The 72089-nt window shown below is 40.8% G+C and overlaps 4 protein-coding genes across 7 annotated transcripts; 1 reads left to right on the forward strand and 3 right to left on the reverse strand.

Moving 5' to 3' along the window:
• Window positions 1–4621: 4621 nt before the first annotated feature.
• Window positions 4622–14050, reverse strand: prrt2 (proline-rich transmembrane protein 2). Its single transcript, XM_020046703.2, has 5 exons — window positions 13338–14050; window positions 12940–13152; window positions 11930–12234; window positions 11496–11625; window positions 4622–7559 (listed from the first exon to the last, which is right to left on the reverse strand). The coding sequence occupies exons 1-5, from the start codon at window positions 13390–13392 to the stop codon at window positions 7543–7545; spliced, it is 720 nt and encodes a 239-aa protein (XP_019902262.2). The 5' UTR covers window positions 13393–14050; the 3' UTR covers window positions 4622–7542.
• Window positions 14051–14684: 634 nt separating this feature from the next.
• Window positions 14685–30698, reverse strand: kif22 (kinesin family member 22). Of its 2 annotated transcripts, none has more exons than XM_010894290.3 (13): window positions 30503–30698; window positions 30065–30266; window positions 29596–29723; window positions 26998–27152; window positions 26688–26897; window positions 24919–25321; window positions 23176–23293; window positions 22238–22337; window positions 21076–21277; window positions 19530–19603; window positions 18487–18687; window positions 18210–18269; window positions 14685–14934 (listed from the first exon to the last, which is right to left on the reverse strand). In XM_010894290.3, the coding sequence occupies exons 2-13, from the start codon at window positions 30253–30255 to the stop codon at window positions 14905–14907; spliced, it is 1872 nt and encodes a 623-aa protein (XP_010892592.2). In that variant the 5' UTR covers window positions 30256–30266; window positions 30503–30698; the 3' UTR covers window positions 14685–14904. The 2 variants fall into 2 exon arrangements, with proteins under 2 accessions (XP_010892592.2, XP_010892591.2); XM_010894289.3 differs by having other exon boundaries at window positions 23176–23299.
• A 197-nt stretch (window positions 30699–30895) lies between these two features.
• On the forward strand, window positions 30896–35070 carry pagr1 (PAXIP1 associated glutamate-rich protein 1). Its single transcript, NM_001303915.1, is given in 5 exon segments — window positions 30896–31003; window positions 31305–31484; window positions 31709–32033; window positions 32386–32474; window positions 34682–35070. Coding segments are annotated over 4 exon segments (819 nt in total). The 5' UTR covers window positions 30896–31003; window positions 31305–31327; the 3' UTR covers window positions 34930–35070.
• A 46-nt stretch (window positions 35071–35116) lies between these two features.
• On the reverse strand, window positions 35117–53650 carry tlcd3bb (TLC domain containing 3Bb). Of its 3 annotated transcripts, none has more exons than XM_010894287.4 (7): window positions 53288–53650; window positions 50079–50260; window positions 49861–49944; window positions 48756–48978; window positions 43925–44020; window positions 42873–42982; window positions 35117–37132 (listed from the first exon to the last, which is right to left on the reverse strand). In XM_010894287.4, the coding sequence occupies exons 2-7, from the start codon at window positions 50201–50203 to the stop codon at window positions 36877–36879; spliced, it is 894 nt and encodes a 297-aa protein (XP_010892589.1). In that variant the 5' UTR covers window positions 50204–50260; window positions 53288–53650; the 3' UTR covers window positions 35117–36876. The 3 variants fall into 3 exon arrangements, with proteins under 3 accessions (XP_010892589.1, XP_010892588.1, XP_010892587.1); XM_010894286.4 differs by having other exon boundaries at window positions 53003–53650; XM_010894285.4 differs by having other exon boundaries at window positions 53042–53649.
• Between the last annotated feature and the right edge of the window lie 18439 nt (window positions 53651–72089).

Here is a 72089-nt window from a genome sequence, read left to right on the forward strand (position 1 = left end):
TAAAAATCTCTCTGAATAATGCTGCCAGCTAAATTAATAAAATGTAAAATTTTAAGACCAGCCTTTCTCCTGCTAAGGGCATCGATACAAAATAATGTAGAGACTAAGGCACCAGCCTGTAAATAATTATCAGAAACAAAGATGTTTTCATTATTCTTAGTAACAATTTATGAATCCATGGAGCTAGTAGATACTTCATTTAAAAAAGCAAATCAACTATACTATAAGCCCAGTTACCCCAAAGTAAAACATAAGATATAGCTAATCTTGAACATACTGCATCCAAACATAACCAAAAAACAATGTTTATAGCCTCATCCTGCATTCACTGATTGGAGTCAATAAGGACAAAAAAAGAGCATTGCAAAGAAAATGCATTCAAAACTTTGACCCATGAGTAATCATAGCATTTTCAAGGTTAGCAATACTTTGAGGTGCCTAGATTCAACCCTGTAGTTAATTTTCCAATGTGTTGTCTTTTTTCATAGCATGCAGGTGAATCTGGTGAGATAACACACATAATTAGAAAAAAGTGGATTATGGAAGTTTCCGTATGTTAGATATATATAATTTTTTTTTACATACTTAACCAATAAAAGACACTGCAGCCTATCACTGTTGAGGAGTGATATTTATTCATGGTCTTAGAGCAGCCTACAGACACAACCTGTTCTGTTCTCAATGTTAACTTACTCACTCAGAACTCTCAACAGAAATGCAGATACATTTTATTTTCACAGAGACATAATATTGTCTGTTAAGATCATGGACAGTCATTCACCTAGAGTGAAATACATCTTCCTATCACTCCACATTTTATCATGCCCTGTCCATACCATATATCTTAATTTCCCTTTAAGAGTTTAAAAGGCATAGGTTAAGTGGAGACCATATGTATCTCATCAGGATTGATTTAAATTTAGTCTGGAATCCAACAATCTTAATTGGGGAATTTAGCCAACTCCTGTAGTATTATGTGCTCTTCAATTTGCATAATGACATTTTCTTTTTTGCTCAATACTTAGTTTGCTTTTAAAATGAACAATTACTATGTTAAACTATCAATTACTAGTTGATACAGTGACCAGCCATAACATTATGACCACCTGCATAATAGTAGGTCCCCCTTTTGCAGCCGAAACAGCCCTGATCTGTTGAGGGGTCCACTCCTCTGAAGCTGTGCTGTGGTATCTGGCACCAAGTCAGCACCTTGAACTTGTTGTATTCCTCAAACCATTCCTGAACCCTTTTTGCTTTGTGGTAGGGTGCATTATCCTGCTGATAGAGGCCAATGCCATCAGGGAATACTCTTGACATGAAAGGGTCTGCAACAATGCTCAGGTAGGTGGTATGTGTCAAAGTGACATCCACAGGAATGGCAGGACCCAAGGTTCCCCAGCAGAACATTGCCCAAAGCATCACAGTGCCTCTGCCGGCTTGCCTTCTTCCCATAGTGCATCCTGGTGCCAGCTGGAACCTGGGCCTTAGTCAGGGTGGAGGGAATTATGAACAGTTCCAAATACCAGGCAATTTTCGCACAAAACCTTCAGGTGTCCGTTAGAAAACACGACAACGACCCAAAGCACACATACAAATCCACAAAAGCATGGCTTCACCAGAAGAAGATTAATGTTTTGGAATGGCCCAGCCAGAGCCCAGACCTGAATTCAACTGAACTACTGTGGGGTGATATGAAGAGGGCTGTGCACAGGAGATGTCCTCGCAATCTGACAGACTTGGAGCACTTTTGCAAAGAAGAGTGGGCAAATGCTAATTTGCACGTCAAGATGTGCCAAATTAATATACTCCTACCCAAAAAGACTGAGCGCTGTAATAAAATCAAAAGGTTCTTCAACAAAGTATTAGTTCAAGGGTGTGCACACTAATGCAACCAGGCTATTGTGAGTTTTTATTTTTCCCCCTCAAAGATTTCTGTCAATTGAATTGTTCACGTTATCGGTCACATTAAAGGTGGAAAAAGTTCTGACATGATTTATCTTTGTCTCATTCTTTTACATCACAAGAACCTGGCATTTGAACAGGGGTGTATAGATTTTTATATCCACTGTAAATCAATGATATGTTGGAAGATTACAAACTGAGCAGGGCTCTTAGATCCATGAACTCAGGGCAGCTTGTAGAGCCCAGAGTCCAAACTTAACATGGCAAAACTACGTTTAGCAGCTATGCTGCTCCAAACTGGAATAAACTACCAGAAGATCTTAGACGTGCTCCAAACATATTCATTTTTAAATCCTGGTTCAAAACACTTCTCTTTTCACGCACCTATGACTGAGCGCTTTAACTTAACAACACTTTAAGCTTACAGATTTTTATAGCTTCCTCATAGAAAATTTCTGTTTTCTTATTCAATTAATTAATTTAATTTCTTCTATGTATGAATTGTGCTATGTAAATAAACTTGCTTGCTGGCATTAAAAAGAAAGTATGCACTGCTGAGCTCAGCTTCATGACTTGGAAGTACACTAAAAGACCCTGCAGAGTTCTGGAAAAGGTATTGTTGAAAGTAGTCACAAAGATATATATATATACAGTGGAGAGAACAAGTATTTGATATGCTGCCGATTTTGCAGGTTTTCCCACTTACAAAGCATGTAGAAGTCTTTCATTTTTATCATAGGTACTCTTCAACTGTGAGACGGAATCTAAAACAAAAATCCAGAAAATAACATTGTATGATTTTTAAATAATTAATTAGCATTTTATTGCATGACATACGTATTTGATCACCTACCATCCATTACGAATTCCAGCTCTCACAGACCTGTTAGTTTTTCTTTAAGAAGCCCTCCAGTTCTCCACTCATTACCTGTATTAACTGCACCTGTTTGAACTTGTTACCTGTATAAAAGACACCTGTCCACACACTCAATCAAACAGACTCCAACCTCTCCACAATGGCCAAGACCAGAGAGCTGTGTAAGGACATCAGGGATAAAATTGTAGACCTGCACAAGGCTGGGATGGGCTACAGGACAATAGGCAAGCAGCTTGGTGAGAAGGCAACAACTGTTGCTGCAATTATTAGAAAATGGAAGAGGTTCAAGATGACGGTCAATCTCCCTCGGTCTGGGGCTCCATGCAAGATCTCACCTCGTGGGGCATCAATGATCATGAGGTAGGTGAGGTATCAGCCCAGAACTACACGGCAGGACCTGGTCAATGACCTGAAGAGAGCTGGGACCATAGTCCCAAAGAAAACCATTAGTAACACACTACGCCATCATGGATTAAAATCCTGCACACGCAAGGTCCCACTGCTCAAGCCAGCGAATGTCCAGACCCGTCTGAAGTTTGCCAATGACCATCTGGATGATACAGAGGAGGAATGGGAGAAGGTCATGTGGTCTGATGAGACAAAAATAGAGCTTTTTGGTCTAACCTCCACTCGCTGTGTTTGGAGGAAGAAGGATGAGTACAACCCCAAGAACACCATCCCAACCATGAAGCATGGAGGTAGAAACATCATTCTTTGGGGATACTTTTCTGCAAAGGGGACAGGACGACTGCACCGTATTGAGGGGAGGATGGATGGAGCCATGTATCGTGAGATCTTGGCCAACAACCTCCTTCCCTCAGTAAGAGCATTGAAGATGGGTCGTGGCTGGGTCTTCCAGCATGACAACGACCCGAAACACACAGCCAGGGCAACTAAGGAGTGGCTCTGTAAGAAGCATCTCAAGGTCCTGGAGTGGTCTAGCCAGTCTCCAGACCTGAACCCAATAGAAAACCTTTGGAGGGAGCTGAAAGTCCGTATTGCCCAGCGACAGCCCCGGAACCTGAGGGATCTGGAGAAGGTCTGTATGGAGGAGTGGGCCAAAATCCCTGCTGCAGTGTGTGCAAACCTGGTCAAGGACTACAGGAAATGTATGATCTCTGTAATTGCAAACAAAAGTTTCTGTACCAAATATTAAATTCTGCTTTTCTGATGTTTTAAATACTTATGTCATGCAATAAAATTCTAATTAATTACTTAAAAATCATACGTGATTTTCAGGATTCTTGTTTTAGATTCCGTCACTCACAGTTGAAGAGTACCTATGATAAAAATTAGACTTCTATATGCTTTATAAGTGGGAAAACCTGCAAAATCGGCAGTGTATCAAATACTTGTTCTCCCCACTGTATATTGGTGCTAATCATCAAGGGGATTCTACTTGCTCATTAGACTGATCTTCTCTGGGTGCTTTTCATTAAGCAAATTAATATATACACCAAATTGATGTATTCAGATGTTCCTTAAGGCCCATATTGGTGCTAATCATCAAAGGGATTCTACCTGCTTATTAGAACCAGGAGTGCTTCTTGACTGTAAGCCCCTCTTTCTACCCCACAAGAGTTAGCTCCTCCATAGCCTTTGGTCTCCTCTCCACAGCCTCAACAGTAGGCACTTGTAATCTTTAAAGCTGACAAACTTAGTGTATGACATGAACACTGACTCACACTCCCAGGCTCTCCTCTTAAAATGCAAGCCTCCCCAAGCCTTAAGCTCTCTCTATCGCACACAAACATGACTTTCCCCTTTAATATATACTGCTGTTTTTGTCCTCCAGTTTCCCTTCTTCATAACGTCATGCTAAGACAGACCAACAGACAGGAGTTCATGCAATGTGTCTTTATTAAGAATGCGCCTTGAAAGCATACAAGTATATAATATGTATGGTGCCTGGTTTAACAACATGCCAATATCCACAGAGAGTATAGTAGCCAATTGGTAATACAAATACTGGAAAAGGCTAATAAACACAGAATAGCAGTTCCTCTCTTGTCCACATTAAAGAGCTATGATGCTAACTCATATCAACCATAAATAATCCACAATATATAAGTTGCCTATAGAATAATATCAACTCTCGATTACAATTAAATGTGACATCTATTAAATACTATCAGAGAGGGGAAAAAAGCCTAATATATTTATCAAATATTAACTGAAAAACATACAGAACATTTGCCATAGGGTAAACATTTCTGTAACTTAATGGGCTTGGAGATTTTGGCATTTTATTTAAATAACTTTAAAGATACCACAGGAATGAAAGGTATATACTAATCAGAAATTAGGTTTGAGATAAAAAGTTGTTACATTTTTTAAATGATGAATGTATTCACTCATTGTGCTGTTTTTGAAGGAATGAAAATTTATAAACAACATTAATCTATTTAAATCTAAATTTTATAGCCACATGGGGGATGTGGTTTTGTGGAATTAACCTTTGACAATGGATAAGTTCCCAGACAAGCATAAAGGCCATTTCATACCATGGCTATTACTTATCATTTGACCTTGAAATTTATTCATTTTCCAGTATGAACCAGAAGTTCACAAGATGGCTACAGTATTTCAGTTTTGTACCTAAACTGCCTTGCTAGCTAAACTTATCTGCAAATCAAATTCAACAATGCCATTAATGTTTTCAATTAGGTTTTTCCTTTTAAAAATCTGTTATATGGAAATAATACACACAACAGAATGCCCTTGAAGACAATAAGAAAATATTCAACAATACCTTTGCCTATTTAAGCAATAAGGCACTCAGGGGTTTGTGGTATATGGCATTACATTTTACTGTATGCAACTTTTTACAGCACATGGTGAATATACCACGTCTGTCTAAATGGTTCTTAATGACATATTAGTTTGTGTCGGGACAGTGCTAAGCCATGGTATATTGACAATATTCCACAAACCCCAGAGAGGCCTTATTGCAATTATAAACTCATTACCAATGCAATTACAGCAGTAAAATGTGATGTTATACCCAGGGTATAGTCTGATATAACACAGCTTTCAGCCAATCAACACTTAGTGTTCAAACCATCCGACTTATGATTCAATTTATGCAACGATAATCAAAAGGGTGCATCATTCACGTTTCAAATGTATAGCCAAATGCTTCAAGCACCAGTAAAACAGATAATTGCACTGATTTATCCACATCATTTTGTACATCAACATGCCCCTTTCGCACACATAATTTTAAGGTTTGGCAAATGGTTTAGAATCAACAACAGCCCAGTTACGCGCATAAATCAATGTTACGGTCATGTGTATTGAACCTTCCATTTAATGTTGACCACTAGATGTCTAGGAAGGGTATCGCATGTCCAAATGATTCAATCCCAAAGATAAATTATATTTGCCATGTCCCCAGACACTAGATTCCCAAGGATCTAACATTGTTGCCAGTATCAGTAAATTGAATATTATAAATGAATTTGAGCGTGACCAGCCACAGCACTGCAGCATGTTATTTGGTAACCCAATACTTATGGATTGACACACACCACCACCATCTGCCATCCATTTATCCGTACATCAAAAGCCTAATCTGCATCACATTATGAAACTAGTGGTTTAAAATCCAAATTTGAAAACGATCCTCTTTTACAAACATTATTATCAAAAAAGGTACAAGAAATAGCATTTCACTGATTCACAAGGACACAACTTTATTAACAAGTTATTCAATGTTGTATAACCTGTAGTCTTTAGGTGCTTACCAGCTTTCCAGTCTACAAAGCTCTCATTCAGAAACAGTTTAAAGGGCCATCCTCAGGGTGTGAAACTGGATAGAAAGTCACTGAATTTTCATCCTGACATTTCCAAGTCACTTTTTTCCAGGTTTCAAGTAAACACACAGAGTTATAAACCTTCTGTAACCAGAAGGTTTTAAGCATAATGACACAGCTTTCCATTTTTGGTGCTAATGGTTTTTTTTTAGATGTTATTTTTTTTTTTTTTTACTTTGCTTCATTACCAATACATTTTCGAAACCTTCTCATTACTCATGGCTTGCTGTTGGTGAATGTCAGTCTCTCATCCCCTAGCTAAAATAAAAAAATACTAACAGTAGCCTGAAAGATAGGAGGAATTTACACTAACTGAAAACAGAATATACAGTATGCCTATTCAAAAAAGAAGTGGAGATTCTTCCCTCAGTTTCCAATGAAAGGCCAACCCCCAAGCCTGTATATGTACCAATGGGATTTTCTGCAAAATTAAATTTCTGATGCGTCCAGTCATCAGGGCAATGAAGGATAGATTTTGGCAGACTTTATGGACTCTAGTGTACTAGGTAGTCAAGCCGTTGAAGCAAATCTCCCATTTCTTTCACAGTGATCAAAACAATCTCTTCTTTTGCTGCTGTTGTCATAATTCTCAGACCACAATGGTTTTGGTGTCTTGCTCTGAAAACGGCCAGCGGTTGAGGAAATGGCGCATTGTCAAGGACAGTGTTCAGTGGCGGGTAGAATACAAAGTAAGGAATTAGTCTGATCGTCTGGTTTCCCCACTGCACAATCCATCATTAGAGAAGCCCAGGCCAGTTTGGGAACAGCAGGGTCTTGCATATTGGGTTCCCATTAACAAAGCATTATGTTATATTGATTATAGAGTGGTATCGAACATCAGGTGTGTAATATTTGTGGCACGTCCAAGTAATGACTACACGGTTAGAAAGACTGAAAATGAACAGTCAGCCAGATAGATCCTTTTTCCAGACCACAGCAACACGATACTCAGGACTTCACATTTACTAAAAAAAAAAAAGGAGCACATCAGTTAGTCATGCAATTTAACAGTTTTACAAGCTCAATACGACATAACAGCATACACAGGGCTAGAGAGAAAATGTACATAATGCATAAAAAAGTAGCACTGCAACCACGGGACTTTATCTCCAGTTGTTCATGTTGCGGTTCTCTGTGAGTTTATTAGGACATCTCTTTGGCCTAATAATAGCCGATCACATTTTACTTCACATTTCAAAAACCGCCTAAGTACATGTTGTTAAAGGGATAGTTCATCCAAAATTCAATTTTTTCCTCAAAGTTCACTTACCAAGATATTCCAGAAGGCACAGAGTCATTTTTTCAAACAATCCATTATTAATCTCTGTCCCAGTCTTTAGTTAGCATTATTAGCATTGTCCACATTTGTGAATGGAAACGGTTCGTACCGCTATCGTAAAGGTGCATAGCAAGCGGAAAACTACTTTGAAACACTTGAAACTACATTCAGTAATCTGTCGCGGTAACATTGATATTTTTAAACTGTACACTGATGAAAAAGCTGGCGGAATTGGCTGAATTCAAACTGGCACTGGCAAACTTTCCTATAGCCACCATAAACAGCTTCTGTTCTTCGGCAGTGATGTAATCGAAGTGTGAACTTTAACCTCAACAAGCTATGTGAAGATAGGTTGCTTCACCTAGCTGGCCCATTTTCATTGGTGGACATCAGAATAATTTGTAATTGTGGAAAATGCCATGGCCATAAGAAAGGTACAAGGGATGTGGGAGAGGAGACAAGGTTTCACTTGTTGCCATATCTGTAAAGTCTGTTCATAGTTCCATCTCTCAACCACATCACCAGTGTGACATATAGCCTCCAGATGCCAAGATCTTCCAGATCCCAATCACAACGAACGCAGCACTCCTCCCAGCTCCCAATCACCAAAATACTAAGCCCGTTCAAGAGTTGGACAGCTTTATAACGTTCTTTGATCCTAGCATGCCTTCCGTCTTTACGATTTAGCTTATCATAGTCTGTATCTTCGCCTGATCCTTTTTGTCATACACACTTGTATTCTGTCTACTAGTTTACATAGTTATGCATATTATTGCTATACTTGTTATATCTACAATATTCAATACTTCTACCCATATTGTTCATATTCCCCATCCTACTCTTTAAAATTGCCGCTAGTTTACACTTGTATATTATTGCTATATTTTTGCTTTATACATTTCTTAATTCTTACCCACGTAGATGTTGTGTGCCATGTCACAAGAATTTCCTTGTGCAAGATGACGCTGTGTTATTCGGTGCATTTGATAAATAAACTTTGAACTTTTGGATTTCCCTTGTTTGTATCGATGTTGACTTCTGCTGGCTTGTAGGTCTTATATTGAAATTAATTTCTACCTGCTCTTCAATTGGGACAATACCTCTGCCTTGTCGTATTTTGGGAAAATCAATTGAGCAACTTCAATGAGACACATGATTTTTGTGAGAAACATTTTAATATAGAGGATCATGACCCACGTTTGCTTAGAAGAGGACTAAACGCAAATGCAATTCCATCAAGTTACCCAGTTCAACCAGTGGAGACAAGAGATTGTAAGTAATTCTTCCGATTGCTATGAAATAATACACAAGGTACACATTGCCTCTGGATATTCTAGGAAAGGGTTGGGGATTAATGTGTTCAGCATCACCCCCCTTTAGCTCCTGTCCAAGCTTCTATTTGGTCAATTCATCACGTGTATTATGGTTAGAAGTTTTATGGCTCTATCTCCCGAAAAAATGTCTTCCTTCTTTTATTCTGAGTCAGACATAATATATATGAGTTTTCCTTTCTCAAGCAAATAAAGCTTTACCGTCCAAGGTGAATATCAAAGACGAAATAGGTTAGTTGCTTTCTAGCTAGTGAATACTAACTTTCGTTTACTGTGACGTATACACTTATTCCTCCCGAAGAAACGCGTGGATTGATACAATTGTGAACAAAACTGACCAGTAAACACAGGAAATACCAGTTTATTTGAAATTAGAATTATATTGCGAAAATTTAAAACTATTGAGGAATACAACATCATATTATTTGAAGTAAACAAAGAACATGAGGTCTTCGTTTGGAGTGTTTTAGAGTAGTTTTCCGCTTTCACAGCAGCTTTGTGATAGCGGTACATACAGTTTCCATTAATGAATTTGTACAATGCTAATAATTACTGACAGAGAGCTGATTAAGGGATTGTTTCCCAATGTGCCTGAAGGACCTATGCGGGGTAAGGGGATGTGATTTTTGGTTGAACTATCCCTTTAAGCATTAGATGGAAATTGAGTGAACTAATCAATAATATGTGGGGAACAATTTTGAGACTAAGGAAGTGTATAGACAGGCGGCCTAATTCACAGCTTTTTTGAACAAATTGGTATTTTGACCAATCGCATTGAATGTTTTCACATTAGGTCTTTTCAGGCATGATTTAGTAGGTCAAAATATAAATGTTCTCTGTTTAATTTGTCTCCAAAGAAGACCTTACAGAGTGAAGGGGAAGTCTTAAATAATTAATGAGGAAAGAGTACAAATCTGCCGACTCGTGGCCTTTCATAGAATGACTGTCACTGGTGCTGTATGGGATCAATGATCTTTAAGTGGGTTTTTTTCTCGTGACAGGCATCAAACACTCATGAGTCCCACAGGACCCTGTGCTTAAAGAGATACTCAAAAGCTCTTTTAGAATTGTATTCATTAGTGTACTAACAATACAACTCCAAAAAAATACATGTCAGCAACCATCATGGGGGATTTTGCTCTGCGCTGAAAATTCTTGACAGCTAATAATATTTTGATATTGTATTATCAGTTGACTACAGAACAAAATAATAATTAAAAAAAATTGTGGAAACTATGCATTAAAGCCCAGACATTAGCTCAATCAGCTCAAGACATATCTCAGGCATGGAAGTCTCTAAAACATTGCTCTAATGCCTCCTCTGGAGGACTGAGAAATGCACATTTTGCTGAAACTGCTTCAAGCAGCTACATTTTAATTAGATGTTCCATTTCAAATCCCTCCCCACCACACATGCCAGTTTAGAGAGTGCTACGTGTTTTACCTAAACAAGGCATTTGACAAATTAGACATGCTGATTAGTGATACGTATTAATCTCTATGCAAGCAAGGTATTTGATGGGTTTGACATCAAAGATTTAAACCCCAGCCTTTTAGCCAACTCCAGCCAAAGACTTAAGCCATGCTTCCCTAACTCTGCTTCTTGATGAGGTTACAAACATGGTTGCTCAACAAACAAGCATAGGTCACGGAAACCTTTCGGCTACAATATCACAAGCACTAATTAGTGGTCATGGAGGGAGGGTTTCATTTAAAAAAGATTATATTTAGTGATGGCGAAACAAGGCTTCATTAGTGTTATTTTAGCAGCAGGATATTATGCTGGCAGCACTCAGATTTTCTTTATCACAATAAAAGCAATAAGGCAATATAGTCCGTGAAAAAGAACAGACAAACAAAATCGGAACAGATATTAAACATAAAATGTACAGACTAGATTGGTAACTATATTTAAATGATGGCTTTTATTTTGAAAAAGATAATCTGAGTTAGCGCTGCTAGCATAATATCCTGCTTCTAAAAAAATGGTCATGAATCCTTGTATTGCCATAACTAATTCTAATAGGGCTAGCAAAGGTGTCGGTTGATAAGGATTTGAGACTAAGATCATAAAGACTAAAATAGGTGCACTCAGGTCACATCATCATCTTAAGTGTCTTTCCTAGTGAAAAGCTCCACCGTGCAAAAAAATCATTAGATTAGAAAAGAAAATACAGTGACAACCAATTCTAGCCCACTACACGTGACCAGAGATCAGCTTTATGGAACCACAGTAACTTAGATCAGCACATGAACAGAAGGCTGGAGGATTGGCCAGCTGTGATACTCACTCGCCAGGTTTACGATGCAGGCGATGATGATGACGGTCCCTCCTATCAGTGACACAGTGGAGAGCATCCTAGCCACACGACCCAACCGGCGGGCTCCATCCAGGTTACCCTGTTCAAGGCTGTTCTTGGACTAGGAGAGGAGTGACTGGTTAGTATAATAAGCAGAAATAGTATTTGGAAATCAGAGACAAAGCTATGCACTCTTGCCAACTCCTATGGTCTTGAACTAGAATGATAAGAGCTATATTGTTTGGTATGCAGCACAAACTGAGCATCACTGTGATATAAGAATAGTTAAGTTAAGCCCAGAATCCTCCTTCCTACTGTTCTCCATTCTAAAAAAAACTGAAAATACCCCAGAAAAACAGTGTGGTATCCCTTTCAGCAATATCCAAAACAAAATAACTGCCCTGTCAAAACAAAGTCAGCCTTACCATGACAGAATAGACAAACCCCACAATGTTAATGGGCCAGACGGGGCAGAAGCAAGCCAGTACTGCCAGCATAAGGTAGTCTTTGGGCTTGGTTCTGTCGATGGGCGGGTTGGTGGCGATGCTCGAGTGGCGTGAGATGGAGGGTCGTGGGGAGAAGGCGGTGTAACCGATCGAGCCAGCGCGACTCCCCTTCCGGGTCTTGCCAGAGTGGGGGTGGTGGGAGTAGGAGATGGACTGCTGCCTTCTGGGAGGTGAGGAGATGACTGGGGAGGTGTTGTCAACTGGGGCCGGGTGGATACCGTTACCTAGGGAGATGGAGTCGGGGATTAAAAGCCTCAGTGAATTATTGTACATGAGTCTGTCCTCTGAGCTCTTGGCTGTCACGGCCCTTTGGGGCAGTTCCTGATGCAAGCAGTCAAAACTCTTCTCTGCCCGGGCACCACAATGGTGGAAATCCCCTGGAGACTAAGATAGCAGTCTCTAGCAAAGTCTAGCAAAAATCTTCAAAAAATCTCTGAGAAGTCACCTATTCATAGAGTACTTAAAATAGTTCAACATCCACCACCAATGTCTGTGGTCTGACCTTGGCCGATAACTAAATCATAGATTAGAATGCTCTTACTAAACTGGGCAGTTGTTTCACCTAGCTCTCTTCAAATGGAGACACTTACTGTAAGTCGCCCTGGATAAGCGTCTGCAAATGTAAATGTCCTGAGCATGCATGGACACTAGCAGGCCTGATTATACAAGCCAAATGATTGATATGCCACAAACTAACCAAGAACTGTTGTGGATTCTGAGTCCACGCCCTCAACGTAAATGAGTCCAAGCTTGAAACATGTGGTCTAGCAGTTAGTGCAACAGACCCTACGAAACATATACCATACCACAGACAGTTTCTGTGACATACATATATTTTCTACATTCCTGTTTCTTCTCCACTACTCACCAACCAATAAAATACAAAGTGTGGGACTGAGCCCCTGCAAAATAAGCTTTTTTAGGCTTACTGTTCTCCATTTTTTCATTGATCACAATGACAAGTTCCTCAGCTTTGGCTTGGCCCAGACAGGGCCCAAATCTGGCAGTGTTGGCATCGTGGATCTCCCTCTCCTCCATTTCAGATGCGGATGTGGCGGACACAGCGACGATGGGCGTGTGGAAAGATGTCGAATCTTGGTCCAACAGTGATGGCAGTTCCTCGCCGGGGCAAATAGCAGGGGCTGCGTTTGTGATGAGAGGCATGTTGGAAACAAAAGGAGTTTGCTTATGGGCTTCTGTTTAGTCTATGCCCCTGGGAGTGTGTGTGGGTGGGTGAGTAGACAAAAGGGTATTACAATAAGCACAACATCAAAACCTAATTGCATTAACTATTTTAATAACAGTCATAGCAATTTTGGTTATGTACCTAACGAATTTGCACGCTCCGGCATATGAGAGCACAGTATATTCATAAGGTCCATTTATATCCTTAGGGACTTCAGAGAGTTGTGACCATTCCTTTTCATCCTATGGTGAATAAACCCGAGGCCAGAAAGCAATGTTTAAATATCTATGTGGGCCTTTGAGGCTCCGTGGAGAATTAACTAAAACATTTATGAACGGCACAATTTATGAAAAATGTAGAGATTACATTATTTATTAGAACGGGTAAAACGCTGATGGCCCGCGTTCCTTTGAAAGAAGACTAATGATTTTATTGGAAAAGGTCTCAGTGCAGTTGTTTACAGACCTGATTGTATTTCATGTTTACATTAACCACTGACAACAGTGCAGGATATGATTGAAGGCTATTTTGCCCGTGAAAAAGGAAATTAGGGAGAAAAAAGCTAACAATGGGTTACAGGGACAAAGCCACCGGGAAAGATGAGACATATGGAAGGTGTGAGAAGGGAGGGGGATAATACAGCATACCATAAAGCTAATAATGGCATACAGCCTAGAACAACCTATTTGAAAGAACGTGCGAATATAAAAAGATGTTTCGCAAAAGACAATGACAGTAGAAAAACAAAAAACAAATGCACATGCAGAAATGTGGGCTTGCGAACATACACTTCCAATTCAAAGCATTAGACTGTACCGCGAGACAAACGTAATACATATCTTTTAAAGAACATTGCACATGCAAACTGCTGATAGTCGAAAATCAAAGGCCTACTTACATTTTAAACGGATTCTTCACAATATCCGAAATGTCCTGTTGTTATGCATATTATCATAATGCAACCTAAGCGCATTCGCTGACAAATTAGCCAATTCGTTACAGCCTTACATAGCTTATTTTTATGGGCGCAACTGCGAAGTACGTGACCAAAACAAGCGCATCTTCTTGTAATATTCTGAAATAGTGAAGCCTCTACAGTACCGAATAACGTGGTGTGGCTCGTGCGCTTTCAATGCAGCGCTTCGGGGGTGGGAAGGGTGCAGAAAATATATGTCTCAAAAGGGAAAAAGCGTGAAATGAATTAACCGAAATCCACCCAGCCTACATGCAGTGAAAGGAATGGCTGGACATGGACGGCGCACCCCCCCCCCCACCATCTCACTTCAGTGCTGACATTTCTTTAATTTCCGAATGTCACTTCTGTGACAACACGATTCATGACAGTTTATTTCTCATATGTAATAGGTGCATGTTAATTTCCATAAACTTCAAACGTCTTTACGTTTTAGCAATGGTCGTATTATTGAGTGATCTAAGTTATATATTTTTTTGATAGCCCAAGCCACATACTTGAACATAACATGTAAATAAGGACAAATACATAGTAGAGATGTTTATTGAATGTTGAAATTGCGCCATCGAGTGGAGTACCTCAATTACTACAAAAATATAAAAATAAAACAGAATAATAACATAAAACAATAGGCTCACAAACACAAATCGTCATAGAATGGGAGAAGAGAAAAACAAAAAAATCAAATAAAATGACAGGCTAAATTAAAAATCAAATACGCTGGAAGAGGAAGAATCACGTCCCCATAGTGCTGAGAATGTTGGCCTGTGAATGAAAATTGAACAATAATTAAGCAGAGTCAAAGCCATCGCAGATGTTTTTTTTCCTAACACGACAACAAAAAATGCCTACGCTTAATAGACCAAGGTAAACGCTTGGGTTTTTTTTGTTTGTTTTTTTTACTTGTACTGTACACTGTGGCAATAGGCTACGCTTTTTGCCGTAGAAAACAGTTTCCCTGTTCACTTGTTTTATTCTTAACACTAGGCATACCATACTCCAGGTAAAATCCACAGTAGTGTCTTGACATGTCCGAAGAAAATCAGGAATTCAATACAATTCATGTCTGAATACGCAACATCGGGTGGAAAGTAAATTTGATGAGTTATACCAGTTCAAACAATTACCATAAACAACGAAGGCATTTGAATAGGTTGACGAGTTTGTTGTTAAGAATTATGGATTAAAAAGGGTTCCAGCCCATTGGAAAAAAATAAAATAATCCCAGTCATTTCACCAGCCCTAGCATAACCAGGACCGGTCTGAAAGGTTTAAGATCAGTGTTGCGTCAGTCGCGAACAATGATGTTCTTGAACAGCTCTTTTTGGTGAACGTTGAGAACCAAATCGCATTATTGAAAGGAGCTGTTAAATTTGTCTCCATAATTTCTAAAACAACGATTAAGAGATATACATTTTAATTTTTTAAAAGATAGTATGTACACCGCAGAATCAGTGGGGGGAAAGCGTCTGTGTAACGTGCATTTTTCCAGTAATGTCAATAATTGTTTTTAAAAGAAAAGGCCATCTAATAATTTAGGACATGTAAGATAGAGCCAAATGGGCTCATAGGTTGTATCAGGTGAACAGAGCCAGCTCACCAAAAATGGACGAAATGGATATACAGTAAGGTCTGGAAATAATTGAACACAAGTTATTTTGGCTGTTTACCAAAATATATTCAAGTTACAGTGAAATAATCAATATGGGCTTAAAGTGCAGTCTCATCTTTGAGGGAATTCACACATGGAAGCCATTGCTGTGAACCCAAAAAGTGTGGTCAAAGGATCTCTCAATGCAAGTGAAACCAGCCATCCTTAGGCTGCAAAAATAAATAAATACAGCCAAAGGTTAGCAGGAAACTCTGGAGTGGCCAAATCAACAGTTTGGCACCTTGTGGAAAAAAAAAGAAATCCGTCCTGGTGAGCTCTGCATCACAAAAAGGCCTGGACATCCACGGAAGACAAGTGGTGGATGATTGTAGGATATTTTCCATGGTAAAGAAAAACAACATCCAGCCAAGTGAAGAACTCTCCAGGAGGTAGGCAAGTCTACCATAAAGAGAAGACTTAACAAGAGCAAATACAGAGGGTTCACCACAAGGTGCAAACCATTAATAGCCCTCAAGAACAGAAAGGCCAGATTAGACTGCCAAAAAACATCTGAAAAAGCCAGCCCAGTTCTGGAACAGCATTCTTTAGACATTCTTTCAAACTAAGCTCAACCTGTAAAAGAATGACATGAAGAAAAAATATGGAGAAGGCTTGGAACAGCTCATGATTCAGCAAAGTTGATTGGACAGTCACTACAGATGGACAATGACCCAAAACATACTGCAAAAGCAACCCAGGAGTTTAATGCCCAGAAGTGGAATATTCTGCAATGGCTGAGTCAATCACCTCATCTCAACCTGATCGAGCATGCATTTCACCATCTCAAGACAAAACTTAAAGCAGAAAGACCCAAGAACAAACAACTGAAGAGAGCTGCAGTAAATGTCTGGTAAAGCATCACAAAAGGAGGAAACGCAGCATTTGGTGAGGTCCATGTGTTCCAGACTTCAAGCAGTCATTGCCTGCAAAGCATTCTTGACTAAGTATTAAAAATTTACATTTTATTTATGATTGTGTTAATTTGCCCAATAACATTTAAGCCCCTGAAAAAATGGGACTGTATGAACACTGTTGCAATTCCTAAACATTTCATACAGTATTTTGTTCAACCCCTTGAATTAAAGCTGAAAGTCAGCACTTCAATAGCATCTAGGTTGTTTCATTTCAAACGGAGTCCAAATATTTCCAGACCTTACTGTATAATCTGAGTTTTGGCCACTGATCAAAGCAAATGCAAAGTGCAAAATAAAAATCTGTCAATTGTACTTAACTCACAAATATTGCGTAAGAACTGAATGAGCTGTGGTTCAACCTTATCTTTAGAAGTCACTATTTGTTGAATGGAGTCCATCTTTGTTCAATCACGGTGATCCGCATGTTTTAATACAGCCGTTTCTGGGAGATCCCAAAGTTGATTAGTGAAATTCAAAAACAACATCATGAAGACGGACTCAACACTAAGGGCCATATTTGGCACAAGCCTAACACTGCATATTATTCTGAGAACATAAACGTTCATAGAAATTCTGGAAGAAAAAAAAACAGCTCAAGCCTGCAAGGAAACTGGGACTTGAACTTCCAGCAGGACAATTACCCAAAACATACAGCCAGTCACATCAGAACAGCTTAAAAACAAAAAGCTCCATGTCTAAGGGGTATTTCAGCTCAACAAATTCAAGATTCCCTGAACACACCTGGCTTCTCTTAATCAGATAAGGTAGTAAAGTTCCTGCACTTATTTGTCCGAACTCAAGCACTGGATTGGAACAATACATTATTGGAACTGCCTACAATCATTCGTGTAGCTTTTTTCACCAAAATATACATATGATGTTCTTATACATATACTGTCCCGATTGTGAAAACAACCAGGACATTAGCGCTCTAAAAGGGTCCGAGGACTCAAGTCAAATATTTTTTAAGGGACAATGCACAATGCAGGCTTTTATGTCAATTGGATTTTCTACAAATGGGACAGGCCATAATGACGGAACAGAATCGGATTGGTTTGTTCATTTGGACACGATTCACTTAGCCTAGTTTGGTTCAGAGCATTTGCTGATATGGTTTCTGATCACACTTCATGCTCTTTGTACAGACAAAATAGTCTCTCGTTGTGGGTTGACAGAGTTTGCAAAGTTACTAATCCAGCTTTCTGGAATACCCCTTTGAAAATGCCCAGTCAAAGCCTGCCTTCAATTTAACTGAGAATGTGGAAAGAGTTGAAAATTGCTGTTTATCCAAAGGTCATATCCAACAAGAAGGAGCCTGAGCAATTTCGCAAAGAACAACAGGGAACAATTGCTGTATTTATCAAAGCTGGTAGACAACCACAGAATCATGACTACAGTTGCTGACAAATACTTTTGTTGTCAGTCATTTTCTGTTTTGTACATTTGTAATCAAGATGATGCACACTCAGACTCACCTTAATGAAGGACGAAAGTCTTTTAGTTGTAATTCCCTCAATTTGGGTTAGATCCTCCAACTGGAAGAGACAATGTTGTCACTCTCAAAAATAAAATGTACTTAATGACATTGTCTGTAATGTAAATTCAACATTTAAATTTGAGCCATTTCTGAGCCACTCAGCAACTGACAATAGTGATTGCATAAATGTTCATACTGTATTAAACATTTTGTAGCATTTATGCTTAATGAGGAGACTAGTGAAATTGTAACAAAATACAGGCTCGAATACAAACCTGGGTGAAGGAGCCGTGAATCTCCCTCCAGCCTAGAATTAGCTTGGCCTTTTTGTCTCCTATCTGCTGCAGTCCTTTCAGGTCTTTGAGGGTGCCCAAGTTAAGCACCTGCAGGATTTTGTGTTTGGACTGGTCCAGCACCAGTTTGTCCAGGTGAGACTCCCAGCCAACAGCTGTTACATTCTCCTTGCCATCTGGGAGCTGAATGCAAGAGAGAGACTGATATGTTGCTGACCCACAAGACAAACATGCTTCCTGAAAAAGATGCAGGTGTTTTTTTTTCCTAAGCCATACGCCAAGTCCACTAAAAATGTACATGCATCTAGAAAATGGATTACAGATCCAGAATCACCTATAAAATCGCCAATTTAAAACACTGCCAATGATAGACTGGAAATTGGGACAGATATTCACAAAGTGGACTATTATATATAATGTGTGTGAGCATATTAAAACTAGGGTATAGGGAATAAACTATAAATATGTACATCTGTTATCTATATGCAGGGAGATGAGCTCTGTTTGAAGTGCAGTATAGTACAGCTGTCAAATTAACAGGTTGAAGTGTCTGGTTGTGGGGGGGCAAGAGCATGAAGAAAGAACATGATCAGGTGGCAGGTGTTGTTTTTGGTTTAGATTGACAAATAATGCCCATTAAAAGTCAAACAAATACAAAACCATCAGCTTCTAGGCTGTGAATAATGACAAAATAAAACAGGTTCTCAATCTCTGAATAATGCACAAGGCTAACTGGTCTTAGAACAAATCCCTAAATGAAGACAAACTGAAACACCTAACCCATTGTTTATAAAACATGTTTGGTTATCTGCATAATAAAGTGTGAGGCAAAAAGGTTCAGATGTAGTGGAATACTACATTGTGAAAGAATGTGCTGTGGTTACGTGCCAACAGTCACACCAGTGTTGCCAATCAATCCTATTTAGCCCAGATCAATGTAATGGGTATGCATGCTAAGTGGTAGGCTAGTGTGGTTATTGGAACAAAGCCAGATTCAATACGCATGATCAAATGCTGTTGCTGACCTCACTATGGACCTGGAGCTTCTCTTTCTTTGGGCAAGTGGGTGGCTTTTTGACCACTGGACACAGTTGGACAACTGAGGAAGGAGACAATACTGTTAATACATCACTTAAGATTCCTCTGACCTGCATACAAATGCATATTTTGCCCAAAACATTATAGACAAACCTGAAACCCTAGCTATTTCCAGAAGAAAATGTAACATTTACAATGTACCTTTTAAAGTGTCATTGGTAAGATGTTCATTTGTAAGTGCACCACCGCCAGACTCCAAATTGCAGAAGTGGCTAAAGATCGGATTTGTAGGCATCATTTGATAGGATTTGGCAGAATAATAGGCAGACTGAACAGTCGTATAGAGTTCCCAGTCAAATCAATAGCCTTACTGTTTTACAAGACATTGCGTCATACGATATGAAAAATTGGCACTGTTAAAAGAAATGCTTGCGTTTTTCTTGATTAGGTGAAAGGCATCTCTAGTTGTCTGCATGCCAGTACAATCCTTTACAAAACTCAGCTTATTAAGATTAAGCAGAGACTTTACCGCTTCACCTCCTACACAATGTGTTTTCAGGCACTTATTGGTGAGCACACATTTGCTTTTTGGTCATGATTTACACAGCCAAAATAAATAAAAAAATTCAGTGGAAGGCAGTGGTTTGACACGCCTCATCATGCAAGACACATTTCAAGGGGAATTTCAAAAGGCACCCATTAGGTGGTTTAAATGAAATTTGAGATTTCTAGGCCAGAGAAGTGTTTCACACAATTGAACAAAAGGACCAAAAATTGGTTCTGCACTAAAGGACAAAACACTAGTAGCCAAATTGTGTACTGAAAGGAGAGCAATATTTTTTTTTTTTATTCCTACTGGTTAGTGTTGACACCTGTGTTTTAGCAACTAGCAGGTTAACCACAAAGGTATAGCATAATTGTACAAAACAATTATGTAATTTTAGATTCCGTCATTCACAGTTGAAGAGTACCTATGATAAAAATTTGATTTCTACATGCTTTGTAAGTGGGAAAACCTGCAAAATTGGCAGTGTATCAAATACTTGTCCCCCCACTGTAATAGTGCCTATAAATGGATACATAATGTGCTAATGTGCATTGAATGTACATACAGTACAATAATGTTTTTTATTGTCGTTAAGTGTAGTGTTATTTACTGCGTATGTTAAAGATAGCAGCACAATAACAGTTCTGATGCAGGATATTAAAGAACTTTCACAAATATCACGGTTTTACTTATTTGACATATCAAACACAGTAAATAACTCAATCCGAATAAAATCGACAATACTTGACTACTAAAATAGTAGATTTAGCATGCTACCTAGCAGGTTAACAAGACTTCTCAAATATAGCACGATAAGCTATACTTGCAGAAGGATAGCACTGGAATAAGAGACATTAGCAACTCCATGCCCAGATGAGGTCACAGAACATTACAAAGCATGCTCAACATTGGTGTTAAAAAATAAAACCTTTTTACTTCTAGATAACCTAAGTCAGAGGTCAGTATTATTGTGTGGGTTCACTAACCGTGTAAGGGTGACACTACTGCCTGTTGCTTTTTAGATCTGGCTGCCGTCGTCTGTTTTCTTTGTAATGGGGGCAGGTGCATCCTAAAAAGAGGAGAGTCTCCCGCCAACCTGCTGTCTGTGACTTTGCCAGTGGTGGCATTTCCTGACACTTCGAGTGTCTTGGCGTTGCTTTCAAACTCTTTCTGCTTCTCTTTCAGCTCCTGTGAAGGGGTATTTTCAAAAATATGATCGTAGCTGATATTGAACATTAAGGGCCGGTTTCGCAAACATCGATTAAGCCTAGACTAGGACAAAAAATTTATAAAGTTCAACAGAAAACCCATTGAGCTTGGGTTTTTTGTCCTAGCCTAGGCTTAATCTGTGAAACCAGCCCCAAATATTAGAAGGTGCATATGCATATTAGATCCATGTTGGCAAGATAAGAACAGCAATGTTGGCTAGAACGAGTTGTTTGCTAGAAACAATCTGACTTTAATAATTTGTATGAAAGGACTGATGGATGATGTGAATGTTGATCCCTTCAACATTTATTTAGCCAGATTTAATTTGCCAGCAAATCTAATTTTGCTATAGCATGTAGTAATTCTAATTAGGGAGGAGATAAATACCAGAACTTTTGATACAAGGTCTGTTGTTGTCAGCGGTTAATGATGACCTCAAGCTCCCTTTGTGAAATGTTCGAATGGAGGCATTTCCACAACACCAAAAAGGAACCAACACCCCAAATTGGTATATAGACCAATCATGTCAAACAGGTTTATGGCAGCTAATTCTCAAAGCTGGGGCCTAAATCCACACAGGATTCTTAACTGAATTTCTGGGACCCTTTTAACACCAGTTTAATCTGTCAGATGATGTTTGGACACTACCCAGAAATTCTCCAGCCAAGTGTAAACAGACTGACGTTTCTGAGCTGGTAACCGTGACAGCACCACACAGGGAGGAGAATGAACACCCTAATTGACAATGGTGTCCATTCTTAGGACAAATGATTAACTGAAAAACGATCTGGATATGGCCCCTGATCCAACAGGACAAAAGACAAACGTGGGAAGAGAATAAACAAATCTCTAAAAACCACCAGCAACATTCAATTGTGGTCATATCAATAAAGTTAGAAACGTCAACAATGTGTACAAGTGTTGGGATTTGCTCTTCACCTGGATCTCTCTATGCAGTTTGAGTCTTTCCTTCACTGGGGTGCCCATCAACAGCTTCTCCAGAGCCATCAGCCGACTAAGTACAGATGGATCCGTGGAGCTGAAAGTGAAACAGTGGAAAAAGAATGTGAGATTAAGTTCAGCATGTCGGGAGCTTACATACTTGCTTGTTAAAAACCTATAAAAAGTTAGAAAGAGTTCACGCATTTGTCATTCCCTCTTATTGATAGAAACATCAGCAGTGAATGCATACATTATACTGACACCTGGCATGAATGGAACCTACAACCCTGTTCTAACAACAGAGCTAGTTGTAGTAAGAGCAAAATTGCTTTAAAAACAGTTAACTTGTTTTTAAAGAAAGCTTTGTCACTCTCCCATAAAATACCCCAAAAGACATGAGCTGTCAGTGGGGTGTTTGTTACAGGAAGATAATTAATTTCAGCACCAGCTACCAAATCTTGGCCTACTACCCAGAGGCCAAGACCTGTTAAGATGCCTTTCAGAGGTGGACTGGTACAGATTTCTGAAATTCAACCTGATTACTCACTACTTAATTGCTTCTTGTTACAGCACTTTCCTATACATTCAAAACAAATAAAAAAGTTAAATTCAAAAGGAACACCGTAAAAGGCAATGTTGAATGTTTAGACTATAAACTACACTGCAAAATCACATGGTTTGAGTCATGAATGTATGACATCACATGATTTGTGGCTTTATTGGTCTAACTGCACAGGTAACCGGTTCAAAAGAGCAATAAGGCATCTTGAGAGTTTGATATATTGACAATACACCATGACTAAGCACTTTTCCAGGCGCTGCGATATGCTGATTAAGACAGCTCCTATTCGAGGAAAATCAGCCATAAACCACACCCCAAAATGAACCCAAAAGATTGTGTGCGCAATCATTTGGGTTCAACAGGTAAATCTAACCTGTGCAGCTGTGCAGGGGCAATGGGCTCCTCCGGGTCTGTCTTCTTACGGACATTTAGCCTCTTCTTTTGGGGCTCACCAGACCCCACAGCCTCTTGCTCCTCCCTGGATCTTTTCACTGCCACTCAAAAGTTATGTGGTACAGTATTACAGAGAACAATTTACATTGCAAAGTGAATAACATTCCTCAAATTGAACTGTTTCCTCCCCTTTGATTCTGGGAATAATCTGATAGGGATTTCTAAAATATCTTGAAATAGTTTGTCAAGAACATTACATTTTGGATATGGAAAAGTATGCTAAATTACACCAATCCCTTTTGATAATAGTGAGCATTACAATGCGAGAGAACCCCGATTGATTAATAAAACAAAAATGTAATTTAACTTCTTACTTAGATATATTATACAGTATCTCACAAAAGTGAGTACACCCCTCACATTTTTAGAAATGTTTGATTATATCTGATCATGTGACAACACTAACGAAATGACACTTTTCTACAATGTAAAGTAGTGAGTGAACAGCTTGTATGACTGGAAAATTTGCAGTCCCCTGAAAAAGAACACAACACACTGCCATTAATGTCTAAACCGCTGGCAACAAAAGTGAGTACACCCCTAAGTGAAAATGTCCAAATATGTTGTGTGGTCACCATTACTATCCAGCACTGCCTTAACCCTCTTGGGCATGGAGTTCACCAGAGCTTCACAAGTTGCCAATGGAGTCCTCTTCCACTCCATGACGACATCAGAGGTGGTAGATGTTAGAGACCTTGCGCTCCTCCACCTTCCGTTTGAGGATGCCCCCCAAACACCCCTTGTCTCGGAGGGGTGTTTGGGGTAGTTATCATGTTGGATTATTGCCCTGCGGCCCAGGCTCCGAAGGGAGGGGATCATGCTCTGCTTCAGTATGTCACAGTACGTTGGCATTCATGGTTCCCTCAATGAACTGTAGCTCCCCAGTGCCGGCAGCACTCATGCAGCCCTAGACCATGACACTCCCACCACCATGCTCGACTGTAGGCAAGACACTTGTCTTTGTACTCCTCACCTGGTTGCCGCCACACACGCTTGACACCACCTGAACCAAATACGTTTCTTTGTCTCACAGACCACAGGACATGGTTCCAGTAATCCATGTCCTTAGTCTGCTTTCTTGTACATCATCTTTAGAAGAGGCTTCCTTCTGGGACTAACACCGATGAGTCACATGACACCAGGGAGGGAAAATGGCTAATTGGGTCCAATTTGGGCATTTTCAATTATGGGTGTACTCACTTTTGTTGCCAGCGGTTTAGACATTAATGGCTGTGTTGAGTTATTTTGAGGGGACAGCAAATTTACACTGTTTTACAAGCTGTAAACTCGCTACTTTACATTGTAGCAAAGTGTCATTTCTACAGTGTTGTCACATGAAAAGATATACTCAATCATTTACAAAAATGTGAGGGCTGTAGTCACTTTTGTGAGATACTGTACAATATATCTAAGCAACGGCGCATGACATGGTGTGTTATATAGCCACTACACCGCCGTCGAGGAGCTGTTAAGCTTGATGTATTGCGGAGTACCTGGACACAGCACTTAGCCATGGTGTATTGGCCATACATCACAGACCCCAGATATGCCTTCTTGCTGGGATTCAAACTAGCAACCTTTAGTTTACTGACCAAGTGCGCAAACCGCTAGGCAACGCACCCCCTGACAATACAAACACTTGGACACGCATTCCCTCCCTCACCTTGTACAGATGGTGTGGTTACAGTCTCCCGTACAAAGGGCTTGTTGATGACCTGCTTAGACTTTGCGGCGAAGTTAAGAGCTGTGTAAGTGTCGAAGTAATACGTGTACTCCGGCGCGATGTTGGTGATCATGACAGAGTGGGCCGAACCACCGAGCGAGTCCTGCAGCAGCCGTGTCAGCTTGCTGTCGCGGTAAGGCACACGTCCGCTGCCTCCGCCACCGGTGCTGAGTGCGTCCACCACCTTGCTGAGGGTGAACAAGGAGAGGTTGATGGCTCCGCTCTCCTTCAGCCGGATGCCCTTATTGCCTGTGCGCCGGTTGTCCTCCGAACCAGCAAGGTCCACCAGATAGAGCTTGCCCGTCTGCACCCGTTGCTGAACAGCCCTCTGGGTCCGCACAACCTGGGGAAAAGGAACGAGGTTGGGTGTTTGAAGTAAATAAAGGAAAGTGTGGATGAAAGGAGGATTTTTTTTGCGCTCTATGGCACTGCTACAGCTGTACTACAAGACATAGTAATCAAATTCAAAAGCTATATCAACTGTGCAAATAAAGGGACAGTTTATTACCTAATTACCAAGAGTCTTATGAATAAGTTGTTCATTTTGAAAGGGGCTAACTTGTATTAAGCCTTATAAAAAGCTAGCATGAGGTGCCAAAAGACTTCTAGTCTCTTTGCTACCACTAGTTTGTCACTACATTCCAAATAAAAACAATGAGTTGGTCTGACTTAAGGAACATGGACACTAGGGCTCAGTTATATTCAAAATATTATTGACACAATAGGCCAGGAACTGGCAGATATTCACCTAAAATGGCTAATCTTTTAAATTGTCAAATGACATGAGCCCGTGTTTAAGGAGTTTATTTTTTGAGTTCTTTAGGTTTCTGATTTATTTTTAAGTCATAGATCTTACTGGTTGCTTAATAGCAGAGTAGACTGTTCCTTAACTTTCATTGCAAATAAGGTGGGAGCTCTTGTTTGTCTCTCATCCCAGGGCCCCCAGCAGGCACAGCAGCAGCAACCAGTGGGGTGTTACAGGGAGAGATTGTAATTTCAGCATCAGCTACCAAATCCTAGCCTACTGCACTGAGGCCAAGACCTGTTAAGATGCTTTCAGAGTAGAGGACACTTCTGGGTAAGTGCAGCAAAACGGACCTGGTTATTCTTTATTTTGATAATCTCAAAGACCCCAACATGGTCTTGGGAATATGTAACATACGCCTGTGACACATGATTTTGTATATGTTACATTGTGTATCGAAAATTCGGCTCCCCAGGCAGGGGGGAGGGGGCAAGTCATGGTGTTACCAAGGTCACTACAATAACCAATGCATTTTAAGGTTAGGTTTACAATACTGCGGTTAAGGTTTGGGTAATGGTTCTGATTGGGTTTAAACTTGCGACCATTGGAGCGAGATTTGGGGATATTTAGGCCCATCCACCATCCCCAACCAAAAACAAACAGTCTACTGAACGCTGACTGCACACGCCACTGTAACGTTACTTAACCTGACATAACATAGGTTACGAATGTGGCTGCTTGCTATGATTGGGTTTACAATAAGGGTTAAGATTACAGTTAGTAATTAAAATGTTAGTCTGTTGAGCATCTCCAGCTTTTTTAAAATCAGATTAGCTAAATTAAATAAGAAAGAGTACCATACAAGTATGACTATGCCATTGAATTAAAATGCCTCACTGCCACAATGAAAATATTAAAGAAAATATCATTCATGGTAAACCGACTGGAGTCATGGTGAAGAAACCTTAATGAGCAGAACGGCGTGGCTGCGACTAGAGCGCTGGTTGAGCTTGGTGGAGGCCGTGGTGCGGTTGAGGCTGGCAGGGAGGAACTGAGTGTGGAAGTCGGAGAAGGACGTGAGAGGCGTGTTGGTAAGTCCCGGGATGAGGATGTTACGGTCCTTGTCTTCCCGGATGGGCAGGTCCTGAGCGCTGGGGCACAAGAGGTCCAGCACCTGAGAGTTGGAAGGGTTTTAACAACATTGTGAGCAGCGGAATACTTCCATCAAAAGTCTTAACAGAATAAAGCTATAGCAGAATTCCAAAGAGCCCTACCTTCTCATTGTATATTTCAAGGTAGGACATGCTGATACTGTAGTCCCAGGCGTTGTCCTCTTTCTCTTTGGCTTTCACCAGGTTGAAGACCTCTCGGACTGCCCGCGGGATCACCCCCGGCTGCTCAGGACCACCCAGCATAGTGTGGGTCTTACCTGTGTGGGCAGGTGGAAAAGCAGGGGCGTTGGTGTGGGATATCAGTAGGTATTCTAGCAAGCTAAGACAGGAAACATTATTATACCACAGTAAAGTTTAGCATGCAAGCTTCCTGACAGAAATAGCTTGTAATAGAATAGCACAATAGTAGGGGTTTACAACTGGTACCGCAGGTATCCAGTGACTATATCTATTTTTACATAATCAAACTTGCAACAATGGGCCTTCTAATGTTTATATTCAATGACAACAAAATCTGACCAAAATATATTTTGTTGAAATACAATTTCATATAATTAGAATATAGTCAAAAGGTTTATTTCAGTAATTCCATTCAAAAAGTGAAACTTGTATAATGCATACATTCATTCCACACAGACTGCTATATTTCAAGTGTTTATTTCTTTACATTTTTATGATTATAACTGACAATTAATGAAAACCCCAAATTCAGTATCTCAGAAAATTAGAATATTGTGAAAAGGTTCAATATTGAAGACACCTGGTGGCACAATCAGCTAATTAACTCAAAACACCTGCAAAGGCCTTTAAATGGTCTCTCAGTCTAGTTCTGTAGGCAACACAATCATGGAGAAGACTGCTGACTTGACAGCTGTCCGAAAGACGACCATTGACACCATGCACAAGGAGGGCAAGACACAAAAGGTCATAGCTAAAGAGGCTGGCTGTTCACAGAGCTCTGTGTCCAAGCACATTAATAGAGAGGCGAAGGGAAGGAAAAGATGTGGTAGAAAGTGTACAAGCAATAGGGATAACCGCACCCTGGAGAGGATTGTGAAACAAAAACCATTCAAAAATGTGGGGGAGATTCACAAAGAGTGGACTGCAGCTGGAATCACTGCTTCAAGAACCACCACGCACAGATGTATGCAAGACATGGGTTTCAGCTGTCGCATTCCTTGTGTCAAGCCACTCTTGAACAAGACACAGCGTCAGAAGTGTCTCCCCTGGGCTAAAGACAAAAAGGACTGGACTGCTGCTGAGTGGTCCAAAGTAATGTTCTCTGATGAAGTACATTTTGCATTTCTTTTGGAAATCAAGGTCCCAGAGTCTGGAGGAAGAGAGGCACATAATTCACGTTGCTTCAAGACCAATGTAAAGTTTCCACAGTCAGTGATGGTTTGGGGTGCCATGTCATCTGCTGGTGCTGGTCCACTGCGTTTTCTGAGGTCCAAGGTCAACGCAGCCATCTACCAGGAAGTTTTAGATCACTTCATGCTTGCTGCTGCTGACCAGCTTTATGGAGATGCAGATTTAATTTTCCAACAGGACTTGGCACCTGCACACAGTGCCAAAGCTACCAGTACCTGGTTTAAGGACCATGGTATCCCTGTTCTTAATTGGCCAGCAAACTCATCTGACCTTAACCCTATAGAAAATCTATGGGGTATTGTGAAGAGGAAGATGCCAGACCCAAAAATGCAGAAGCGCTGAAGGCCACTATCAGAGCAACCTGGGCTCTCATAACACCTGAGCAGTGCCACAGACTGATCGACTCCATGCCACGCCGCATTGCTGCAGTAATTCAGGTAAAAGGAGCCCCAACTAAGTATTGAGTTCTGTACATGCTCATACGTCTCATGTTCATACTTTTCAGTTGGCCAACATTTCTAAAAATACATTTTTTGTATTGGTCTTAAGTAATATTCAAATTTTCAGAGATACTGAATTTGGGATTTTCATTAGTTGTCAGTTATCATCACAATTAAAAGAAATAAACATGTGCAATGAATGAATATAATATACAAGTTTCACTTTTTGAATGGAATTACTGACAAATCAACCTCTTGATGATATTCTAATTATATGACAAGCACCTGTATTTGGCACTGGTCCAAACAAACTTGAGTGATTTAGTGGTCTTAGGAATAAAAAGGTTGGGATATGCAGCGTTAGAGTACGCACAACTCAGCGTTTCTGCACAGTGGTGATGAGAACAAGATTTTAAATGGGCACAAATCATGTCTCTGACGTTGACAAGACTGAATTTAAACATAACGACATGTTCTCTTACTGAACAAAACTGGAATTGTATTATCTAGACCAGGGTCGTTTAGGGTGGGGTAATAGTGCTGAGATTGTCTAAAGAGAGCACGAGACAACACGTAAATGCAAACTGATAAACCAACAGACAAGGATGTTTAAATTGGGAATCTCTCAGGTACTCAAATAATCTTGTCAAAAATAAATATTTGAAACATTAACTGAGGCTGTCTTTTAGTTATTTATGCTAATAAAACAGAATAAGCACATATAGCCCCTTGAAGACAATGCATGTAACGTTATACCCAAAGTCAATAATTTGAAGCACAACATATTATAGAAGGAAAGTACTGATGCCTAGTCTTACATCAGCATGTGGCTGCCACCTCTTGAGTGTCACCTTGAAAGGAATATAGGAAGGAGAACCCTTGAACATACCAGCTCCAGTTGGACCATAGGCAAAGACACTGGCATTCTGTCCTTTAAGTATGTGGGGTAGAATGGGCTTCACTGAACTGAGGAAAACCTCCTGTTGGGTCGCCTGCTCGTCATGGAAGGCATCAAATCTAAAAACACAAACATTTGCCAAATATTAGCAAACAATGATGTGAAAAAGGGCACACCTTCCAATCACTGTATCCAGTGGCTGGTGTTCAATAATACAAAAAAGCACAGTTAAAGGCAGATACTGTACATGTTTTCCTCTATGTATTCCAAAATCCCCATGTTGTCTCTCTCAAACCTTCTCTAATTGGTAAACGCCACACTTTGAACTGAGTAGACTCTTCTATTTGCATATCAAGGTTTAGTAATAACAATATGCATGCGTACACACATTTGGTTTTACCAACGACGCAAATAGGTGGGTATGCTGAATAATTAATGTAGCAGGCAAAAAGCCACTGACTGGTACTGTAGAGTCTCTGTGGCGTTCCTCCAGTTGATTATCTCCAGGGTCTGTGAATCCAGGCCTCTAACGCAGGCCCCTTCACCCTTGTCGTCCTGCTTGACCATGTAGGGCCGTAGGCGCACAGCCACGCGAACCCTGGAAGTCTGTTTGGCCGCTTTTGGAACCTCAACAACGCGCTGGGCTGCCATGTCTATGTATCCTATGAAAGAAAACGAAGTTTCTTAAAGTACACTACAAAACAGGTATAACAAGCTATATTCCCAGTTAAACTTGAAAAGTGTGTCGGTGGGAAAACGGGCAAGCGTAGCCAGCAAATCAGCTTGTAAGTTAGGGCAAGGGTGGAAGAGTGCAGGCCATCTTTGTCGTTAACATACTGTAGTTGATGTTTAGCGAACATTAGCTAGATGCCAGAGCGAAAATAAATGCCAAACTTACCGATATTAAACTCTGATCCTCTATTTTTGTTGTTGTAATTAAAAAAAAAAGTTTAAAATGTTTTCCAAACAATCATACCACGCATTGCGGTTAAAAGGATGTACGTTATCGACACAAAGACCTAACCTAAACGGCCCTCCGCCAAACACTTTCAAATGCTGGAGCTCAGGGCCAGTAACCAAAATGAGCCAATCAGCACTCTTGATCCGATGACCTATGACTTACAACTTCCTCCATCGCTTTTTCTTTAACAAAATGAACTAAAAATAAGTCTATACATGTTGCAATTTAAAAACAAATGGTATTTAATAAATGTTTTTCTGTATTTAAAAATGTTTTATAATCATGAAAGAAATTAGAACTAATGTAAAAGGGTATCGTACGTGGCTCGTCACCGCGCAATAGATCGTTTCTCCAAAATGGCGCTGTGTTTACGTTGTCTCCTATTCGCTTAGTTTGAATGCTTAGTCTATTGATGCATGTACTGGTATTTTCATTAAGGTAATTAACACAATGTCCTACAATGCAATTACTGTATAGTTTATTGGGGATAGTGGCACTTGCTATTTTCTGACCCATAATTTAGAGATTAAAGACGTAGTCAATTGCCTGGATACAATCTCGTAATTTTTGCGATTACTGTTAGGATGCTCTATTTGTTAGGCCATCCTCCCGTAACTAAGAAATGTTGAAAGACAGATAGTAAACGCATGTAATATATTTTTAATGTGCATTTCTATGTCCAGCGAGTACGTTTGTAGAAAACATTGCATTTACAGGTGCCAACATGTGTTCTCTCTAGCATAGTACATTTGTAACTTCAAGATGATGCAGGCTGCAGAGGCTGCTACAGACTCATCACTGAGAGATGGAATAGAGGCGCTCGGAGTGGTCGAGAATGAGAAAACCACTGGAAGGGAAAAGGAAAGTGACCAGGATGGGACAGGAAAAGAGGAGGATACCAAATCAGAAGACGCAAAAGGTAGGCGCTACACACTAAGTAAAATACACACGCCCAATTTTATGTAAAGAAAAAAAGGCCGGGATCAACGGTCGGGATCAATTATGAATCAAGGTGCCAACCGGACTTGTCATTGTTTATCGTCAGATTGGACGGGTTAGCACAAATGCCGCTGTAATTAAAAAACAACTCAGTAACTTATTAAGACCTATCAGGCATGCTTTTGACTGACGTTTCTTTTTCAGATGGAAACCAAAGTGGACGAATGGAAGAGGGGCAGGTAGGCGAGATGCAGACAGACAACATGGACGGAGCATATAAAAAGCAAGCAGATGATGAAGAGTGGGAAATTGCCTACAGCGACGATGACATTGAGGACCCGAAAAACTGGATGCCTTCTCCTGAAGAAATCAAAAGACTGTACGAGCTCCTATCGAAAGGGGAGAAGCTGGAGCTGAATTTTGTGCCCCTTCCTCGAAGATCTCCTACCCCTGAGCACAGCCCCTCACCTGAAAGGGATGATGAGGACGAGGAGGCAAAAGAGAGGGAGAGGGAGGATAGAGAGCGCAAGTGAGTTGGATATCATATCATATTTTCAAGGTAAATATTCGTTGTACTCAATAGAGAAAGGGGAAAGATGGTGGATAATTGCTTGCAGAACTGTGGCCTGGATTCAAACCCATTCTGTTGTGGTGCATGGGCTCGTGAGACAACAGCTGGACTACCTTAGGCCACAGGGTGATGCAAGTAAGAATGGTTGTTCCCTTCTAGCTCTGGATGGGGGGTGTACTGTAATCAGTGTCTTTGTGCTGTAGCGAGCCTGCAATCTCTATTGTGGTTGTTAGCCAGTAAATACATTTTCCTCTAAACACATCAGAGCTGGCAAGCACTTCCTGTGTTGAGTGTATTCTTTCATTCTCAGGGCCCCATCTCCCACTGAGTTTGATTTTGATGAAGAGCAAGCTCAGCATACTCCAAAAAATGCTTTCATCAATCGTCGAAGGCCACCAGGTATGATATTACTGCTATTGAAATATCACCCACCTCATTCTTCAATGAAAAAATTGGCCGGTTCTTGCAAAATTTATCATGTGCATTGAAAAATGTACTGAATCATTTTAAAATGAAACCATATTTTTTGCTACGCTTACAGTCTATATTTGGAATGCAGACTTGATTTAATCAGTGTAAATCCATAGATAGTATTTGACCAGGTTTCAAATAAGGTATTTAAGCCATTTTCTCATTACTTTGAGAAAGCTAGTTAAGAAGATGTGATGATAAGGAAGCAATACAGAGTGCTGTGAGCTTTGTCTGCATGTACTGCAGTCTAGTTAAGTTTTTTTAGTTAAGGTTTTTGTAAAACATGCATGTTACATGGGATCATCTTCAAACTTTCTCTGTAAAGCCAACACCTCCCAATGTCGGTAGACTTGTTTAGCATTTATGGTACCCATAACGTTGTGGTTGTTATTAGGAATTATGTAAACTCAGCAAAAAAAGAAACGTCCTCTGACTTTCAACTGTTTTTACTTTCGGTAAACTTCATGTGTGTAAATATTTGTATGAACACTAAAAGAGTCAACACCATAAGACATAAACTAAAAATGTTTCACAGACATGTGACTAACAGAAATGTGTCCCTGAATGAAGGGAGGCTCAAAATAAAAAGTACCAGTCAGTATTTGGTGTGACCACCAGCTGCTTGAAGTACTGCAGTGCATCTCCTCATGGACTGGACCAGATTTGTCCTATTGCGGACAGTCTGAGCACTGATGGAGGTATTGTGTGTTCCTGGTGTGACTCGGGCAGTTGTTGTGGCCATCCTGTACCTGTCACGCAGGTGTTGTTACACGTGGTCTTCCACTGCGAGGATGATCAGCTGTCCTTCCTGTCTCCCTGTAGCGCTGTCTTAGGCGTCTCACAGTGCGGACATGGCAATTTATTGCCCTGGCCACATCAGCAGTCCTCATGCCTTCCTGCAGCATGCCTAATGCACGTTCACGCAGATGAGCAGGGACGCTGGGCATCTTTCTTTGGGTGTTTTTCACAGTCGGTAGACAAGTCTCTTTAGTGTCCTGCGTTTTTAGAACAGTGACCTTAAATGCCTACTCTCTGTAAGCTGTTAAGGTCTTAACGACCATTCCACAGGTGCATGCTAATTAATTGATTATGGTTCATATATCATGGAAAACATTGTTTAAACCCTTTACAATGAAGATCTGTAAAGGTATTTGGATTTTTACAACATTATTGTTGAAATGCACAGTCCTGAAAAAGGGACGTTTCTTTTTTTGCTGAGTTTATTTATGTATTGGTGGGTGAAAGATTTAAGGAAAAACCAAGAAAAAGCATCTCAGTAAGGTGTTGGGCTACCATTTGCCAGCAGAACAGTTTCAATGCACCATGGAATAGATTCTACGAGTCACTGGAACTCTACTGGAGGGTTGAAACTCCATTCTTCCAATAGATATCCCCTTAAAATTTGCATTTTGAATGTGGTGGTGCATAGTGCTATCTAACACGTTCCAAAATCTCCTGTGGGTATTTAATTGGGTTGAGATCTGGTGACAGTAAAGGCCATAACATGTGATTTACATCATTTCCACACTCATCATTCCCTTCAGTGACCCCTGATGCCCTGTGGATGGGGACATTGTTAACCTGGATGAGACACAATAATAAACCATCTTGATTCAAAATCAAAGTCAACTGGGTTTGCTCAGCATTTATACACTTGCTACAGAGCATGATAAATTCTTAATTGTAACAAGCAATACACCTGTATAGAAGCATCTACATTCATTATGTTACTCCACAAATATTGAGGTTTTTCCTTTGATGTCCCCAGTCTGCACATTCACCAAATGTTGTGTAAATCTTTTTTTTGCATTTTACTATAACATTTATTGGTACATTCACAATGCTTATAATTACTTTATTTTGACCAACATGTCAATGTTTATTAATCCAAAATGTTGGGGTATTATAAACCCACACAAATTGTTTAATTTATCCTGTTTGTTTCTGAGAGTAATTAGAGTTGTGATTTTACATGCAAATACCGAACGTCCATAACGCTGGAATCGCCCTAATACTTGCAAGACATAGTCTAACCAGTAAATCTGGCAAGTTAATATAAAAACCCTAGGTGGCTGACAGCTGTGAACTGTTGCCGACGTTCTGGGGTTAATTCATGCATTGTACTCTGTTCCCAGGGTCCTCGGCTCGATCTTCCGTCAAACGAGAGGCTAGGTTAGACAAGGTGCTGTCCGACATGAAACGGCACCGTAAAATTGAGGAGCATATTCTCCGGACAGGACGTGACCTCTTTAAGAGCGACAAGAGCAGCCGGGCAGGGCCAGAGGAAGCCCTCTCTCCCAACAGTCAGAAAGAGAGAGAAAAGGAGAGGGAGAGAGACAGCGATCCCAGCAAAATCTTCTCGCCGAGACAGAGGCGGTATTAAGACAAGACTGTAAAACAGGAACTGCAGCCCAGAAGAGGTTTTAGGGCTGCACTCCCAACCTGAATTGGTTCATGCCATTATCATTGGTTTTGTGATGATTGTGTTTTGTATGACTGTAATAAACATGGAACTCTTTTAGATAATATAAAACAATGTTTTGATATATAGTAACACAGACAAGTACAAGACAGAGGAGTATATTTTATCTATGAGTAACAATGTAAGCCTTGACATAAGGCTTAGAAGCATATACGGTATGTAATACTGTAAATATGCAGTCAACTTTAAACCACAAATAAATTAAACATAAATATGTACGAATAAATTAACATATCACTGTTCATACAGAGCATCAGTTAAATGCATCACCCCCCATGACAAGAAGCAGTACACAAGCAAATGGAACAGAAATTAATACTTGGTTTTCTCCAAGTAGACAAATGAGACAGGATTACTAATATCCAATCTTCTTGCAAACACCTTTGTGGAACACCTTTTGCATGTATTGTATTTGCTTGAAGTAAAGCTTTAAGTTTGTTGGTAGGAATTCATGAACCAGGTTTTCTGAGTAAGTAGGATTTTGTGAAAACAATGTTGCAAGGAAATTAGCTCTGCACGAACAGGAACCTGAAGAAGCACAAACATAAAGGAAAGAAATTGTACATATAAAGCCTCACACAGATCTACCAGGACAGTGAATAGATCTTGGTGTGGTCAATTTATGCAAACTACTAGCTAAAATGATCATTCAAAAAGTCCCATGTTTTAAAAAAAATAATTATTTTTGGTCAGATTACAAATGTGTAACAACAGCCAATCACTGACATGTTGTGGAAATTCATAGAGCACTGTCACTTATTTACCTTCAACACCACTCTCCTACAAAAGGACTTATGTCGGGCATAGAAACCCAAAAGCCCCTACATTTTCCAATGTATTTGGTTCCTCAACACATTCAAAATTACGATCTAAAATGGAATAACATGGTTGCAAGGTGGTGGAGTCGTTTGTACACATTTAAGCAGACTTTTTAACTGCCCATAGGTAAACCGATACATGCAATTGCTACCTGAACTACTGAAGATCAATATGTATATAAAAAGTATTTTGGAAAAATTCGATTGGAGATCAGACACACAACCCAAATCAAGTGAAAATAACACTGACACGTGAATTACAATTCAGAACAACATCTCTTCACATATGTACACATGTTCAGTCCAAGGGAGAAAAATAAACAACTTTACATTTAAATAAATAAACATAAAACATACTAAACAAACAATTGGGTTAAGGGATAAGGCAGCATACCACAGTCTTATGACATAACCTTCCTTGTCCTGCAGGCGACAACAGTCCGCTGGTTACATTAGTTCGAGAGACAACGACTTACTGTACACAAGGGAAACAGATTAATAAACACTAACAAGTCAAAATACTGCTTGGCAGGTCTTGTTTTTTTTACTTCTTTGTTACTAAGCTGATTTAGGCAATTATATCTACAGCAATGTACTAAACATACCAGTATGATACATTGGTAACTCCTGCTAATTCACCTTCCACTAGGCAGACAGGATTTCATTTCATCAGCATGAGGGTGGTCTACACTCCAACACTTGCTATACTTCTTTCAGGCTAACCTCTATCCATTCTCAACATGCCCATTCGCGAGGGGATGGAAAATAGTGTCTGAAGAGGCCTTTGCTGTTCAATGTGCAAAGGCTGCCTTCAATTCCTAGATTTGCGCAAATCATAAATCTCTGTATCAGGTATAGATTCTGGCAACAAAGAGAGTACCATTTGAGGCCTTTTCTTTTTTTTGCTGCTTTCTCCGCGGTTGTGAAACTCATGTTCAGTCTCGCCTTATATTTGCCTTTCAACTTCACACGTCAAAACACTCTCCGATATACTTCCTTTCTTCCTTCTCACCCTCTCCCTACCAACTTCTCAGTGAGAGCCCGACTCCTGCTCTGTTGTGTGAGCGCTGTACCCGTTGGCGGGCTGGGATGGCGCCTTTCCGTCCGGGTCTTCCTTAGTGGCAACCGGGGGCCTCCGGGACCGGGAGGAGCCCGAGAAGAGTCGGAGGGCTCCTCGGCAGATGAGAGAGAACCAATAGACCTGGGGGGCCATGAGCAAAGCTGCGCCCAGGTTAACTTGCCATGGCACGTTGAAGGGAACCATGTAGATGGGAATGGACGTGTACCTGGATGGGGGCAGGGTTATGAAGAGAATTAACAAATGAGAAGGGTTACATATTTGCCACATCAAAACAAAAAGCACCGGCAAAGCAATAGTCCACCCATATTCAGTTGTTCTTTCTTATTTTCACCTGCTTACAGTTCAGTTTACCTAAGAGACCCTGTGCTTACATTTTCCCCAAAGTGTTTATGTTGACGTTGATGAAAGATTTGCAAGAAAGCTTGAGTTGCTTGCGCTTAACCTAAGTCTCTGAATTGGAGGGAAGACTCTTAGTGTTTGGTGCAGACATTCTAGTTTATTTGCTGTTGCCAAGGCTATAACAGCCTGGAAACTGGATGCCATTTCTAATCTCCTAGGGGTCTATAGTCTACACTTTTTTTCTTTCTGGGCAAGAATAGTCAGTTGCCCAAAACACTATTGGTCTGATTAGATTAATACAGTTCCAATATACACGTAGGTTGGTATGCTGTAGTAAAGTTAAATGTTTACCTCTTACTGTAATAACAGCAGCGGCCCAACAGTGCTAAAATGCACTGCCACGGAAAACTGAAAATGTTTATGAAATTTTTAAAAAATCCAAGTTGAGCACAGTTTACCATCACGTGCAATTTACCATTGCATGACCATCAGAGCAAAGGAACAACGTCCTGCATCTGACGTTCCGAGTATCCAGCTAGCGAGTGAGGTCAAAGAAACGGAACTGGCTGTTTCTGTGCACGTGCATGTTGTGTTGAACTTTCAGTAGGTGGCTGTGACATTGATAAAACAAAAGTAGCCATCGTCTGAGTGACAACCAAAGGATAGAAGCAAGCTAGCTAACCAACTGTCACAACTCCATAGTTACAATCAGATACAATTACCATCATGTTGGAAACATTGGAGATTCCGCGCCAACAATAAAAGTTCCGGTTTTTGTACTTTGCCTTCAAAATAAAGGTCTGCAGTGAAACGTTATATACATTTGCCAGCAACAATAAGACTTCAGATTTTCGTATTTTTCCTTAAAAATAAAAGTGTGCCGTGTGTCTATATAGTGTAGAGCTGGGTTTTCAAATTCGGTCCTGGAGGGCCGAAGCACTTTTGGTTTTTGGTTCTACCTTCTAGTTGATTGCCTTCACCTGGCATTTCAGGTCTGAATCAGTCCCATTTTATTAGTAGAGGATAAAACCAGAAATGTTTCAGACCTCAGAATTGAATAGCCCTGGTGTAGAGGTTCACGGGTTCACAAAGTTGACCACCGTCTTTCCCCCTTGACCCGATTTGCATAAATAATTTTTTTAAATGTTAGAACCATTCCGAATGGATCCGAAGAAAAACAGATCCGTTCTGAAAAGTACCGTAGAAGAAATGAAAAACAGACCCATGCCCGTTCAATCCAAAAGCGTGACTCACAAAGGAACGCAAGCGGCGGAAAATACAATACCCAAACTAACCGCACCACACTTCCGCGGCAACAAAACAGTGTACTCTTCTTCTTTTAGCTTTCCTTTTACATCTGTGAAAGATGCCTTGCCTTCCATATTCCATCAATCAAGAATAGAGTCTACCAATGTATAGCCTCCTCATTTTTCTCTCTCCAGCAGCAGCCAGTCCAGGTGATCATGTGCATACGATTTTAGTTTCAATTGACTGAAATATTTAAGATGAACTTGCTGTTATATTATTTAAGAAAACAACTGCCTTTACATTAGAAATGTGCTATTTATATTTAGTACATAGTGGATGGATCCAATCGGTCCTGTCTGTAAATACAATATTACTGCACATACCAGAGACACACCACAATTACGTCAGACCGACCCAGATCAGACAAATGTTGGATCAGACAAATGCTCGGATCTCGGAATTTCTTGAAGACTTCTAATAGTGTGTATTGTACACATTTTGTACAAAAAATATGTGGGAAAAAAATAAATGAAACAAAATTACAATTAAAATAATGATTTTCAAATATCCTGGGCGACTTTTTTGCATGTGATTTCAAGAGTCAGAGTTCCAGAATGTGATTATGATGTCACAATACATTTAATCCGCAGCTTCCCAAAAACACCACACTGCTTACTAGTTATGCATCTAATTTTAATTATATAAGTAAACTACTACTGTAGTAATACTGCATATTGAATGCATATTGAATACAATACCCAAACTGACCAAATGCATATTGAATAATTATTGACCGACCGTAAAAATGTTGTCCTTATTCTAAAGATCACAGGGCAAAAGATACTGACACACTTCACTTGTTGTATTAATTAAACATATGCTAACTATCATGCAATAGGTGGTGTGTAAATAATTTATTTACGTAATTATTCAGAAGCTCTCAAAAGTTAATGACAACGAATGAATTCCGATTCTTGCATATTTAGTAACGGACAGATACAATCAGTAAAAGAAGATTGTGTTGAGCCTTTTTCTCAAGAGCAATTACTGAGGGGGGCGCCAAAAGTAGTGCTGTAATACTGTTTAGTTTGAGCCATCGGTTTGCTCAATACTGTAGATCTGCAATTTCAGCTATTGCGTGTGAGAACCCAACCAACATAAAAAAACTGACGGGATTAACCTCACGTTAGCTATGTGCATTGAGTGCCTTTCAGATATTTGACACGAACACAGTCACCTTGCCAGCAAAGGAACACTACATACAGTACACTGCACAGCAAGCTTCTCTCATTGAATCAAATTCAAACATCTGCAAACACTGGTTGATGTTACTGGAGCTAGCAAAGGTCAGCTAACCGCTAGCTAACAAAGTGTGACCTGTAATTCAATGCAGCGAAAATGAAGATTGGTGCTTGTTATAAATGTGTCTTATTGTGTTGATTGGTAGATTTTAACTATGTTTGAACTAGTTACTGACAGTTAGCCACCAACGAAAGACTCCCTCAGATTCCCAGACACACACTGTAGTTATGTACTGTACTGTAGTGTTGTACCTGTACGATGTGCCACTGTTGAGGACTGGATCAAATCACTGTGAGGCAAAGGGCAGGGGGTCGCAATCTTTTGAAATTTAACACACTAATAAATGTCTATAATCGGCACAAGTGCTTTCATTGCATGCTATAAATGTTATTGAAATTACATAGTTTGCAGTGATATATTGGGGAGGAACAAATCAGTTTTCCTGGGATGGCAAATCTGTCCAAAGACGGACAAATGTAAATGACCATCCGCTTTCAGAGTTACTCATCTTATCACCTTTCTTTATCTTGGGTTGATAAACAAACATAGCGGCGCCCACCAACAGGTAACGTTACTTCTGGAATGTTTTTACACAATGATTTTTACCGGTAGTCAGCTCTTCCAGGAAATAGTAAGATGTTCTAGTCGCTAATATCATTTGTTTTTGTGTCAGACATTCTACACTCACCTAAAGGATTATTAGGAACACCATACTAATACTGTGTTTGACCCCCTTTCGCCTTCAGAACTGCCTTAATTCTACGTGGCATTGATTCAACAAGGTGCTGAAAGCATTCTTTAGAAATGTTGGCCCATAGTGATAGGATAGCATCTTGCAGTTGATGGAGATTTGTGGGATGCACATCCAGGGCACAAAGCTCCCGTTCCACCACATCCCAAAGATGCTCTATTGGGTTGAGATCTGGTGACTGTGGGGGCCATTTCAGTACAGTGAACTCATTGTCATGTTCAAGAAACGAATTTGAAATGATTCCAGCTTTGTGACATGGTGAATTATCCTGCTGGAAGTAGCCATCAGAGGATGGGTACATGGTGGTCATAAAGGGATGGACATGGTCAGAAACAATGCTCAGGTAGGCCGTGGCATTTAAACGATGCCCAATTGGCACTAAGGGGCCTAAAGTGTGCCAATCAAACATCCCCCACACCATTACACCACCACCACCAGCCTGCACAGTGATAACAAGGCATGATGGATCCATGTTCTCATTCTGTTTACACCAAATTCTGACTCTACCATATGAATGTCTCAACAGAAATCGAGACTCATCAGACCAGGCAACATTCTTCCAGTCTTCAACTGTCCAATTTCAACTGAGCTTGTGCAAATTGTAGCCTCTTTTTCCTATTTCTATGTTGTGGCTTCACAAATGCTTTGCTGCATACCTCGGTTGTAACGAGTGGTTATTTCAGTCAAAGTTGCTCTTCTATCAGCTTGAATCAGTCGGCCCATTCTCCTCTGACCTCTAGCATCAACAAGGCATGTTCGCCCACAGGACTGCCGCATACTGGATGATTTTCCCTTTTCACACCATTCTTTGTAAACCCTAGAAATGGTTGTGTGTGAAAATCCCAGTAACTGAGCAGATTGTGAAATACTCAGACCGGCACGTCTGGCACCAAGACAACCAAGCTCAAAATTGCTTAAATCACCTTTCTTTCCCATTCTGACATTCAGTTTGGAGTTCAGGAGATTGTCTTGACCAAGACCACACCCCTAAATACATTGAAGCAACTGCCATGTGATTGGTTGATTAGATAATTGCATTAATGAGAAATTGAACAGATGTTCCTAATAATCCTTGGTGAGTGTATGTTTATTTTAGAAAAACATGACTATAGTGTTGGCTGCCTGTTGGTATGCAAGTAACCCTTCTTGTCCCAATTTGAACACTTGTTACATCATTAATATCATAGTGTAGGTCTTCAAACAATTACAATGAAGAAAAAAGGTTATAAACAATGTTTGAGCTAAATTGGACCAGTGATTGTTGCGTCACTAGTACCTGGACGTTCGAATGGTGCATTCTAACAATACATTGTAATCCCACTCGTGTGATGGTACACATTAAAAAGGTTCATAATACACAAGTTAGAGAAAATGTAACTTATGTATTAATGAAGGTGGAGCACCTTGAGAAATGGTTAGAGCTTAAGTTATTTATTTAGAGAACATATGTACTATAAAATAATCCTATTTTGATTTGCTTGTGCTCATTAGCTTTGGAGAGGGATTGTTTAATAATTCCAACCACACTATATTTTCCATCTCCCCAATGTAATGTAGAAGGGATAATTTTTGTGGAAAAACTATTCAGTGTTGCAATGAATGTATTGTACAAAATACTCAGGAGTTTGTAAATTTACAAATATAATGTGAAATCATGAGGCACTGTGTACTACAACTAACAAAACTATATGGTCTACCCTCTCTTTAACCCCCAATGCAACACACTATACTGTACATGGAATCTCAGTAGTTAGTAGCTAGTGGCTTTAATTAGGAGACTGGTAGGCGATTCAAGAACAGTTTTAGAGAATGGTTAATTGAGAATGAGTAGTTATGTTATTATTAGGGAATGACAGTATTGTCAAATAATGTAAATAAAATTAAGCTGACAAGCAAGAGAGACTGGTGTACAGGGAGGATGTTTTGCATTTCACGCATTGAGCCTTTTGTGTCGTTGATGCCGGTGTGTCAGACCGCAACCCCTCCCCACTGCTTGGGGGGAAAAAGTAGGGGAAACACTGAGGAAAGCATTTTTTAAACTCCTTGTTCAATCAAGAATTTGACAGAGGAAACTTTGTTGAGAGCTACACTTAAGAACTTGTTTTGCAACAAGGTGAACTATTGCTTGAAAGCCAATGCCACTTTCTTCAAACCCCCTCCCAAAGAATCCTGATACAAGAGAAATAACAAAGGAAAATAATAAATCACCATGTCAGTCCTTAGTGCTCGGCATGGAAGCAGAGCGTGATAGAGGGTGAGTGACAGCCAGACAGAGAGATTAAGAGTCCAGGAGAGAGAGACCTACCTGCCATACACGTAGTAGAGGTAAGGAAAGAGGAGCACCCGACAGATGAAGAAAGTAACCAGCATAGTAGCCCCATTCACTTTGTGCAGGAGAGTGTGTTGCTGTTTGTACTGAGGAAAATGGAGGAAAGAATGGGAGAGAAAGAGAGAGACAGAGCAAGCAGTACAGATTGGTGAAAGCCAAAAAAATTGTTAATAGGCCTGTGGCTCTACTTTGCATGGATGCAGAAAAAGTGGAAAATGGAGGACAATGTATGTGTGTCATGCTTCAAGCCAAAGTGGGCTTGTATACAATGGCGTTGCTACAAGGTCAGTGAGAAGAAAATGTCATTAAACATGAATTCTGCACATGTATCTGTCTGTGGCAGCTTGCGTAGACGTTCAAGCAATGCCTGAAAACGCACCTCTAAACCATCACATCTATCTAAATCACGCAAACTATTTTTCCTTGATTTTATTCTAAATGTGTCTCATTTGCTTTATTTGTTAAAAAATTAAGCACTCAGCCTGTCCAAATTTGTAATTTTTATATGTTCAGTTTCTTCTTAACAAACATTTAAAAAACAACCTTTTCATTTAAATTGTCACATTATAGAATGATCATGTTTCTCATTTCAAATTCCAAACACCAAACTATACTGAGTGAATACATCAAGCAGTTCCTGTTGTACTTTCAGAGAACTGATATGTGTTTCTCAAAGACTCCCCACACATTGAAGTGCATGAGGAGGAGGGAATGTGTGTTGCGTGAGGGAGAGATGAGATGGACACAGATTTTGTATCCGCGGTTAAATTCTGTTATGAATACAGAGGGCTGTATTGAGAGGCGAACAGCTGGCAAGCCTTGGCTGTACTAGAGTACACTTAATACTTAAATATGTAAATTAAATATTTAAATGATATGACAGAAGTGCTGCTTAACTGGACGCACACAGACAGACAGGTGGCAAATGACAGAGCAATGAGCCACATGCAAGGAGCCGACAGTCCAATTAGGTTTCTGCTTTTAGAACTGTAAACGGTAGTGTGTGCACAAAAAGAACACATACGTACCTGGATGAGGATCTTTCCCAGACAGACCCACGGAGTGCTGAGTTCTGCCAGGAACATGACTCCCTGGAAGTAATCACCCTTGCCCTGTCGCCAGAACTGGAGGTAAAGGGAAGAGGTCAGTTGGCAGACATTCATTGAAAGTAATGTTACATCACCATTGATAGGTATTCAACAAACATTTTAGCTGGTGTAAACTAATTCTAGGGTTGCCAGTCATGTTTACTTGCAGTACATACTTTCGGTGTCCAGGGGCCGTATTCACAAAATATCTTAAGGCTAAAAGTAGCTCCTAACTTGCTGATTTAGGAGTAACTCTAAACCAGAAAAGGAACAGGGCAAGCCTAGTTCAGTCGGCCTGTGATTAGAAGAGATGAATGTTGTTGTCCCTGGCTGGTTTTGATTTGCGGTTTTCTATGTGGCAGACTGTGTCGTTAACCATTACGTTATTTATACAGTGGCTAGTGTTGGACCTGATAAGTGTCTACTGCCATGCAAAGGCAAAAGGCCAATTAAAAAAAAAAATATATAGTAATTTTTGGAACATAAAGAATCAGCTTTTTTGTGTGGACAAAAATCTTGAGTAAATGTTGTGGGGGTTTTTTTTAAATAGTGTGTCATCTTTGCCGTAAGTTACTATTTACTGCACTGGAGTTAAGTTGTAAGGCCAATGCTTATGTATTCATATCTGACATGAAAGCATTTCTGACACACACAGTAGTTTGAATGAAATGTAAAGCAAATCGTGTTGCAGTGGTGGTTTTTACAAACCTTACATTGGCTTTAAAACGCAGACACCAAGATCAATGAAATAATAATTAGGCTACAATATAGATAGATAGGAAATTTACTAAAATTACTTTTTAGCTAGCTTAGGCTTGTTGTGCGATGGCTGTAAAAGTACCGACTGGATAAATATTTGAGTGACAAAAATTGGAAAGTCTTAGAGGGGAATTGAACCAGAGTCAAAACGTTAATGATATGTAACAACGTCAGGGATATTCCCACAAGACCACAGGGCTTGCAGGGACTCAGAACAACTACACATAAGGAGAACAACTACTAAATGCAACTTTTACCTCAGCCATTAAATTTTTGCTGAAATAACATGGACAACAGAATGTTTATTAACGGAACTAGTGTACTCTTACCATAACGTAGCTACTGAATCTTGTAGCCAGCAAAGTTTTAGTCTATACTAAACAAAACCTAATGCCTAATTTGTTTTGTCTGTGGTGATGATCGAACTTCAGTTGCCTGCGAGGCAGTCCGCGTCTCTAACCATTACGCTACTTAACAATGGGTAGTCAGTCATTCACTCAGTAATAGTGATGGGAAGTTCGACTCACTTTACTGATATGGATCTTTTCGAATCGTTCAGTAAAAAGAACAAATCTTTCAACTAATTTCATCCATTTGAGTCAGCACCCCCCCTCCTGTCCTGGCGCCATGCCTCCTCTAGTCTAGCACTCCCTCAAGTAACGTTTAAATCGGGCTACACTTTTTATAAAGATGGGAATAGGAAGGAACCTTAGTACTCTAAGAGTAAATGCTACACCATGTCTTGTTTACAGCCAACCCCAAAACCATGTTCATTATGTGTATTATTAGAAGATTTAAAATGTGTTTTTTGTACAAAAAACACATAAGCGCAACTCATTGTACGGAGTCAAAATCAAGAGGCAAGATCAAGGATCAATTTAGATCTAAATAAATCCTTAGAACATAGTAATACAAGTTTATTTTTAACGTAATGATATTTATCCTATCATTGCAACTTTTAAAATGTACTAATACAACTATTTTAATCTAATAGATGATAATAGACTAAATACCTTTTTAGGTCTATTAGGCTGATAATAAATGAGAGACTCAGAGATCATTTGCCTTCCATTGTTCTCAGGTGATCCAAAGCGCCTAAAGATCCATGCATCACCGTTTATTTCATTCATTGTTCCTTCTGGTGAACAACATTCGAAGAGCCAACTTAGATGAATCATGAATCACCAAGAAGATTCATTCAAAAAGAGCAAATCGTTCGTGAACAACCCATCACTACTCAGAATTCACTCTTCTTGGCCGGCTCCGCTTACGTGGTCCAGCAAAAAAGAAATGTGTTAGTCCTAACTTTAGCACTCCTATATTTTTGTTCTAAGAATATTTCAAAATGTTTTAACGCTAAAACCAGCTCCTAAATCTGTGAAAAGTTAGGGGTGGTCAAGAGGACACTACTAAGACACAAACAATCGTAACAAGAAATCAGACAAGCCTTGTTCAGGTGGGCCACAATAAAATGTGAAACTTGTGGCTGCTCTCTTGAGAACTGAACCTGGGTCGCCCACGAGAAAGGCATTGTCATTAACCACTACACCACCAAACTGCACGCATGCCAGGCCTTCGTATAGCATATTCACATTATATTATCTTCACTCATTAACATCACACCAAGTTTGAATATTTCGTTAGACACCATTAACTAGTGTTAAACTGAGTAACGTTCTATTATGTTTACCTCCACCACAGATAGCATCCATGAACTTTATGGCTTTTGCCACCAGCTGTTTTAACAGCTTATTAGCCATTTGTGAATGAAGATAAAGTATCTATCAATATAGGTGACGATAACTAGTGATGACTATTCAAGGTTTCATTCGCGTTATTTTACCAGCAGGATATTATGCTGGCAGCACTCAGAAATTCTTTATCACAATAAAAGCCATAATTGAAAGGCAATATAGTTAACATTGTAGTCTGTGAAAAAGAAAAGACAAGAATAACATTGGAATGGACATTAAACATAAAATGTACAGAATAGATTGTTAAGAATATTAACTTAAACACTCACCTAAAGGATTATTAGGAACACCTGTTCAATTTCTCATTAATGCAATTATCTAATCAACCAATCACATGGCAGTTGCTTCAATGCATTTAGGGGTGTGGTCCTGGTCAAGACAATCTCCTGAACTCCAAACTGAATGTCAGAATGGGATTTTGAGCGTGGCATGGTTGTTGGTGCCAGACGGGCCGGTCTGAGTATTTCACAATCTGCTCAGTTACTGGGATTTTCACGCACAACCATTTCTAGGGTTTACAAAGAATGGTGTGAAAAGGGAAAAACATCCAGTATGCGGCAGTCCTGTGGGCAAAGATGCCTTGTTGATGCTAGAGGTCAGAGGAGAATGGGCCGACTGATTCAAGCTGATAGAAGAGCAACTTTGACTGAAATAACCACTCGTTACAACCAAGGTATGCAGCAAAGCATTTGTGAAGCCACAACACGCACAACCTTGAGGCGGATGGGCTACAACAGCAGAAGACCCCACCGGGTACCACTCATCTCCACTACAAATAGGAAAAAGAGGCTACAATTTGCACAAGCTCAGTTTAAATTGGACAGTTGAAGACTGGAAGAATGTTGCCTGGTCTGATGAGTCTCAATTTCTGTTGAGACATTCAGATGGTAGAGTCAGAATTTGGCGTAAACAGAATGAGAACATGGATCCATCATTCCTTGTTACCACTGTGCAGGCTGCTGGTGGTGGTGCAATGGTGTGGGGGATGTTTTCTTGGCACACTTTAGGCCCCTTAGTGCCAATTGGGCATTGTTTAAATGCCACGGCCTACCTGAGCATTGTTTCTGACCATGTCCATCCCTTTATGACCACCATGTACCCATCCTCTGATGGCTTCTTCCAGCAGGATAATGCACCATGTCACAAAGCTTGAATCATTTCAAATACGTTTCTTGAATATGACAATGAGTTCACTGTACTGAAATGGCCCCCACAGTCACCAGATCTCAACCTAATAGAGCATCTTTGGGATGTGGTGGAACGGGAGCTTTGTGCCCTGGATGTGCATCCCACAAATCTCCATCAACTGCAAGATGCTATCCTATCAATATGGGCCAACATTTCTAAAGAATGCTTTCAGCACCTTGTTGAAACAATGCCACGTAGAATTAAGGCAGTTCTGAAGGCGAAAGGAGGTCAAACACAGTATTAGTATGGTGTTCCTAATAATCCTTTAGGTGAGTGTATAGTACAATGATGACTTTTATTTTGAAAAAGAAAATCTGAGTTAGCACTGCTAGCATAATATCCTGCTGCTAAAAGAATGGTAATGAAGCCTCGATTGGCCATCACTAACGATAACTGACTTTTTTGTCAAGTGAAAAGAGGAGAGAATCGTGAAGCCAGCAAAGTTTTTGTCTATCCTGAACAAATCCTAATATCCACAAGAACCGTTTTATTTTAGGCTTCCTATTACAGTGGGGCAAAAAAGTATTTAGTCAGCCACCAATTGTGCAGGTTTTCCCACTTAAAAAGAGGCCTATAATTTTCATTCAACTATGAGAGACAAAATGTGGAGAAAAAAATCCAGAAAATCACATTTTCTCATTTTGTACTTACTTTACTTATGTACTTGCTCATTTTCATACTTTATTTTAATATGACACATCGTTCTACAGTATCATTATAATGAATTCACTGACAGAAACCTATCAGCCAATCAACTGTGGGCATAGTAAGTAGGCTTGTTCTGGAACAGGACATCATCCATAGCAACAGGGTCAATCCCACCCTTTCTCCTAGTTTAAGACACTATTTTATAGTCCAAATGAATCTCTCTAATCTAAAAGAGTCTTTGGTAGGACTTGTCCGTGAATTGAACTTCCAGCAATCCAATACCTGGGCAGACACTTCATCCACACTGCCACTCAGTCACTTACTCCATCAATCTCCTATTCACCCCCTCACTCACCAAACCGCCCCCTCACTCAACCAAGCACTTGTTTTTTTCCAGCATTGTTTTGTTGGTTAATAGTTACCACGGAGATGGGGAAGCACACGGTGACCATGACGACGTGGTGGAGCACCATCAGGAATTCTCGGCGGAGGTAGCTCGTCAGCGCCGCACTGAGCGGTTTGGCACCTGTGTCCACTTCATGACCCTTGACACGCAGCTTGTACCAGTAGCACATAAACATTGCGTAGATGTCGTACACAAAGTAGGGAACGGCAAACAAGATGTAGGCTTTAGTCAGCCAATGCCTAAAATAGAGAATAATAAGATAACCCATAGGGTTAGAAGTTAGTTTATAGGTAATGGTTAGTGTTAGAGGTAAAGGTGAGAGGTTATCGTTCTAGCTACAGGTTAAGATTAGAGGTTACCAGTGTAGGGTAGTCAGATACAAGAAGAAAACAAGAAAAACAAACTTGGACTTGGTTATAATACACAACTGCTTATAATACACAAGATAGCTGGATAGGATGTGTATTTGGGATTTTATTTACTCACTGGTGAAGAACAATTTCCTCAAATTACCACTGTCAGGTGCTTTAAGCACTTATTTGTATGGTCAATGAAGAAAAAAGGGAACATTCATGAAAATAAATGGAATAAAAGCCCACATCCTGAATATGGTAAATTGATTAGCTACATTAATGACTGTGTTGTTGCTTTAACCTGTGTATCCAGACTATTCTGGTCTGCAATAAAATATTGCACAAATGCTTGCTTTTCATTTCTCTTCACACGCGATTATGTAGTTGACGTCAGCTTTTTTTTCCTGTCTCTTTCTGGGTCGTGACTTGTGTTCATTGAGTCTAATATCCTCTGTCTCTTTCTGTTTCATGACTCATGTTCATCAAGTCTGATATCTGTCTCTTTCTGGATCGTGACTCAGGTTCATTAAGTTTGTTATTCTCTGTCTCGTTCTTGGTCGCGACTTGTGTTCAATGGCCAGGAAACAATTATATATTAATGATAAATTAAAATAACAGGTTCCTGATGAAAGAGTCATCCAGCTGTATTTTTCAGTTTTGATGCCTAATCAACTCAACCCTGTTGTGTTTTGCCACCCAACTGATTTTACAGACCAAGCTTAAAACTAACAACAATAGTTACAAAGACAAACAAATTCCTGAACTTACTGATCCTCGATGATGTCATCACAGGAGGAGGCAATGATGTAGCCAGCAGAGGAGGCCATGATCGCCTGAACCGAGGACACCAACCTGAGAGATCCCGCAATAAAAATTCAACATTAACATTGTCCAAATTGTAATACATAAGCCATCATCAAAAGTAATTAAAATAAGTTCACACAAACAGAATGTATTCCTCTAGAATACAATAAATCAGTGCTCACCTGGCCGACACTATGACCGCATCACCTTCGCTCCACCTCAGTGCGGGGATATACTTGAGGCATTGCTTGGACAGCACAAACAGGCCTGGGAAGAAGACTGACCCAGCTGCCAGGATGGTCAACATGGTTCCACACTTTAGACTCAGGGGCAAATTTCTTGCTCTTAGAGTTCTCTCTTCTCTCTGTAAATGGAAGCACTGACATCAAAAGGCAACTCTGCACAATTTCAAAATTTGCTTACCAATGCACCAATCTTAGTTTCCTCTCTTTTTATCAGATGAAGCCCTGTGCATTCTATGTTGATTGTAGAATACACAAGAAAGGGAGTGTTTCAGCAAAAATAGAAGTGTGCAGTGTAGACAGCATTTGTCATATGCATGGGGTAGGGGGAATTAGTGTGTCTGGGTGGTGGTAATGACATTGAGGATAGGGTGAGACTGCTGAGTGATTTTCATAGATAATGAAGCACATTGTGCTACACGGGCATCTAAGGTCATAACTACCCATATCACTACCCACTCAGGCCTAAGGTTAGCGCTTTGGTCCTAAATTAAGCATGGTTACTCTCACTACATGTAACATAGATGTTTTTTGGGACCTCCTTTTCTGAATATTTTACAACTGGTCTGGATGGTACCACCCCGTTTCCAAAAAAGTTGGTATGCTGCGTAAAATGCAAATATAAACAGAATCCAATGATGTGCAAATAATGTATCGCTATATTTAATTGAAAATAGTACAAAGACCACATATCAAATGTTGAAACTAGGAAATGTTATTGTTTTTGGAAAAATACATGTCCATTTCGAATTTGATGCCAGCAACACGTTTCAAAAAAGTTGTGACAGAGGCATGTTTACCACTGTGTTGCATCACCTCTTCTTTTAACAACACTCTGTAAGCATTTGACTGAGTTCAATTGCTGTAGTTTGGAAAATGAAATGGATTCCCATTCTTTCTTGATATAGGATTGCAGCTGCTCAACGATTCAGGGTCTCGTTTGTCTTATTTTTCCTTTCATAATGCACCAAATGTTTTCAATAGGGGACAGGTCTGGACTGCAGGACATATAATGTTCAGTATTAATGGTGCCTTCACACATGTGCAAATCTCCCACGCCATGTGCACTTATGCACCCCCATACCATCACAGATACTTGCATTTCTGGGATTTCTTTGAATCTTTTAATGATATTATGTACCATAGATTATGAGATCCTCAAACTCTTTGCAATTGAACCACTCCCCATCCTCACTTCTGACAGACCCATCCTCTCTGGAATGATCTTTTAATACCCAATCATGTTACTGACCTGTTGCCAATTGACCTAATTAGTTGGGTGATATTCCAGAAGGTTTAGTTTTATAGCATTACATGACTTTTCCAGTCTTTTGTTGCCTCTGTAACAAGGAACAATAAAATGTCTCTTTGTACTATTACAAATAGTAATATATTGAATATCTCTCTTTGTATTATGTTATATTGAAAATATGGTTTAAATGATTTGCAATCATTGCAATCTATTTTTATTTACATTTCATGCAGCATCCCAACAATTTTGGAAACAGGCTTGTAAAAAGTGCCCAGTTTATAATATACAGTTAACTCGTAACTAAATAATGTTGTTGATTTTCTGAAGCTATAATGGGCAAAAATCATCATAAAGGCCAGTAAATGGCATATAATAAGAGAAAAGACGCTAATATTTGTGTATCCGGTTTAGTTATATTCTGAGTGTTGTTGAGTAAGCATTCATGGGTGCACAATCTTTAACATAGGCTGTACAGTACATTGTCATTTCTTTAAACGAATTACTTTTATTTTGAAGGCCTAGGAGAAGCTTGGAATAGCTTCTTCCACGAGGATCATTTAATGTTACAGGACCAAAACAACTGAGAAGTTTAGCATTAAGGGTTAGTTGAAATGTACCCACTTTACTATTAGCTTTGTGCGTCTACGTCGTATCGCTGAATCTACCTTCAAATTATATTTTAATATCTACATTTTTTAGACGTATGAGATGTTCATGTGCCTGTTAAATTTACTAGCGGCCAATCCCTACATGTATAAAAAATCTCGTTGGAAATGTTAATAGCCCAAGTACTGCTAGCTATCCAGGCTAATGACTTGAATGCTACCTTCCTGCTAATTTATTTAGACAACTAGCTATTGTAGTTTCCTATTAAGTTAATTTAGGTTATTTCACAACCCTTAAAACTAGCTGTCCTTTCAAAATATTACCACTTACGTTCATCACAGCTAATGTACTCCAGTAGCTGTATACCAATAAGCAGCTTAACTAGAGCTAGCTATTTAATTAATGTTACCTAATAACTAAGTCGAATTCATATACGAGCAGTCAGATTTTATAGGAAATATGTGTCAGTGCCGTACACTCTCACGTGGCAAAATATAGTAGCTAAACAGGGTGGTATCAGACAGGGAGAGAGCAAACAATTGTTAGCTGCAATAGAATTGAGTTTGCAGAGCGACAAGAACAGACTTAAACGACAATTAAGTCTTCCAGAGAGTACCTACTGTATCAACAAAAAAGATTGGCGGTAGCACAGAATAGAGTAACTAACCAGATATTTAGCTATTTGTTTGAACAGCTAGCTATGTACAGTAGTAACTTATCTGTAGCTTATCACTGACAAGCTAGCAATATGGAGCTAGCAGATAGCTAACAATGCCCGTTTAGCGAGTGTGTTTTTAAACCAGCAGTAAAAACACAACCATGTTCGAAAAACAAGTTAAGTAATTGACGTTAGCTAACATTAACGTTACGTTAACAGACGTGACCATTAGCTTCAGTAGTACAGTAGCTAGTTTAATCCTGGCAACAATACATAAAACTAGTAACATTAGCGGTGTGTAGCTAACGTTAGCAACTTTGCTAACAGAAACATGCTAATGTTAGCTACCTAATTCGAAATTATGGAAGGCAAGGAGATTTACAGTACATCGAGATTTTGCTGTCGGATCAACGGCCTGTCGACACTCGTGTCATGGAGAAAGCGATTAACGAAGTCCCGGTGCCCGCTTGGATAATCCACATGTTCTAACGTTAGCTGTAAGATACTATGGCCCCAATAATAGGTTGTAACGATGAAGTGCTGCGTGAAGGCTTTTATAATTCCGCTAACATTAGCAATTGTTCCTACTAGCGATAGTTTCACAGATTTCTACTGTCAAAAAAAAAAACTAACTGGCTCCAGATGTTGACTTCTAGCACATTGCTGCAGGATGGATCATGATCAGGTTGACAAAAAACTGGCCCCTCTTCAGTTATGCAGATAACCAAACCAACATAAACGTGTGGTCCGACAGGCTAAAGTAGCTTTGCAGCCTAAGCCAAGCTTGTTAGTCTCTTGACGTCAACGCCGTTTCGTGCTAGCAGCGCTACAGGGACCTATAAAATGACTGTGGTTCAGTCCAAACCCATTTATTTTATGGGTACACGGCCAGGTCTTGCGTTTTAGCGTTTGCAACAAGAGCTGACGATTTATCTAATAGCAAACAATTGCACATGTAGTGTCCTTAGGGACTCTTGTCCGTGGTTCTAGATCAATTTAACCTTTCACCGCCAGCGCTTTATTTCAGTCTTCTGACAGGATTCAGGAATTAATGTCTCCAGTAGGCCTAAATGTTGCCAATTTTGGATTTACAGATGATTTGTTGGTTCATTACCATTACCCCCCTTTTTGTTGGTAGTTTAGATACAAAATACAAAAAGATATGTAAAATAAGTGTGTTGTATGGCCTGTATGGAAGTATAAAAACAGATACAATGATTTATGTGAATGCATTAACGAACAACCCAGTTGCTACTCACAATCAACTTCATCATACAACAACATGATTCACCTTAGTTGCTTTTGCAAACAACAAAGCAAAATACATTCATGAAATGTATAGGTTACTATCAGGACCTTGGAGAGCAACCACAGCGACGCGCTGACCTTTATTTAAGAACCACCACGGACGGAGAGCGCCACTCGCTGTTATGTCAATGTGTATGAACCGCACACTAGCAAATTTGTACTCACCTGTCATGGCTTGCTGGTCTGATTTTTGTTTTGTTAAAGGGTGAAGTATATTGAAGGGCATTCTAATCTATAAGGGAGGCAAGTATTTTAACTTTTGCAAGCAAATTATCATACAATGCACTGTTGTAAACACATTTATGGTCACAAAAGGTCATCTGAGGTCGTTTTTTTTCTGATGTTGCCGACCCATATTTTGCCTATCACAGTATCTACCCCAAACATAACTTTTATGAATACCTCCAACTTGCCAGATACTGCTGTAGTATCTAGAATAGGGATATTCTGACTTTGCTGACCACTCACATTATCAGTACAGAGGATTTGCATTAAATTAATTTGTATAGGGGTGCACTGATCTGTTAAACAGTTATTGTTAAAACAGTTATTTTAGCATTTTTGACCTTTAAATGACATTTTAGTATCAGATAACATGATTCCACTGGAGTAGTAATGAGAGATCAACCCATGTATGTAACTTTTTTTTAAAACATTGCATGCAAAGATATTGTAGTACTGAGTTTATTGACAAAAAATATGTTAAAAATCATCCCCTTGTCCTGATGACATTTGCATGGTAATCAACACTGTCAGGGACGACATTTACTTGGTTACTGCTAAGCAGCGGTAAGCCTAAACAAAATATAGACCTTATTTATAAAGATTCTCAAATTAATTATTTAATGTTTAAGCCTTGATTGTGTTGCTAGCTGATTAGCGGCTGGAACTCCTCAGTTGAGGGAAGGCATCATCAGCAAGTATTTTCTGGTCTTATCCTGCACTAGTGACTCCCTCGTGCTGGGAAGTGGAAGCTAACTGAAGTCATCAGGGAAGTTATCAAGTTTCAAGGTTCATTTGTCAAATGCACCGAACTACACAGCATCATCCTGCACAATGAAATTCTTATGATGTGGCACCTAAAAATTACATAGTGAGAAATAAGAAGAAAAATATATAAGCAGGAATATAGTGAAAAAAGTGGCAGCCGTAATCGTCAGGAAGCAACTTGATCTGACACGCAACCAGAAGGACAGTGGACAGGGACAGCTACCAATCAATTGGGGCTACCAAGCTTCGGACATGGCCTTCATAGCCTATTAGAACCCTACCAGAAATTGTCGGCTGGATAGCCATTGGCTCAATCGGCAAACTTGAACAACCACTCCTAATATACCCCTTCCCTGTACTGCACCTCAAAGAATAACCCATCCCCATAAAAGCGTTTTGTGGGGGGGTTCAATCAGTTTGTTTGTTTGCGGTTTTTCTTTTTGTTTTCCCTGCACTAACCCGGTCAAGATGAGTCAGGGTGGGTACGATGAGGGGCTGGAGGCCCGGGCTAGAGGATAGACTCCGCCCCCATGGACAGATAGCCGGATTGGTAACAGCGTTCGACAGGGTGATGCCTCCCCTTACTGACCGTGTGGAATCTAGTCACACCTAGGTATGAGAACTCCGAAGAGCCTTACCTGACAAGTATGAGGGTAATCCAGAGGGTTGTCATGGTTTCCTTCTGCAATGTGAATTGTACTTTGGAGATCAGCTGTACACTGATCACGAGAAGGTACCCACAATGATCACACACTTGGCTGGGCGCACACTCTAATGGGCAATGGTGCTATGGGACAGCGTGTATGGGAAGTTAAGGTTGTTTCATCACTCAGTTCCAAGCTGTGTTTGACTGTACTGCAGAGGGGCAGGATGGGGGGCGAGTGGCATGGAGCATGTGGCCCATGTCCGTGCTGTTCTACAACGTCTGGTCGACCACCAGCTACATGGAGGAAAAATAATATTTGATCCCCTGCTGATTTTGTATGTTTGCCCACTGACAGAGAAATTATCAGTCTATAATTTTAATGTTAGGTTTATTTGAACAGTGAGAGACAGAATAACAACAAAACAATCCAGAAAAATGCATGTCAAAAATGTTATGAATTGATTTGCATTTTAATGAGTGAAATAAGTATTTGATCCTCTCTCAGTCAGAAAGATTTATTTATATTATGGAAACATTATGCTTTGGGGGTGTTTTTCTGCTAAGGGGACAGGACCACTTCACTGCATCAAAGGGACGATGGACGGGGCCATGTACCGTCAAATCTTGGGTGAGATTTGACGGTACATCAATTCCCTCAGCCAGTGCATTGAAAATGGGTTGTGGATGATTTTCAAGATGGAAAATGACCCAAAATACATGGCCATGGCAAAAGCATTGGCTCAAGAAGAAGCACATTAAGGTCCTGGAGTGGCCTAGCCAGTCTGCAGACCTTAATACCATGGAAAATCTGTGGAGGGTGTAGAAGGTTCCTGTTACCAAACGTCAGCCACAAAATGATTTGGAGAAGATCTGCAAAGAGCAGTGGGACAAAATCCCTCCTGAGATGTGTGCAAACCTGGTGGTCAACTACAAGAAACATCTGATCTCTGTTAATGCCAACAAGGGTTTTGCCACCAAGTACTAAGTCATGTTTTGCAGAGGGGTCGAATACTTATTTCACTCATTAAAAAATAATAAAATCCATTTATAACATTTGTGACATGCGTTTTTCTGGATTTTTTTGTTGTTACTCTGTCTCTCACTGTTCAAATTGTAGACTGATAATTTCTTTGTCAGTGGGCAAATGTACAAAATCAGCAGGGGATCAAATAATTTTTTCCCTCACTGTATACATAAAGGGTGAGAAGTGCTCCTTCCACCACTCCACCGTCTCCTTCCTGGGGTACCATATCAATCTGGAGGGCGTCCAGATGGAGGAGCTGAAGGTGGAGGCGATGAGGTCGTGGCCAGTCCCCAAGATCATCAAGGAACTGCAGAGCTTCATCTGGTTTGCCACCTTTTTATCAAGTTCATCAGGGGATTCAGCACCATCGCCTCATGTCACTGCTGAAAGGCCAACCACAGTGTCTCCACTGGGCCCCAGAAGCAGAGAAGGCCTTCCTTGACCTGAAGGGCAGATTCACCACCACTCCCCTGCTGCGCAATCTAGACATGCTCAAGCCCTTCACGTTCGAGGTGGACACGTCCAAGATCGGGGTGGGGGCGGTCCTCTCCCAGACTCCACCCCTGTGTCTACTTCTCCAGGAAGCTGACTGCTGTGGAGAGGAACTACAACGTGGGTGACCATGAGCGGTGAAGTTAGCACTGGAGGAGTGGAGACACAGGATCGACGGCGCCCGGGAGCCGTTCACTGTCCAGACAGACCATCAGAACTTAGAATATGTCAGGGCTACACGGCGCCTCTACTCCCGCCAGGACACTGTTCATTTCTAGTTCACCCTGACATACCGAACAGACACGAAGAACGTCAGGGCAGACACACTATTCCCCCATACATGACCAGAGAGCAGAACTTCCTAGGGACACGCCCATCCTGCCCCCCTCAAGCATCGGGTAGGGAGACAGGACCCCGCACCACCAACGTTCCCTTCCGGACAAGACCTACGTGCCCTGGAGTGTGCGGAGCCCGTTGGTGACCTGGGCACACACTACACCAGCACCCAGGTATTACCCAGACCCTGGAGGCACTCAGCGAGAAGTACTGGTGGTCTGGCATGGGAAGGACTGTGCAGCACTACGTCCTCTGCTGCACAGTGTGTGCGTAATCAAAGGCTTCGCAAATGGCTCCAGTGGGCAAGCTTCACCCCTTACCAGTACTTCAGTGACACTGGTCCCCCCTCTCCATGGACTTTGTGATGCACCTTCTACGGTCAGAGGGGAACAACACCATTGCCGTGGAAGATGGTCCGCTTCATTCCACTGCCCAGCCTCACCTCTGCCCTCCAGTTCTCTGAGGTGCTGTTCCAGCAGGTTTTCCAACTGTATGGACATCCAGAGGACATTGTCTCCTACCGCAGCCCCCAGTTCACATCTTGAGTATGGAAGGCCTTCATGTCCAGGCTGAGGGTTGCGGTCAGTCTCACGTCTGAGTACCATCCACAGAGCAACAGGCAGGCGGAGCATACCAACCAAGAACTGGGAAGGTTCCTCCAGTCTTACTACCACAATAGACCAGGTAAGTGGGCCTGTTTTCTCCCCTGGGCAGAGTATGCTCAGAACTCCCTTCGCCATTCCTCCACAGGTCTCACCCCCTTCCAGGTGGTCCTCGGTTTCCTGCCTCCGTTGTGCCCCTGCAGGCAGTGTGGTGACAGAAAGAGCAGGCGGATTGGCCTGCTGGGTCCGGGCGGGGGACATATGCAATCCCTCTGTGACAGCTGAGTTCCATGCCCTCCATTTTGCCTCTCCATTACGCACTCGCTACACTCGCACCTCACAGCAACTTACTTAAAACTTGCATGCAACTTAGTAAAATGAGTGTACGAGTTATAAAACTCGTACGTGCTTTACAATTCTTTTCCCTCCATGTCACCTCCGGGACTCCGTACATATCAAATGCTGAAACTGACAAATGTTATTGTTTTTGGAAAGATACATGAATTGTATTGAATTTGGTGCCAGGAACAAGTTTGAAAAAGTTGGAACAGGGGAAAGTTTACCACAATGTTGCATCACTTCTCCTCTAACAATACTCTGTAAAAATTTGGGAACTGAGAATAACAATTGCTGTAGTTTTGAATGTGAAATAGTTTCTCATTCTTGCTTGATATACTGTAAGATTGCAGCTGCTCAACAGTGGGGTCTCATTTGTCAAATTTTTCATTTCATAATGCCCAAAATGTAGGGGACAGGTCTGGACTGCAGGTAGGCCAGTTTAGCACCTGGACTCTTACTACGGAGACATGCTGTTGTAATACGTGCAGAATGTGGTTTGGCATTGTTTGCCTTCCCTAAAAAAGATGTAGTCTGGATGGCAGCATATGTTGCTCCAAAACCTGTATATATTGTTCAGCATTAATGATACATTCACAGATATTCAAGTCACCCATGCCATGTGCACTAATGCACCCCATACCATCACGGATGCTGGCTTTTGAACTTTGCGCTGATAACAAGCTAGATGGTCTCAAGCTAGATGGACGGTGTACATGATCCCAAAAAATAATTTCAAATAATAATAATAATTAACAATAGAAAACAACAAAGAGGAAAGTCAGTCATAAAACATTCTAAATTATTCTAAATCAAAATATTATACTTATACAAAACACTGCAAGTTTTCATTGCTTTCTTATGTTTCATTCTACACAAAGTAGTGCCATATTGTAAAAGTGAAAACAATTCGTTTTGACCAATTATTTTTGTGAATATGAAATAATCCCAGTGGAATAAGTAATTGAATGAAAAAATATGTCTCAGTGATGTTCTCATCCTGAATAAATAAAAGTATACCTGTACAATGCAGTTCCACAAAACATTCTGTACATCTATCCAAAATATAAAAAAAAAAGAAAAATTGTCTCCTTTTCCAATCCACAAAAATAACAATTATAATGAATATTTAGTTTGAATGCTTCTACACCATGTTTAACATGATATATTCTATTGTAAAAAGAAGCTTCCTTTGCTTTCTTACTGATACAATATTTGTTACAAACATTGCCCACATTATTTCAATTTAAATACTTGAAAATAAAGGACCGAAATAATCTTGCTGGAGGGAATGTGGCATTGAGAATAAGATTTCTGATATGTTTCTTAATGTCGTGATCTGAGGAGGTTGCAGGACACAGGCACAGAGTTGGTGGAACAAATGGGTATTTATTTCCAAAAGCTTGACCTGAAGACATGATGACCGTAACATGCGACAGTGACTGACAAAACACTAGGAAAGGAGGAACTTAATTGGGACTTAACAAGGGGTTAACGAGACACAGGTGGTAGCAATACACGAACAAGACTGAACATAGAAACAGGAAAACTAGAACAAAAACATAGAATGACTGGCAAGGCACAATTACAACATTTATCTTCAAGAATATTTACATTTCCAACATGAATGCTAATGTCTGCATCAACCAAGAGCCCTAGCATATTAAACAAATGTGTTGAACAAATGCAAAAACATTAAATGATAAACAAAATACTTGTTATGATGTGAACCATATTAAAATGGCATATTTACACCCAAACTAGTGTAATACAAAATATTAATCATGCAAAGTGAATTTCTATTTTTGCCATGGTAAATATGTCCATTTAAAGGCAAAACAGTAGTAGCCATGTAAGTTCCTTGCTAGTTGCTAGATTTACATTTGAGTAATTAAACTATTAGACTGTGTGCATTGATTTAGCTAGTTGGAAAAATCATCTAAAAGGTTTGTTATCCTATCAAAACTGAGGTAGGCATAGGATATGAGAAGATGACTGTGCTTAGCCCTGTTTTTTTTTTGGTTAGAAGGTGAAAACGTGTTGCGTTCACGGTGCGTTCAGTTCATTAGTCAGAAAAAGCTATGGCCTACTAATCAGAGTCCTCATGGGTATCTCTGATTGCAAACGCTGTGAAACGTATTACCACAGACTGTGATTTACAAATGAAAATAATTTTGTTAATTTAGTTCTAGCAAAACATTAGTGACAAAACTCTGAGTGTCCATATTTTACGTTTGCTAGTTTTATTAATGAGTTGCATGATTCCAAATATCAAGTTAGTTACAATTATGCACATTTTTTACAACTACAAAAGTAATTATACGGTTGCAAATCTTTTTTACAAGTTTTCAAAATTAAAGAAATCCAACTTTGCAAATCTTTTTTACAAGTATGCACCTATTTTTACAACTAAGAAACTTGTGTCGCTGTTTTACCTTCATATGTTTTCATCTTCTTGCCAATTTTTTGGGAAAAAAACCCTTGCTTCAATGATGCTGGCAGTTCTCCTTTTTCAATAGATTCTTGAAATGTGCATGCCAAGAAAGTACTTAAACTATCACAGAAATACTTGTAAAAGTCACTTGTTAGACCATCATTCCCAGGTAAATAATTATCTTTCAAGTTTTCATTGACTCTTCTATCTCATCAATGTCTACAGCCTGATCACATAAAATCTTGAAGTCATCACTTATTGTTTGTTCACTATTGGCCACATTATCAAGAAAATAATCCATAAGTGGAAATGCAATGGATGGATAAAAGACTATTAGTCATTAAGACTATTGTTAATATTCAATTTGTATAATGTTGAGAGTTCACAATACATTTTTTCCATATTAAAGAAACATTTTGTCTTCTTTTTGCCATTTTCCATCCATTTCTGTTGTGATCTAATAAATGCTTCTCTGGCCTTTACCTCATGTATATCATTGTAATTGTTAATGTAAAGATGATAACTCTTTCATTTCATGGTGATTCATATAATTTCTCTTTAATATGTCTAACATCCAACTGATTATTTTATATTCCTGTGACGGTGAGGAAACGGACAGCTCCGTCATCTCCCGCTTTTCCCGGTTTCCTTTCATCCTCGAACACATCCCGAACTTGTTTTGTGTCTTGTCTCCAATCATCACTCACACCAGGTCCCAATTCAGTCATTAGTATTTAAATGTTTCTCCTCTGCTCCCTTCACTTGTCGGTCATTGTTCCCTGTCTCCGTATGTACAAGCCAGGGATGAGTGGTTTTTGTTTGTTAGAACCTTTGCTTTTCCGTTAGTTTGCTTTATGTGCTCAGTGTTTATTTATATTAAAATATCACATTGACTGCCACTCTGCCTGCGCCTGGTTCCTCCTCTCCACCACTACACAACCCTGACAGAATGACTGACCCTAAAAATAAAGGAACCAGCAGGTTTAAAAACAAGATCCGCCATGGTCACATGGATGCCCACCTGTGGCCGTGGGAGAAGCTGGACACGCCGGAGGAGGAAGCTCGGCATCTCCGCGCTTATTTCAGCGACTCCCCTCCGATGTCACCGACGAAATGGGAGTACACCTGGAAAGGTGACTAGGGATCAGACTCCCTCTCGTCGTATGACTCAAAGGCGAAGTATGACAAGTTTAATGAGGATGAGACGGAGGAGCTTCTGGTGTGGGACCCAGTTCGGTGCCAGCTGGTTCCAGCCTTCTCGGAGGCTGGTGGGGGCAGCAAGAAGCCAGCACGATCCGCAAACCTGGGTCCGTGGCCCGCCTCTGCACCTCGCCCTCCAGAATCTCAGAGGTCTCCCCAGGAAATGTTTATGGGGGGGGGGCTAAGGGGGTGCCCAAGGGGACCCTGAACGGAGCCCGAAGGGGAGACCCTGCTGGCTGAGCCCATCCCTTGGACGGCCCTTCGGGAATTGGAGTATGTCCTGCCACTGGAGGAGCTCTTAGAACCTTTCTTGGACATCGGAAAGAGCGAGGACAGCACCCCTGCTGCCCTGGAGCAACAGCCAGCGACTACCGAGGACTGGCAACCGCCGCCTGAGCCCGCCGAGGACTGGCCACCACCGTCTCGACCCACAGCGCCCTCTCCTGCCCAGGAGCCGCCGCCTTAATTCACAACCAGGTTCATTATGTTGAGGCGATTGGTCAGGATTCCCATCAAATTATGTGTTAAAATCGACCTCCTATATCACTTTAGCAAAAGGAAACTTTGAAGACTGACTGACTATCCTTGGAAGGTTTGTTTGAAAAGGAATCACATTTTATTCTACTTCCATTTCAGCACAAACTTTATACAAATGATCCACAGTCTCCATTTACTTTGCTTACCTCAGATGCCTTTGTAATTGCTAGCTTACAAATGCTAACCTAGCAAGTCACTCACAACCATTAGTGATTAGAAATGTGCACATTCATCATGTTGTTGATCATCACTGTGACGGCATGGCGCTGTGTGCTCTCTCCCTCGGCGGTGTACTAACAGCACACACAACACACCCTCACACCTGTTTTGAGTTAGTTATCATGATGTCTATTTAGGTTCCTTGTTTTCACCTGCACCTCACAGGTTATTGTGTCTTTGCCTGTTTTGAGACCTTGTGGTGCCGTAAGCTTTTCTATAAAGACAAGAAACGTAAATCTGGTGGGCGAGCGGCTTATGCACCTTAGGCAGGGAACGAGCACAGCCTCAGAGTACGCCCTATCGTTCCGGACAGTGGCGGCGTCCAGTGGATGGAATGAGCTGGCTCTGTGTAATGAGCTGGCTCTGTGTACCGCTTTTCGCAGGGGACTGCGAACTGAGGTCCAGGTGGACCTAGCAAGTGTTAATGATTCCATGCCGCTGGATGTCTACATCGCCCAGGCCGTTGTCATCGACAGAAAGCTCCGGGACCATGGCTGTTTGACGCATCCCACCACTCTCCCTCCCTCTCGGGTGGAGCCGTAACCTGAGCCTATGGAACTGGGATTTACGTGGCTCACCGCAGAGGAGAAGGGGCACTTCCAGAATGGATGTGCTTCAGCCCTGGCGCGGGACAAGAAGGGGGTGAGTATCCAGGCGGCGCAGGCGGGCACAGTAGGTGCCTTGCGTTTAGGATGGTCTCCGGAGTGCCGGAAGACCTTTCTAACTATCATGTGTGGAGTTACGTCGGTGGAAAGCCCTGAGGACTCCCTCCCAGCCAACATCCCGTCTGAGTACGTGGACTTGGGCGGGATGTTTTCCAGTGAGAAATCCAGGTGAGTCCCTCCTCACTGTTCCTTGGACTGCGCCATTGACCTCATACCAGAAGCCACGACCCCCGAAGCCAGATCTACCCAATCAATCAAATCAATAAAATGTACTTATAAAGTCCTTTTTACATCAGCAGTTGTCACAAGGTGTTTTTACAAAACACCCAACCTGGGGGACAGCAAAGTGGCAGCTGGAATCGTCAGGGATCGTCTTGATCTGCAACACAACCAGGAGGCCTTTGGACAGAATCAAGTCTTTCAAGCCTGGTACTCTGGTGGTGTAGGAAAAACCTCATGTCTAAACAGGGCAGGAGACAAGGAACTTTTTGAAAGTGCATTCCTCAGATCTACAAGTATTTACAGTGGAGAAGGAGAACTGACCCTACTCCCCTGGTACAATAATATAGCAGCGTAAAACTTTGGGGCTGAGACAGGTAGGACAAGTGACACTGTGGCCCTACCCAAGGGAGGCCCCAGACAGGCCCCAACAGGCAGGAAGTCAATCCACCCACATTGCCAAGCATCAACCAAAGGGACACCCACCAACCACAAACCACCCTTAAATGAGGGCAGAGTATTGCCAGCAAAGGTCAAACTATATTGCATGATGGTCACAACGGAGAGACAACAACAAGCCAGTGACTCCGCCCCCAAATGGCATTGGAGGGAGGGCATCCCAGTGACGATGAGAGCCCACCTGGCAAGACAGCAACGGTGGACAGTCTCAAGCCTACTGGTCACCTTCACACCCCTAGGCCAGACTGCACGTAATCCATGCTCAAGAGATTAGTCTTTAATAGCCACTTGAAAGTTTGCACCGATTCTTACTTTAGTTGGCAGATCATTCCACAGTAGTGCAACTCTATGAGAGAAAGCCCTGCCTCCGGCTGTTGTTTAGAAATTCTAGGTATAATTAGAAGGCCTGCATCTTGCGAGCTAAGGTTACATGTAGGTATGTATGGCTGGATCATTTCTTCAAAGTAGGAGCAAGTCCATGTATTGCTTTACTGGTTAACAATAAAACCTTAAAATCAGTCCTAAACCTAACAGGCAGCCAGTGTAAAGAGGCTAGTACTGGAGTAATGTGTTCACATTTTTTAGTTCTAGTTAGGATTCTAGTAGCCGTGTTCAGCACTAATTGAAGTTTATTTATTGATTTATTAGGGTAACTGTAAAGAAGAGATTTGTAGTAATCTAATCTGGAAGTAACAAAAGCATGGATTACTTTTTCTGCTTCTGTTTTTGATAAAAAGCTTCAGATTTTTGTAATGTTCCAAAGAAGGAAATAAGCAACTCTTGAGATATTTTATATGTTCATCAAAGGAGAGGTCAGGGTCGAGGGTAATGGCGAGGTTTCTTACAGTTTTTTGGGATATGACCATACAGCCGTCAAGGTTCACAGTGAGATCTGACAACAAAACTCTTTGTTTCTTGGGTCCTAAAAATAGCATTTCTAATTTTGGGGCTTCTCCATGCTTTATCGAAATATACAGTCAATTATGGCTTCAAAGGCTTTTTTTTCATACGACTATTGAAATCGCAAAAAATTTGAGTACTATCTGCCATGACTACAAGGTTAAAAAATAATTCTGGAAACTCACTTAAGAACATTGTGTATGGACCTGGGGGCCTGTAAACAGTAGGTATGAAGAAGATTTATCAGCCTGGTTAGCTTTCATGAGTAAAACTTCAAAAGAATGAAAACCAGTGTTGTTTATAATTTATGATCAGTGATTAATTAATTTACTGCAATTGCTTTTGAAGCAAGGGACCTAACATTAAGGAGTCCCATTTTGAGATGCAAGGTAATGCAGTCATTTTTATTTGTAACCGATGTGGAAGGCTTTATCTTAATAAGGTTGCTATTGTTAGCACTACCTTGTTTAACTTTTCTCAGCCTGGAACGAGTCACAGTTGCAATAGGCAAAACTATACTAACTACTCTGGCTATGCTATCGACAGACTCCACTATGCTAGCAGGCTGGCTAACAGCCTGTTCTGCACCCTATCTTATGGTGAGGCTATAGAATGTGACTCAGGTCTATGTTCCTAGATAAAAGGACAGCACCATTCCAACTAGGAAGGAGTCTGTCGCTTTACCCCCCTTTGGTGGCCGACATTCCACCTGTCATGCTTCAGTGAGCTTGGTCTTCGGCCCTGTATTGATTACCGTGGGCTCAACATCACCATCAAATACAGCTACCCGATGCCTCTAGTTCCATCGACCATTGAGCAGCTGAGGGGGGCACGCTTCTTCACTAAACTCGACCTCCAGAGTGCTTACAATCTGGTGCAGATCCGAGAGGGAGACGAGTGGAAGACAGACTTCAGCACAGCATCGGGCCACTACGAATACCTGGTCATACAATACGGGCTGGCCAACGCACCAGCAGTGTTCCAGTCCTTCCTCAATGAGGTGTTCCAGGATATGTTGGGGAGGAATGTGGTGGTATACATCAACGACATCCTGGTGTTCTACAATGTCTGTTCTGACAACCAGCTATACGTCAAGGGTGAGAAGTGCTCCTTCCACCAGTCCACCGTCTCCTTCCTGGGGTACCACATCACTCTGGAGGGCGTCCAGATGGAGGAGCTGAAGGTGGAGGCGGTAAGGTCGTGGGCAGTCCCGAAGACCTTCAAGGAACTGCAGAGCTTCTTTGGGTTTGTCAACTTCTACCACCGGTTCATCAGGGGATTCAGCACCATCGCCGTGCCACTCACGTCGTTGCTGAAAGGCTAATCACGTCTCGGGTATGGAAAGCCTTCATGTCCAGCCAGTGGGTTGCGGTCAACCTTATGTTCGTGTACCACCCACTGAGCAACGGGCAGGCGGAGCGCACCAACCAAGAACTGGGGAGGTTCCTCCAGTCTTACTGCCACGACAGACCCGGTGAGTGTGCCCGTTTTCGCCCCTGGGTGGAGTATGCTCAGAACTCCCTGCGCCATTCCTCCACAACCCCCTTCCAGGTAGTCCTCGGTTTCCAGCATCCGTTGTGCCCCTTGGTAGGGGATTCCAGCGACATCCAGGCCATGGAGGAGAGATTTAGGAAGTCTGCCCATGGAGCGCCGCTCCTGAGTTCTGTCCGGGGGAATATTAACATTGTTACTCAGTTAATAAATATGCGACCACTCATTCCACCATCTTGAGCAGCCCCCTTTTGCAGCATATTACTAGCCACAGATCAAAATAAACAATAGTCAAACAGTCATAATCCCCACAAAACCTAGTGGCAAAATGTGATACTTGTTCTTTTCACATTTCATCACTAATTTTTCCCAGAATACATTTTTGAATCCCTACAAATAATGTCTATGTAGGCTTAACACATCTCAATGTTTTGACAACCGTGTAAATCTTGTTTGTCAGCATATTTGTTTCAATTAACTCTACAAAAGTGTACATGATAATTAGTGACATAAAATACCTAATGTAAGACTACAATTCCCTCAAGTAAACTTCCCTACATCATTTCTAACAGTAGCTAATGTTGACCAGCTCCATCATTTTGAATCCATGTGCTGTTGTGTTGAAATTAATTGAAATAAATAAAGTGTTGGATTTATTCCTTCCCCTTTCTGTCTTATCTAGTCATTGCCTTTAACAAGTGAGTTTGCAGTGCATTATCAAATACGTTGTTTTTTTTCAGATACACTAACATTCAGATTTGGGAAACCGTAGACATTTCTTAGCAATTTTTTTCCATTCAAAAAACAAAGTTTATTAGAAATACAGTGTAGACATTGTTAACGTTGTAAATGCTTATTGTAGCTGGAAATGGTTGAGAGGCCCATTATTAGCAACCATCCCTCCTGTGTTCCAACGGCACGTTGTGTTTGAAAATCCAAGTTTATTATTTTAAAGGGCTAATTGATCATTAGAAAACCCTTTTGAAATTGTTGATTAAATTGTTGATTAAAGAAGCAATAAAACTGGCCTATAGTCTAGCTCAATATCTGGAGCATCAGGATATGTGGGTTCGATTACAGGCTCAAAATGGCCAGAAACAATTAACTTTTTTGAAACTCATCAGTCTAAATGAAGGCAATTCCATGTAAGAAATTGTCAAGATACTGATGATCTCGTACAAGCTGTGTACTACTCCCTTCACAGAACAGGGCAAACTGGCTGTAACCAGAACATAAAGAGGAGTGGGAGACCCTGGTGCACACCTGAGCAGGAGGAAAATACATTTAAGTGTCAAGTTTGAGAAACAGATGCCACACAGGTCCTTAACTGACAGCTAGAGTTAAGTAGTACTCGCAAAACACCAGTAACAACTTTAACAGTGAAGAGGCGACTCCGAGATGCTGGCCTTCTTGGCAGGGTTGCAAAGAAATAGACATAGACATGGCCAGAGGAAGATTGGAAAAAAGATAAAGCCATGTTTGTCTGGACTCTGTCGATAATGGAGTGGCCAGCACAGTCACCGGATCTCAACCCCGAGCTGTTGTGGGTGCAGCTTGCGGGAGGTGCTTTAGGAACCATAGGGTAAAATCTCTTTAGATTACCTCAACAAACTGACAGCTAAAATGCCAAATGTCAGCAAGGCTGTAATTGCTGCAAATGGAAGATTCTTTGACGAAAGCAAAGTTCAAAGGACACAATTATTATTGTAATTGAAAAAAAATATTTCTAACCTAGTTAATTTTGCTATATTTCTTATTCAAACTAATTCCATGTTTGTTCTCATGGAAAACAATGACATTTCTAAGTGACGCCAACCTTTTGAGCGGTAGTCAACATTTCTTTTTCCACTTCTTTCCTCTTTGGACCTCATCCTGTCCCAGACCCCTTCCTCCCACAAGGCAGGCAATGCGCATGATTTTATCCTCACGAGAAAATCAAATAAATGTTTTGATTTTCACACTGTCTCTCACAGTTGAAGTGTACCTATGATAAAAAATTACAGACCTCTACATGCTTTGTAAGTAGGAAAACCTGCAAAATCGGCAGTGTATCAAATACTTGTTCTCCCCACTGTATTACAGTTAAGAGGGTTGTGGTAAGTTACTGCCCAGCTGTCCTATGTCACACAGGTTTTACCCAAAGGGCGGGCTGTCCTCCCACCTTATCCAAAGGAACCTAGGTGTTTACTGTTGTTTTTACCCAAAGGGGCCCATTGCCCCTACTTCCCCCAAGGGCCACATTCCTAAGGAACAAAGGACAGATACCCTTATTGGTTTAGGCAGATAAACAGATGGTCAGAGTACCTAATGATTCTCTGATATTGTGCAGACGTGTCACAAACATTGACCAGAGTTACATACCAGGTCATAGAAAAGACATTTCTAAAATGTACATTAGTTCAAGAATTTCTATAACAGCTCCCTGCTTGTGCCATCAAGCCCCTGAAACTTATCCAGAATGCTGCAGCCCGTCCTCCCAAATTCACCCATGTCACCCCTCCACTCCGCAAGCTCCTTTGGCTTCCAGCAGAAGCTTGCATCCACTACCAGACCATGGTGCTTGCCTATGGAGCAGCAAAGGGAACTGCACCTCCCTACCTGCAGGCAATACTTAAACCCCCTTCCAGTGCATTCAGCCACTTCATGTCTTTTGGCCACCCAACCCTAACGGGTGGGCAGCTCCCACACAGCCAAGGCAAGACTCTCCTGTCTTGGCACTCAAAAGGGGAACAAACTGCTGTCTGCCAGGACAGCAGAGTCCATGCCAATTTTCCAAAAGCAGCTGAAAACCTACTTCTTTGATGAGTATCTTAAAATTCACTTAACTTTGATTTCTCTGGCACTTTGCCAACTAATGGCTTCGGTGAAGGAAAATGTTATGTTATTATGATTGTCAGATGTGGGTTTTCCAAGACACTTTAAGAGGAATGCACTCATTGTTATCGCTCTGGATTAAAGCGTCTGCTTAATGACTAAACTGTAAATGTAAAAAAAGGGGCAGACTGAAACAATGATCATACAAACCACCAGACTACTCATACTGAAGGATAACCTTATTTGTTGATGTAACCAAGCTAGTTCTAAATGTGGCTACTGTGTTCATCTGGGAAGAAAGTTACAGTGGGGCAAAAAAGTTTAGTCAGCCACCAATTGTGAAAGTGCTCTCCCAATTAAAAAGATGATAGAGGCCTGTAATTCTCATCATAGGTACAAAATGAGGGGGAAAAATCCAGAAAATCACATTGTAGGATTTTTAATGAATTTATTGGTAAAATATGGTGGAATAAAAAAATGTATTCATTATTTATTATTTTCTGATTCTGACATCACTAGGCCAGCAGAGAAGGCCTTGCTGGCGCTGACGGCCTGCCTTTGCTGTGTGGTGTGTCAGTGTGTATGTTTTAGCTAGTGTTTTTGACTGACCCTTACTGGTGAACATGTTGCTTATTTTGCAGCATTTAGCTGCATCAGTGGCAAAGGCCTTTCTCTTTTTTATTCTCTCCCTCTCTGCTCCAGCTTTCCTTTTCTGAAAGTCCATTTCGCCATCTAAAATGTTATAGGTAGAGAAGACGGTTGCTATATGCGTCAAAGGGAGACCTGATGTCATTTTGGGTGCGAAAGTTACGCCTGATGCGTGGATTCTGTCAACTCATTCCTGCTTGCTATATTATCGCTTGCTGATGGTCAAGTTGACTACTCATGGCAGGCCAAAATGACCCTCAGGCCACCAGAAAATGGCCCGGTGCTCCTAACGGCTAGTCCACCACTGTGTAAAAATGTAGTGTATATCATTTTTTATATAGACTAAGACGCCCGCTCTCCCTCCCGGCGCGGTGTTCGGCATATGTCGTCACCGGCCTTCTAGCCACGCCGCTCCTCCTCCCAGGCCACTGTCATGTCTTGTAATTGCACACACCTGGTGTCCATCCCCTCGTTAGGTATCCTATATTAGTTCCTGTGTTACTGGGCATCTGTGTGAGGTATTGTTCTATGATGTAGTGTACCCGTGCATTATCTAACCAGTGACTCTGTTTTGTTGCGCTTCGACGCTTCCCTTCTCTTGGGGATTTTTTGTACCGATGTGGTCAGTTGTTTCCCCTTTTGATTCTGGGAATTATACCTATTACACTTGGATAAAGAATAGACAACGACATTCCTGCGTTTGGCTCTTTCTCTGCAAACCACCACGACATCCTTGACACAGCGTGAAGGCTAATGTTTATCCTGTTGGTGAGTGTTACTAATTAGATAGATTAATAAGAAAAATAAATAGAATTTATATATAATCAATAATCTCATTATCTGTGATACTACTCTGGACACCATTATTAAGACAACTAATTTCTAATGCTGTCTTTGAACATGTATTTTCCATTGTGATATAGCAACAGGTATTCACAGTCTTGATTTGACCTCTGTTGATTGAAGTCAAGTGTTAAATTACCAAGATATCAATTTGTTTATGGTTATACAATAGTCCTCATTAGGAAAGTATGCTGTTTTTAGTATTTTTAGGGATTCCAACTGCTAAAGACATGTGACACACCTTTCCAAGTCACTATGGTGGACCAGGGGATTCTTTCCACCTAGTGCCCCAATTGAGCACATCAGTGTAGCCATGCAGCGGCATTGGCTATTTTTGCCGTGCACAACATTCGCCGTTCAGGCGTGAAGGCTGAATGGAAAAATCCAGCTGCTTCCACCAATGTGCAGTCTGTAGAGATGTTCATGGCTGATGACTATAACCTTCAGAGGAGGAACTACAGTGGTGGAGGAACTGACCCTGGGGCAGTTTTACTGGCATGGCATTGCTCCTTGAATAGCAGCGTAAAAGGATGATCAAAGGATGCTTTACTGTAGCTGTCATGGTGTCTCCTGTGATCACGCCTCCCTCTGAGGAAGCTCGATTACATTGCTCCCTGTCGCCAGCCTATTAGCCACCACTGTCCATTCACGGAACACTCCGGACTCTCCACTATTACCAACACCTGTTCCTCATCACATCACCCTGGACTCCCCATCATTACACTGGATCCTCACTACTACAGCCTATAACTGCCCTTGTGTTTGTCTGTGTCTTCATGGAGTATTGTCTGCTAGTCGTCCGTGTGTGTTCGTTGATTTTCTCGTCTAATGCAGTGTTCCTTTGTATCCGTTCTAGCTGTTTTGACCTTCTTTGTTTGTAATACGCATAACGCTTTTCAACATAGAAAACCCTTATTTCACCATTCATCCTGCACCTCGTCTTCTTGTTTACCACACTGTGACATACATGGATAACAAAATTAAAAAATGTAAATTCGATGAGCAGAGTAAAAAGATGATCAAAGGATAACGTACAGTAATGTCTCGCAGTGGCATTTGCGGTCGCGGTTGGTTTGTTTCTCTATTTTTGCGAGGAGGCTAAGGCATTGCAAATCAAAGAGTGCAAGAGAGGTTTCCAAGACGAGACATGTACATGTAATCACAGATTTAAAAAAAAAAACACAATTTCAATAATTATTTACGATAGCCTACATGAAAATATTAAAACGTTTTTTGTCGATTGTATTGATGAAAAACAGTAACGTGTAATAT

Source organism: Esox lucius, chromosome 5 (assembly GCF_011004845.1).
Source record: "Esox lucius isolate fEsoLuc1 chromosome 5, fEsoLuc1.pri, whole genome shotgun sequence".
Classification (NCBI taxonomy): Eukaryota; Metazoa; Chordata; class Actinopteri; order Esociformes; family Esocidae; genus Esox; species Esox lucius.

Coding starts and splice junctions, on each gene's coding strand:
- prrt2 (XM_020046703.2), bottom strand. CDS start 13,392: ATGGACCTTATGAATATACTGTGCTCTCATATGCCGGAGCGTGCAAAT. Junction 13,153..13,337: donor GGAGCGTGCAAATTCGTTAG/GTACATAACCAA, acceptor TCACAAACGCAG/CCCCTGCTATTTGCCCCGGC. Junction 11,626..11,929: donor GGTTTGTCTATTCTGTCATG/GTAAGGCTGACT, acceptor CTCCTCTCCTAG/TCCAAGAACAGCCTTGAACA.
- tlcd3bb (XM_010894287.4), bottom strand. CDS start 50,203: ATGTTGACCATCCTGGCAGCTGGGTCAGTCTTCTTCCCAGGCCTGTTT. Junction 42,983..43,924: donor TGGGAAAGATCCTCATCCAG/GTACGTATGTGT, acceptor CATTTTCCTCAG/TACAAACAGCAACACACTCT. Junction 37,133..42,872: donor CTCTACTACGTGTATGGCAG/GTAGGTCTCTCT, acceptor GCCCCCATCCAG/GTACACGTCCATTCCCATCT.
- kif22 (XM_010894289.3), bottom strand. CDS start 30,255: ATGGCAGCCCAGCGCGTTGTTGAGGTTCCAAAAGCGGCCAAACAGACT. Junction 25,322..26,687: donor ACGCCGTTCTGCTCATTAAG/GTTTCTTCACCA, acceptor CCTTTTCCCCAG/GTTGTGCGGACCCAGAGGGC. Junction 22,338..23,175: donor GCCCCTGCACAGCTGCACAG/GTTAGATTTACC, acceptor TTTCACTTTCAG/CTCCACGGATCCATCTGTAC.